This window comes from Protopterus annectens, chromosome 3.part1 (assembly GCF_019279795.1).
Source record: "Protopterus annectens isolate FY-2018-M chromosome 3.part1, PAN1.0, whole genome shotgun sequence".
In the NCBI taxonomy this organism is placed as follows: domain Eukaryota; kingdom Metazoa; phylum Chordata; order Ceratodontiformes; family Protopteridae; genus Protopterus; species Protopterus annectens.
The window spans coordinates 1,120,460,690-1,120,532,778 of record NC_056732.1 but is presented as its reverse complement, the minus strand read 5'-3'; positions in this window follow the sequence as shown (position 1 = coordinate 1,120,532,778).

Genomic DNA, 72,089 nt, shown 5'->3' with positions numbered 1-72,089 from the left:
TAAGAATTCTCTAAGCCTCTTTTTGGAGTCAGAGTAATCCTGGCTTTCCCAGTGGAAATGCTCCCAAAGAGTATGCAAAGTTTCACCAAAAGAGAAATCTTCTGTAGGGGAAGCAGAGGGAATAGAGTCCTCTGCATCAGAATCCTCATAGGTAGATAAGGGCAAATCCTGGTCATCAGAAGAAACAGAAATTTCAGAATCCTGATCAGAAGAATCAGAAGGAAAATCAGTTCTAGGTCTCTTAGAGGGAGAAGGCTGGCTTTCCCTGATTAAAGTAATAAGGTCTTCAGCCATTCTTATTGTGATGACCGTGCCCTGGCCCAGCAATCAAGGAGCCTCAATCCTCACCACTAAAACCAGGGAGGTAGTCTCCTAGAAGAGGAAAGGATAACAAATGCTCACAGTAAAGTACAATTTCCCTTAAGTGCACACAGAGATCACAGTCAGTCTGGGGCTGGTTGCTCCCTTGCTCTCCAGGTCCCCAATAAGACTCCCCACTGGCACAGCTATAGGGTCCAGCTCTCAGCCTAGCTGGCAAGCTAACCTCCAGTACCCTCTCTGTCCAACCAGTGCTTCGTGTCCCTGCCCAGGTATCTGACACACCACCCACACTTTGAGATAAGTATACAACTTCACAGACTCTCCTGGGAAAGGCTGACACAGATTCTCTAGCTGTGCCCCTTTACCCAGACTATACAGTAGTAATTTCTGCCACCACCAGCTAATATTATCAGCCACCCAAAGACCGTTGAAAAGGTGTCCAATTATTACTGTGCAATATTATTATCCAGTCGGTAATGTGACTATTCAATCTAAGGCTTGTTGGAGTAGCTTATTACAGTAACCTCTATAAATATGCAGTGTACTCTAGAACCTACTTCTCTACACAAACCAGTCACAGGTAAAGGTTTTTTAAATATTTAATAATAAATAATTAAAACACAAAACAATACTACTACACCACAGAGATATCTAAGAGTTCAGAGATCACACAGAAACTTAAAACAATGCAGTTGGACAGGTCTGATGTCAAAGAAAAACACTTAATCTAACTTTCTAATCTGTAGCTATTCTTAAGAGAAAACACAGTGATATAATCCTACTTACATACATACAGAGCATAATAAGCAGTGCTGGGGTGATGGTCCAAGACAAATGCTTTCAGTCTCTCACTGAACAACATTTTTTAAAACACAAACAAACAATTCTGCTAAGGCTCTCCCAAATTACATCATTTTGACACTTAGGTTTTCTCAGTATTCACATTACATCATCTTGACACTTAGTCTGGAGTTCACAGGCAAACAAACTGCATTATTTAGCAGGCTAACACCTTCTCAGGAAACTACAACAATAAAAGACATTTCAAAGGTATACTCTAACAATTATTCCTTAAGTTAGACAATAGACAGAATGTGTTCAGCCAGTCACTTCGGCAACATTTTGTTGATAACTGTAACTTCAAAGAACATTTGAAATGCTTGGTTTGGTTTTCCTTACAGCAGATGGTAATGTTGCAACAATCTTGAAGTTCACATTTTACAGTGTTTTCTTTCATTTAAAAACACAAGCCTGTATTTTACATTTACTTATACAAATGATAGAATTATGTATCAAATTCTATTTAACTAGGCTGGCAGTCTTTGCCCATCTTTCCCCAATCTTCACACTTATCATTGTTTTTTTAGGCATATGGGCCTGACTATGCAGTCTGGCCATTGACTTTCTAGGCATGGATCGAGTTTTTGGCCTTGAAAAAGAAGATGGAGTTGGTTTGATATGCAAGTCAGTAGTCCTGAATACACCCTCAGAAGCCGGTGCCTGCACAGCGGCTCCAGACCCATCCAAGGTAGAGACATCCGCAGGTTCCATAGTCGAAGAAACATCTTGCGGCATACCAGACACTGAATGGGTCTCAGCAGAGGCCTGTGACTCTGAAGTAGCGGGTATCAGGGGCTGCAAAAGCGCCTCACTGAATACCGGTGAACAGGCGACTAGCTTAACGGAAGCGCCGTCGGCAGCTTTGGACCTGTGCAGTCTGTCTCTGTCTTTATCTTTACATTTTTTCAGAATGTCGGTAGTCGGATGGCTTACAGAAGCAATTTCTGGATAATTGAACCAAGTACCAAAATAGTTTGATGCAAAAATGAACCGACGACGAATAGTTCGAGGATTGAATAAGGCACAAAACCGACAGCGAGGGACATCGTGGTCTGGGCCTAAGCAAGGAATGCAGTATGAATGAAAATCTTTATGAGGTATTTGCTTTCCACAAGTAATATAATTGTTAATTTTTACTGACATCAGTTTAGATCAAGAAAAAGGATCCCCGATGGGGTACTTAGCTTTTTTGAAGACTTTGGGTTCTGAAACTCGAAAATGAAAATTTCAGGAGTCGGCCTAGCGGCACTTGCGAGCTGCTTCTGCTTTGGGCACCGCACGGCAAGAAAGAATGTTGTAATAGTGTCAGCTGCATGCTTTATACCCCTAACTACCTGACGTCATGGAAGATGAGGCTACAACCGACGCAGGACCCAAGACTTTGATAATCAGGCCGACTGAGGGCTACCTGCAAGCAGATAACCCAAATGTAATGAATGCAACAGTGAAACACGAAGAACATCAGAGTGAGATGTATGTGCATAATAATAATGTGGAATCTGGTAATATGCGTGGCAACATTCAGGTAGTGTTAACAAACATTCCCCCCCCACAGGTCTGTCAGATATGAAAACTGTGCCTTGAAATAAAAGACTGAAATCCTGGACAGGTACTGTTTATTTTGGTATTGTATGACAGTGTTAGTGTTACAGTATCTCTAAATAATAAGGTATTACTCATCACTGTCATCCACACAGTGCTACATAATAAAACTGTCTAGGAAACCCTGTATGAGTATTGTAATTACAAGGTCAGATTGTAAAACCACGGGAGACTTATAGACAGAAATCAGAGAAAAAATACACAGCGATATCTATTTAGCACACTCAACTGTGATGTACACTGTTTTATTTTTAGCAGACACAGCCATGGTTCAAATCCTGGGAGTGGTAGTAAGCTGTATGCAGAATCATACTCCTCAACTGTACAGATCTGTCCAGAATGTCCAGATAATTGGCCCATATCTGCTGCCTGTTACCCTGTCCCCCTGGCATATCAGCGTGATGATCTCTGACATTTAGGCAGTATTTAATGTCATATAACTGACTGTCAGGCCTGTAAATATTTGGAAAATGTATATGAAAACAAACCTGTCATTGTAGCAACTCACCAAAGGTTTATGAGGGCAATAGTCAAAATATGCCCCAGTTTCATCTGCATGTTGTCAAGACATGAATGAAACACCAAATTGGGGTGCGTTCTAGACTAGCAGGTTACAGTTTCCAAGTGTGATAGCAAAATAATGAAGTAAGATGCCAAGAATATCAAAAGTTCCACTTTTTATTTTAAGCTCTAAAACTCAGGCTTTTCGTCAGCAACACGCCGACTTCTTCAGAAATAACGTAAAACAGTTTGAACTCAACCACATGATTTAAATACAGTCTTTGAAAGTCACCTGGTTCACCTCATTCACTCAAACCATTCAACTTATATTTGATCCCACATTCATAACTCTGATTTAAATGCTCATTTTTAAAAACCTTCATACACAATATCAAGAACGCTAGTTATATCGTAACCCATGTGTACTGATAATAACCAATGCAGATTGACAAAACAATTCTACACAGTGTCATATACCGCAAAAATAAAAACATGTTGGTTCACATGGGTTATGCGTTAAAAATACAGTTTGTAAGCCATCTAATAAAACTTGCCCTAGCCAGCAATTTGGTTTAAATCACAACTGGTGTATTCATAAATAACATATTGGTCTTGGCCGATGTAACATTTTGCTGCCATATTGAATATTCACAATTAGATAAATAAGTATAGAATGGTAAACAATCTGATAAAACTTTCCCTGATCAGCAATTCAATTTAATTCACAACTGACATATTAATGAATAAGCCATATAAATCTTGACCGATACTACGGCTACTGCCAAGAAAATATTAAATAACGGACTTTACCGGTGTGACACTTTGCTGTCTTGGAAACACTGTTAGGTAGAGATATTATCCCCTCCCCTTATTTAAAGACACAGTACCATGGCTAGAAAGTAAGTAAATAAATGACCATTTCAAAACTGTTAAATACTTCCTCAATAGTAGCAACTGTAAAAGTTTTCAAAAAGGTGAACACCCGTTAAACTGATTTTTAAAACTATCTAACCGTTACTAAATGGATTTTATTTGGTTTTATAAGTAGTTTAGCACGGGTAGGTTATTTTGATAATCATTAATTTGTTATTAGTTCCATAGTTTTTTCAGTTAAATTGTTCTTATGTGTATTTGTTTGATAAGCATTTTTTGTCAACATTACTAAATACTTTTTGGCTGTTACTGTGTGGGTAGATGATGGGTTTCTTCACCTAGATGGAATGGGCGGAATAAGTTTAACGGGTGTTCAGCCCTTTTGAAAATTTTGAATTAAATTGAATTGCTGATCAGGGTAAGTTGTATCAGATTGTTTACCATTCTATACTTATTTATCTAATTGTGAATATTTAATATGGCAGCAAAATGTTACATCAGCCAAGACCGATATGTTATTTATGAATACACCAGTTGTGATTTAAACCGAATTGCCGGCTAGGGCAAGTTTTATTAGATGGCTTACAAACTGTATTTTTAACGCATAACCCATGTGAACCAACATGTTTTTATTTTTACGATATATGACACCGTGTAGAATTGTTTTGTCAATCTGCATTGGTTATTATCAGTACACATGGGTTATGATATAACTAGCGTTCTTGATATTGTATATGAAGGTTTTTAAAAATGAGCATTTACATCAGATTTATGAATGTGGGATCAAATATAAGTTGAATCGTTTGAGTGAATGAGGTGAACCAGGTGACTTTCAAAGGCTGTATTTAAATCATGTGGTTGAGTTTAAACTGTTTTACGTTATTTCTGAAGAAGTCGGCGTGTTGCTGACGAAAAGCCTGAGTTTTAGAGCTTAAAATAAAATACTGGAACTTTTGATATTCTTGGCATCTTACTTCATTATTTTGCTATCACGCTTGGAAACTGTAACCTGCTAGTCTGGAACGCACCCAATTTGGTGTTTCATTTTTGTTTTTTCAGTTTACTTGGTTTGTGTTGTCAAGACATGCCCAGAGTGTGCGTAATAAGAGATGGAGAGGTATGTGCATAACATCAACCTGGAATCTGGGAATATGCATAGAAACAGTCAGGTAGTGTTAAAAAACAATGCCTCCACAGGTATACCAGGTAAGAGGTGTATACTGCAGGTAAAACACAGTTCATGCATATAATTGTCTACAACCATACCACTGTCCAAACTAAGGCCATAGGGTAGTGTAATAGGTTCATAGGTTAGTGCTAGGCTAACTGCCCTTGTGAGCTATTGTAAGCCTAGCCAATTATCCTTGGTGAGTCTCAAACCCTGCACCTTGTGTTTGTAAGGCAAACACCTTAACCATTAGGCCACCCTTTCAACCCTGTAAGGTACAGATCACAGCACTGACTAAGAAGGTAATGAGAACCACAGGGATATACAAGTTGTTAATTGAAATATTTCTCCCCCCTCCACCATATCTGCAACAATAAACTAAATACACAACACAATCAGTATGTGTACAACTAAATCTACTGTTGGAACATATGTCCTATTGTTTCATAAATATTGAAATTTGTTTCTATGCATGTGCCATGTTGAAATACTCCCACATTGGTGGCTTGCTGCCATCAATGTACCTGCATGCTGTTGTAATGGCCACTGTGGTTCCATATATGCATGCGTTTTGTTAGCTAAGCAACTGGTCCATATCTGGTGTTTTGGATTAATGGGAATATCTATGCATGCTGTTATACCTAATCCTGGAATGTGTTAACTATTACTAAACCAGATATGTTTTAAAAGTGAAACACCATAGCACGTTTGGGAAGAATGGTCCTAGTGGACCAACGTCTCCCACCTCATCTAGTCATGGCTCGGGGCACCAGCACATCTGTGGCCCACCCCAGGACCTCCTCGTCCGCTAGTCCTCCACCACCTTTGGGTGGAACTGCTTCTGGGTATGGGGCTCACCCCCCCCGGGAGCAGATGCGGACAGGATACCGTCACCCATTGTCAGGTCCGGGGTCTGATGCAAAGTGAGCTCCACATGGAGTTTGGAGATCTGCTATGCCAGCTAGAGGGCTGCGTGGTGCAACTAGAGGGTCAGCCTGCCCCTCCTACCCTACCCCAGCACAATCACCTTTGGAGTCGTGAAGCTGCAGTGGTGACTGCCCATGGGTGGGGACCTCAGTCCCACTGTTTCCACTAGGGGGGCTCATGGGCTTTCGACTTCCAAACTCTCCTTCTCATTCAAGGTGTTTACCCCCCACATGTGTCATATACCTCCCCTGTATACTGTCTTGTCTGTCTTGTTTGTTATCCTACCAAACCTACTCCCTAAATATACCTATATCCCTCCCCAACATCCCACTCTCACCTTAAAAAAATGGCAATCTGTTCCCAAAAAAAATCTCACCCCATACATATCTGTCCATTTCACACATGTCCACTGCACACATGTGATCTGGTCTAATTAGCTTCACAACATATTTTTGTTGTCCTCACCCCCCTCTCTCAGGGGTATGAGTGTCCAAATCTACCTCCAGGTCAGTGTATAAGCACAGCTGTTACTGTAGAAGAAATGAGCAGCTATGGACATTCCCTACACCAGTCCTGCACTTCCCTAGCTATTTTCCCTACTGTCTTTCCCTCTTTGTGCCACTTTTTCACCATTTTCCTATCAACCCTTTTTCTTTTAAAGAAATTAGCATGGGGGTAAGTGGGAGTAAGCACTTTTAAGCAGCAGTAAGTGGGTTTAATCCTGTTTGTGCGAGGGTAAGCAATGCGCACACAGGTTAATCAATTTTGAAGCTAACTCTCTGTAAGCATACTTAACCGGAAGTTAGCATTGCTTACCATCACGCAAACCTACTCAAACCTGCTTACAACTGCTTAAATGTGCCTTAATCAGTCTGTATCCAATGGCCCTTGTTCTGCCCAGCAACAAAACAATTAGCCTTTGCAAGTCTCGAACCCTGCACACCATAGCCCTAGTCATTTACCACTAAGCAATGTTAGACATACATAACTCTGATGTGTTCACAAACATATCATCCAGCACATCATTCAACAGTACAGGGAATGCATTTATACATGTAGATGTGTGTGTGTGTGTGTGTGTGTGTGTGTGTGTGTGTGTGTGTGTGTGTGTGTGTGTGTGTGTGTGTGTGTGTGTGTGTGTGTGTGTGTGTGTGTATATATATATATACACACACACACACACACACACACACACACACACACACACACACACACACATATATATATATATATATATATATATATACATAAGTACACATGTATAGGTATATAGTTCTACATATATATTTATATATATATATATATATATATATATATATATATATATATATATATATATATGTATATATATATATATATATATATATATATATATATATATATATATATATATATATATATATATATAAAAACATATATATATATATATATATATATATATATATATATGTATATACAGATATATATATCTATAGATATAAAAGAGAACACAAGAAATACATATATGACCAAAGGCAACGTTAATGGGGATGAGGGAGCCCAAGCTAAGTACCTCTTGTAATTACTCATATCATCCCCTCCCCCACAGCCAAACAGATCTGCCTTGTAACACAATACCAACACTTGCAAATCCCATACCCAGGACCCTACACAACACAGCCACAAGAAGTTAACAGTAATCCATCCCACCTTTATGATGTCAGGATGGTATCAATAACATATCATGCAGTACAGTCTGGCTACCATAGCGAATGTACAATGTGGAAGCAATAAACATTCCAATGATACATACATATATATATATATATATATATATATATATATATATATATATATATATATATAGTATATACACATGCACAGACATATACATATATTACTATGTATAGATATGTATAGGAAGATACATATTTAGAGGGTGCATGGCATATTGAACAGCCAGTATTCCTACAGTTGCCACTGTTTAAAATGGACAGTGTATGATTCACTCATACAAAAGACAATTATTGCATGAACTATATACCCACAGAGAAGTCAAAGGATATGACACCACACACAAGGTTTGCATACATAAGAAATGTTTATTTGTGTACTATTACAGTTGTATATGCCATGTCATATAGCTGTTAGGTGTTTGAAATACATACTAACTGAGTAATGCAACTTATTTTGTGACTGTAGTAGCCCTTATCATATAGGAGCCATGCTCAGGAAGTCTGGACAAACCCACAAAACTCCGGGACAAGTAAGTATTATGGTGGAATGCGTGTGTGTGTGTGTGTGTGTGTGTGTGTGTGTGTGTGTGTGTGTGTGTGTGTGTGTGTGTATCTGTGTACTGTTAAGCAATGATGTACAAGTCTTACAGTGCGTTTCTTGTTTTCCCCTCACAGGTGGCAAGGTGGGTCAGGGACCCTCCTGCAGGCAATCTGATGTTGGCGTCCATACAGACACTGAAAATGGTGATAGGTATGTTGAGGCACAGGCGGGGTTGTCAGAGGCTGAAACTGAGCCATCATTTGACATCCCTCTGTTATCCACCTCATTCCCACATCCACAGTCACAGTAAATATACATACCCCATCACCAGTGGCCATAGCAGAGGGACAGTTGGCAGTTGGTGGCAGTGCACAGGACAGTGTGGTATCTATGGCATATGTGTGTGGACACAGCAGCCATAGCCAGATGTCCGGTAGGGTACCACATAGGCAGATGTACAGGGGTGCTCATTGGAGGGCTGCTGGTCAACGTGCCCCTGGCAGAAGTGCCACATCTGGTACCACCAGACGCATGTTTCAGGCTGTCATGGAGGTGCAGGCACATGCAGAACGGTACACCAGACAGGCTCTGAGGCTGCAGAGGGCTACTCTTTCAGCTGTTACTGACAACATCCGTGATCTTGCAGGTGCCCTCCATTATTATGCAGAGGTCATGGATAGATGGTGGGATGAGATGGTGGGATTCCTCAACTGCGGATTGTCCGTGCTCGAGCATGTGTAGGAGTGGTATGACAGCCACATGGACATAGGCCAGCAACACCAACAGCTGGAGGTCGACGTGGATGTGCAAGAACACCAAGCTGCTACCGTAGTGGCAGTACCAGCCCCAGCACTTCAGGGGACACTGTCCACACCACATCACAGTAGGCCATGTGCACGTGGCCCTGGCCAGTCGCAGAAGGGACCTGATTCCAGCAGACATATGTTATCATCAGGGGGGGAGTACCATACTGTGGCTTGTACCTGGAAGTGCCTGTGGAACCCCTGGCAGGCACAGTTCTCATGTCCGTGGCCAGAAGCAGTGAATTGCACACCCTGCCAGGTATGGTCTGCAGCTGTCCAACAAACACCAATATAGGGCAGCCACATGGCAGAACTGTGTGCATGCATACTCAGACACAATACAAACACAGCTAGGGCAACCCCATACCGACACACACCACATCACCACGGCCATATCAATAATTAAAACCCCTCACTCACACACATGGTGTCAAATGTATGGCTCATCCTAGGTCTCTGGCAAACCAACAACACACCCTGTGCATATAATGATACCTGTGCCACATCCCTGTCATCCATAACATCAATGCATGGACAGGCTAATATTGTTCTGATGCACACAGTGACTGTACTACATTGTACCAATGTACTGCTGTGTAACATGTTGTCAGAAGTAAAGTTTAATGCTTACATGTCTGGAAGTGTAGCTGTCCAGCCATGATGCATTATAGCTATTATTAACACTGAGTGATTGTGGTCTCCATAATGTTATCCATTTGTGTTGTAGGTGTCAATGTGTTAGCAGGAGGATGGTCTGCTGCCATATCCTACAAGGGGTATGGCACTGTGGTGACACCTTGGCTGTGTCATATCACAGGTACAGGTGAACACATGTCACAGGTCTGTATAACAATTACTGCCTGTGCCACATGGCTGAGAGGTCTGGGGGTGGTCTATACAGGTGAGTGCATGGTGGCTGCTGTTAGCAGCCCTTCTACAGTGGACAATAGTAAGTGTACTGGGTGGTACACACCACTTGTTTGTGTATAACACACACAGACGCTTTGGTGTTGATGTACTACACAGAAAATACTGTACACATGGATGTATGTACCTATGCAAAGAACCCATTGTAACCTATGTAATTCCACCAAGCCAGAATAGGCACAATGACACATTGAGGAGTAAGCAGTCTGCTAGTTTAATATAATTGACGATGGTACTGTCAGGGTATATGTCCCCTTTCCCAATGTAGTGTAATCCTCAACTCAGTAAACATATGTGTGCTGGTATGGGTGGCACACCCCTACGCTTTGGAGGGTGAGAGGTGCTGTAGAACCACAGATAGTGTGATAGACAACTACCTAACCTGTTAACATGAACCGTACAGTATTATGGCCAGCTAAGTGGGGGGATACACTCAACAGTAACTGCATTGATACCAGCAGTGTCCACAAAAGCCACACATGGCTATATATACCAACCCCAGTATTGCTGCACACCTACACAGTGGGGAAGAGGGCATTTATACATCTAACACTAGTTGTGATGGAATGTATGTCCACAGGATGATACCTGTGAAATGTTAGCATATGCCAGGCAGTTCTTGGATATATGACCTCCTGGGACATGTATATTCTGCAAACTGAAGTAGATTCCTCCACATACATGCACACTTTTACTTGGCAACACTGGGACTAGATCCCTACCTAGGTATGTAGTGCTACTGATGTGTGGGGCTTTAATTGCACACACCATGCAGCTTTTAGGATGAGGTGTGTTCCAGGTTACATGTTACATGAAGAACATCTCCAGGCATGCACAGTATGGTAATGGGGGATGTACTGGTTGTTTATGGACAATACATAGTGTGACATACCGTCATATACACATTGACAAACACATAACAGTCAGACACACATCTGAGAGACCTGGGCCTATCAGTGCTAACTACCTTGTCAGTGTGTCCATTGTGTTCCAGGTAGGATGCACACAGCACATACATAACTGGGCTGGATAGTGTTATCAGTTACCTGTATGGTTGATGGTGGCAGTGGTCCCCATACAGTGGAACATGGGACATGTACTGGGGGTACCATGGTGTAATGACAGTATATCCAGCACCCACACTCCACTGTGGATATTGTATACACTGAAACCCATGATAACACTCTGACATACCCACCATCACACATTGACCAGGACTGCAATACAACCCCCTGTCCAGCCCAAGAGTGCTACTACAGGGATAGGCATCTAATGCACATGCCACAGGCATAGTAGGGTGATGCATTGTCATGCCTCTCCTACAGTCTACAACATCACTATCCCTAATACTGTGTGGCAATGCATATTCTAATACGAGAATGTGGCCTCAGAATGCTGTACCCTACATATATACACACATGCACACATACACACACTTGCCAGAACTCAGTGGGTATCCCATGCCTATCAACCCATTTGTATACAGTATTGTTCTGGTGCTGCAAGGCCCAGGTAGCCCTTAGGGAGTAGAGCATAACAAGGTACATGTAATGTCAAGTACAGCAGCCACATCTAACTATGGCAATGGGGGGGTGTGGTGGGCATGAAGGGCCTCAGGGTATTCCCAACTACAGGTCTGCAAACACACAGATACTGATATTCTCAGTAATGCACACATACACATTTGTCAGTAGTGGGGTGCATCGGTGCAGGTATTCATAGGTGTGTACCAGGCTATTGTCCATGGAGAGATGGGAAGTAGGAGATGAGTGTACAGTGGTATCATGCTACCTGCCATGTCCCAGCAGGCCATCTATCAACAGATACCACTGGGGTGATCCTCAGGGTGAGAGTGACATGCATCAGCCAATCATCTGGGTTCCTCTTTCAGAGGGTCATTGAGGTGCTCCAGTTGACATATATGCAACATGTATTACATAACATGGTCAGTGTCTGTCTTGGGGACCTGTATCCAAGCATGTTCTTTTGACTGTGGTAGTGTAGTTGAGGTATCCATGGCACGTGGTGCATACAGGGTGTAGATTCCTATCTGTGGCATTAATAACACAGCTCGGCAGAAATGTCAGTGTCAGTCAAGCATAGATTGCCTGTACATATCCAAGATAGATACCTGACATCAGCACATCTGTACAGGGGACAGACAATCATCAGCTAGCCAACTAGCTATGCATTAGGATGAATGTGTTGACAGATAGCTGTCTGACACCGATAGGTATGCCATTACTACATGACAGCAGCCCTCACTGATATGTGTTATACACACAGTAGTCTACAGTTATTTTCCACATATCAGATCATTATCCAGTAGAAAATATTTAATGAGACACAGCTCACACACCAGGAACATGACAGTGAGGACTCAGAGTCCATCTTTGCATGCATGGGTGTTTGTTTCCAGTATAGAATTTGCAATCTTCTCTTACTTGGGAAAGCACTGTCAACAGTAGTAATGTAATGATACACTGCGTTCCAGTGTGACTGCATATAACCTGGGATACTACCCATGTATGTAACAAGTTCAAATGGATAAGAGTTTTGTACAAGGCATATATACTCAAGTGTCCCAGACAGTAGACTCACAACCCTTGCTACTGTAATGACAGCACATAGATGCATGTTATGTACATTGTATTACATACACGCATTAAAGATGTCATTACCCTGCTATGTTATCAGACTGGAATGTCAGCACTGGTTACCAAGGCTGAGACATACTTAGCAGGTGTCAGCACTGCTACAACATTACAACTAAGCACATTTGCTCACTGGTACGCAAAGCCTACACGGTGTAAGGTAAGCGCCCATACATTTAACCATACGTTAGCACTGCTTAGCTTCACGCAAACCCATGCAAACGAGCTTAAAGCTGCCCAAAACTGCCTTAATCACTCTGTATCCAACAGCCCTTGTTCTTCCTAGCAACAAAATAAACAGCCCTTGCAGGTCTTTAACCCAGGACCCCATACACTATAGTCACAGTAATTAACCACTAAGCCATGACAGCTGAGAAGACAGTTGTTGTTTTTTCAATATATCTGTCAGTACACATACTGAATAGTATTGAACAATTGCTGTGACTTTTACAATTGTGTAGTACTTCTTAGAGATATTACTGTTGCATCATATATGTTGTTATATCTAAATATACACATCAGATAAATACGGTGTGTTACATCTGAGAAGCTATACACAACAGTAATGTTTACACATAAGGATATGACTATATATATATATATATATATATATATATATATATATATATACATATATATATATATATATATATATATATATATATATATAAAACATATGTAGATGTATGTGTACATTTACATACATATATATATTCATATATATGTATCTATATATATCTGAATATTGCATTACATATATGGCCATATATATAGATCTGTGTGTGTGTGTGTGTGTGTGTGTGTGTGTGTGTGTGTGTGTGTGTGTGTGTGTGTGTGTGTGTGTGTGTGTCTGTTATTCTAAAAGTGTATTAGTTCTGGTTTAAGCACTTGGGCTTCAGGTCAGTTATTTTACATTAAGAAGGTTCGTGGTCTGCACTCTTGTGGGAGGAGAGGCTGGACTCTGCCCTTCTGAGCTGGGAATTTCTGGTTAAAGGCTTATAGTGCCTGCATATTTGAACTGTTTCTTACTGAAATTGGTACACCTTGTCTGCTGTAACATAGACTAGATCCAGGCCTGCTGAATCTAGCTTTGTTTGTATGCTTGTTGTTTGTTTGCTTGTTATTTCCCTGAAACGCTAATTCCACCTAAAATGCGGCTTTTCAGCGCTTCTGTGGATCCCTAGTGATATCTGCATTGCTTACTGTACACTTCAATTCACTACTGTACAATTCACTAAAGCAATTATATAAGTCAGCACTAAAAAATTAAAAGAACTACACCCTCACAAACTCCCCTTGAGTACCTTGGTCCCCATTGGCCCTTTTTTACAATTATAAAGGAATTCCCAATACTATTTTAGCATGTCCAAAGGTCAGTTGTCAATCTCCTCTCCAGTCCAGCTGGTGAATTTGGGAATCTTGAGGCAATGTTACAACTGCCTCATGTACACAGACAACCCTCTCCTCCTCCCAACAAATTCCAACACATGTGAGAGATGCAACCATATAGCCAAACTGGAGGCTAAGCTCTCTCAACTCAGTACTGGTGTAACCAGTCAGGAGGAGAAGGAAACCACACTCACTACAATTCCAGTCTCACATAGACCTACCACGACAGCAAACCAAACACATAAACACACAGAAACATACTCGGAGGTCTAAATAAAAATCTGCCTAAGCAGCAGAGACCTCCAAAGCAGACACCCAAGCAACCGCTACCCCAAAACAAAACACGTGCAACACATAGCTCACAAAGCCAGTGTGCAGAACAGTCACAGCCCTTAAGGCTAAACAACACACCTGATACACTTGTAATAGGTGACTCAATCATCAGGCACACTGACGTCCTGCTCACCAGGCTGAACAAGGAGAAGGTCACGGTGAGCTGCCTGTCGGCACTAGGATCCGCCACATAACACAAGCACTCAGGTCATTCCAAGGCAAGTACAAATATGACTCAGTCATTGTCCATGCCGGTGTGAATGACCTGAGACGTACCTCCCTGGACTACATGAAAAGAGACATAGAGGAGCTCTCTGAGCATGTAGCCCAGGCCAGTATGACCCTGACCTTGAGTAATATCTTACCCTCACCAAGAATGATGCCACAATATGAAGATAAGATGATCAATTTCAACAACTGGCTTAAGTATTGGTGTCATTCAAAGGGGATCCAATGCCTGTCAGCCTGGGATGGCATGCTCGACAAGCCACGATGCTTCGCTAGGGACGGCTTGCACCTGTCACCCCTGGGCTTTCAGATATTGGCAAAGGCTCTTGCTACGTCAGCAGAACAAGCAGCAAAAAATCCAATGTTAAGTGTTTTATTAACATCCACTTTTCATTCAAACAAAACTGAACTTCTTCAGGCAAACATCAAAAGGTAGCAAATGTAAAAAAACTCCTTAAATACACAATTAACAATGCATGATACATTTGAATGGACCAACCAAATGGTTAAAACTCACTGACATCAATGTGTGGGAAAAAGCTGATCTCAAAACTTCTTAAAGTGCTACTGCATACAAAAGTCGAATCTATGAAAAATGTGTTTTAAAAACAAAACAAAATGGAAATATATATAAACATAAAATGTTTAAAATGTTTGAAACCAAAAAACATATATAAAACCTTTTTGATGACAAAAGGTAAAAAGTAAAAAATAATAAATGAAAAGTAGTAATAATAAAATTACCTCTGCATACTTCTAAGTTTCAAAATGCAAGCTAAACTTACTCTGTCATTGAGACCTGGAAGTCTATATGAAAAGAGTTTCAACTGCCAAATCACTTCTAGGCGCTCTAATAATAGTTGGAAAGGACCCCCCCTGTTGTCAAAGGAAACCTGTCCTAACACCCTAAAAGTAAAACTGTGCTGAGGGTGGTCATTAACATGTTTCGCCAAAGCATTTTCACACTTGTTTTTCCTAATACAGTATAAATGCTCGTAGATTCTTTCATTAAAACCTCTGTTAGTCTTGCCCACATAAAACACTGGGCAAGATTGGCAGCAAGCCAAATAAACAACTGATCGAGATTTACAGTTGAAACTACCAACAGTGGAGAAAGAAGACCCAGCAATTTTAAACCTCGAACCAGTGGCAATATGCCTACACATGTTACAACTCTCACATTTGAAAGTGCCCTCTACACTAACACGAGTGTCCTTTTTTGTTTCTAATATCCATTTGAGGTTGTCACCCCTCCTATATATAAACCTAGGCAAAGTACCAAACCTGGCTTGTAAGGCATCATCACACAAGAAAATACTCCAGTTATTGACAACCACCTCCTTAATTAGGTGACTCTCAGCACTGTAATTGGTGAAGAAAGAGATATTTCTTGCTGTCTAAAAAGACTTCAGGCATAACTGGAGATAGATGTTCTAGTGAACAACTTGTGAATGAACTGCTTTGTAAAATAGGTTTATAAACACCCCCATACCTTTTAGTCTGGACCTCAGTAACCAAGTCATGAATAAACTTGTCTGGGTAACCTCTGTGTAGAAACAATCCCTTAATAAACTCACATTCTTCTAAAAAGGATTCATCGTCAGTTACCATTCGAGCAGCACGCACAAGTTGCCCCTTAACTACCCCTCTTTTCTGGTGCCCAGGATGGGCACTAGTAAAGTGTAACATGGTGTGAGAGTAGGAACTTTTCCAAAATATTTTAGCCTTAAAGCTACCACCAGAAATGTCTTTATATAAGTCTACATCCAGATAAGAAATTCTAGAATCAGACTCTACAAATGTGAAGTTCAAAAAAGACGTGCTGGAGTTGAAATAGTCCATGAAGGTTCTCACATCATTAATTGAACCTTCCGTCATTATAAAGATGTCATCCAAAAATCTAGTGCAAAAATCGATTTTGAACTGACCGTTGTAATTGCCAAGCACATATCTGTGTTCCCATTCAGCCATAACAATGTTGGCAAAATTGGCCCCTACTGGTGAGCCCATGGCTACACCAGTCTTCTGTAAATATATCTCTCCCCCAAATGTTACAAAGTTGTACCTCAAAATGACATCTAACAGTTCCTGCACCAATCTAATTTCTACACTGCTAGCATTGTGATGCAATAAACGGTCAGTGACCCAGTCTATCCCTGTGGCATGAGGAATAGACGTATAGAGGTCTTCTACGTCTATTGTCAAAAATCTATGACCTCTCTTGAATTCTAAAGCACCTATGGCTTTCAAAAAAGCCCAAGAATCTCTACAAATGTGTGTTTCCTTTTCAACATATTTTTTCAATATGTTGTCCACATACTTGGCTATTGGGTAAGTGATTGAACCCCTAGCGTTAACAAATAGCCTCATGGGGGGTTTGTACACATCTTTATGGATCTTGGGCAATCCGAAAACTGTTGAAATCTTAGGAAACGAAACAGTCAAATATTTCAACACATCTTGTTCTATAACATTTTCTAAAAACAAATCATTCAAGAAAACATGGATGTACCTATACGCTGCATTCAATTCATTAAGGCTAGATAATGTATAAGCATCCTGCAATATCATGTGGATGAGGCAGTTTTCATAATGATAAGTGTCCATTAGTACTAAACCACCCCCCTTGTCCAGTTTGAGGATCCTGACAGGTAAACTTTTTAAAGTGTCCAACAAGTCTACTTCGTCATCAGTCAAGTTTTTGTTCGAAAGTGTCCTAGAACAGTTAACCAATTTCTAATTTCAATTTCACACAAATGTTCAAATAAAAAAGTAAAGGGTGGATAGGGGGGTTGAATGTACTTGGGACTCTCAAAGTTTTTTTGTCTAAAGCAGTGTTACCAAAAATTAACAATAAATTCAACCTACATATAAACAACTTCAAATCAAGTAATGTGTATGCCAGTTTAAAATGTCTCCATGGAACAAAAGTAAGACCTTTTGAAAATAAATCAGACATCTCCATAGTGATTGTGAAACTCGAATAGTTATAAACAAAAAAGTCTCCAAAACTGTTACTGATAATGTCAGGATTTGTCCTTCTTGTTACTTCAGAAATGGCTTCTTGCTGTTGTTCCTGTAATGACTGGACCTGATCATCACCAACATGGGGACTCTATGCTCCAGACCAGAAGTGTATCCCTCACTGGTAAGATCAGACCATAAACTAATCTCACTGGATATTCACATCCCGACCCCACCCCCTGCCCAGAAAACCACAGTGAAAAACTTCTCTAAAGAAAATTTCACACTCCTCAAAACCGAGGTGGAATCCTTCAAAGCCCCCGGGCCTGTGGAAAATACAGCCCAGACCGCAAAATCCTTTATAAACGCATTCTATGAACACCTTCAGGAATGCATAGATCATGCAATCCCAAATAAAACCAAGACCCAATCCTCCAAAGGCAGACATCCTGTCTGGTGGACCCCAGCCATAAAAAAACTATACAATAGAAGGAGGAAGCTACTACGATAGTGCAAAATCCCAAAAGGGAAGGCATCTCTGATCAGTATTAGCAAAAAACTACGGGCACTCATAAAATCGTCTAAGGCCAGCTTCGAGAGAAAAAGTGCACAGGACACTAAGGATAATCACAAGGCTTTCTTTAGTTATGTTAGGAACCTGGGTGGGAATTCCCAGATATGCTCAGAATTAGTCCAAAATGACAAAAAAATACACCGAACCCACAGACATTGCCAACATCCTAGCTGACAGGTTCAGCAAACTCCCCATCAAAAGGGCAAATATCTATCCCAGCAGAGTGCTGCCCCCCTGACATCTCAGATTCTCAGGTAAGAGCCGCCCTCTCCAAAGCAAAAAACAAAGCATCAATGGGACCAGATGGTGTCCTGGGCTCCATCCTACATGAACTCCAAGAAGAGCTAAACCCAAACCTAAAACTACTGTTCAATCTCAGCCTTACTACAGGATATGTACCCAAAGAGTGGCGTACAGCAACAGTGGTCCCTCTCCACAAAGGTGGTGCCTCAACAGATCCTGGAAACTATCGCCCCATAAGCCTGACTAGCTTGGTCTGCAAAGCTATGGAAAGGATCATCATGGACCTCATAAATAAAGATATTGGGGACCTACAGACACTGGATCCTACCCAGTTCGGCTTTGCTAAGGGCAGATCCTGCCTCTTAAACCTGGCCAATTTCTTTGAAACAGTCACCAAGGCCATTGACGAGGGGAAGGTGGTCCACACAGCCTACCTGGACCTCGCAAAAGCCTTCGATACAATACCCCACTTGGGCATTATAGATAAGCTCACCAGCTTAAATATAAACCCCTATGTCACTAGATGGGTTGCAAACTGTCTCAAGGACAGAACCTACATGGTTAGAATTGCTGAAGTCATGTCAGACTCCAAACCAGTTACAAGTGGCATCCCACAAGGCTCAGTCCTGGGACCTCTCTTGTTCGGTATATATTTCTCGGAGGTACAGGCCAACACGGAAGGACTGTGGCTGACCAAGTTCGCAGATGACTGCAAACTGGGCGCCATAATAGACTCTCCAGCCAACACAAGCATCCTCCAAAAGGGCCTCATAGAAACAGACAACTGGTGCCAGAGCCATGGCCTCAAGCTAAACGCCAGAAAGTGTATAGTCATCCCCTTTGGCAAAAACAAAGTGCCCACAAATTACCACATAGGTGGTAATCCATTAAGTACAGAAGAAGTAATTAGGGACCTGGGGACCCAAGTTGATAGCAATCTCTCATTTGACAACCATATAGCCAAAGTGGTTAGAAAAACATTTTATATAGCCCACCTAATCATGAAGGGATTCACATCTCAATCAGGGGAGGTCATCGTGCCTCTTTACTCATCCCTCATCAGGCCCATAATTGATTACAATGCCCCTTTTGGGATGTACCTTACCAGACACCTGCAGCAACTGGAAAGACCCCAAAAGCACCTCACCAAGAGGATCAAAGGGCTCAAACAGATGCCATATGCTGCCCGGTTAAAGAAACTCCAGCTCTACTCAGTGGCATACCGTCTGCTCAGAGGCGATCTGTGCCTGATGTATAAAGCCATGTCCAACCCAGAATTAATGGACATGCTGCACCTCAGAAAATCCAAATCCCATCGAGCTATGTGCTCGAGAGACTTGAACCTCAGCAGTGAAATAAATAGGACATGCTGGAGGGACAGATTCATAACCCAGAGGTTCCCTTCACTCTGGAATAAAATCCCAGTCCAGGTTAGGCAGAGTCCCTCATTGACTCTCTTCAAGAGGAATCTTGATGAGTGGATGGGAGATCGTAGGTTTACCCCAGGTATCACTTCTGTGTCACTGTTAGAGAGAGGCACAGTATACTAACCTTGAAATAGGGCATAGCAAAATTAATTTAAAATGGGTGGCGAAAGTCAAACACACTCTGGCTAGGCTTATAAATGCCCTAGTGCATATAGCCTAGTATGAACCTATAAATATATATATATATATATATATATGTATATATATATATATATATATATATATATATATATATATATATATCATATATGTATATGTATATATATATATATATATATATATATATATTGTCTATATATGTAGATATATATATGTGTGTGTGTGTGTACATATATATATATATATATATATATATCTATATATATCTATATATATATATATATATATATATATGTATATCTGTATATGTGTGTGTATATATATATATGTATATATAGATATATTTGCGTATATATATATATATATATATATATATATATATATATATATATGTATATCCATATATGTATGTAGATATGTATATGTGCATATATCTATATAGATTATATGTGTGTATATATATCAGTCTCAACCTCTTAGTGCAAGCAAGGGTATGTCATGTAAGTATTGCAGGTATAAATGTAGACTGTTGCTACTGTAAAAAGGGGTTGTCTTAACAGACTTGTGTGTGGGAGGTCACATCTGCTTTTGACATGTACGCCATCAGTTACTGACAGACATCCTAAGGTCATCATAGTACAGTACCACAGCTATCACAGTAATGGTCCTGTGGAATACAGTAGAGATATGACCAATAAATATGGATAGTCTGACACACTCTGGTCAGTCCAAAGGTATACACAGAATCCCTTAGTGCAAGACATGTGGGCCTGATAATGTGGATGTTAACAGCCATGTAAATGGGTATATCACATAAATACTGGAATACATATGCCCACAGAGTTTATGCATTCACACACTCCTGTCTGTCCTGAAACATAATAACTGGTGGTGCAGAGGTCACATGCCTGCATACTAACCACTAGTTAGTGACATACATCTGTACAGCATCTCACTGCATTGTCAGAAATACATGACAGTTATGGTGGGCCGGCAGCAGTATATCTGACAAATATCTGGACATAACATCACACTGGGTAAGTACACTGAGCTGCTAGCCATGTCACAAAGCACTGTGCAAACTACAGGCAGACTGCCACAACACTGGCCTACATTTCCTATGTGGGAATACACATGTACCTGCAAATATAGCAGGGTCTACAGGCATGTCACAGCACAGAGTAACAGACACCTGTGTGAAAGTGCATACCCACAACCAATGTGAACACAGCCACAGCCACATATGGTACGTGTGCTTAATATTACAGTATATGGACTGTCTAATCAACACCATCCTCATATGTGCCACTCATACACTAACCCTACATATACTGGGCCACTACACAGCATAGTCCAATGCCTGACTGTGGTATGGGACATGTGTGTGTTTGGCCCCACAAACATGTAAGCTGATTGAGTATCATACACTGGAGCAGATGGTAACATCAGATAGAACAGTACCAAGAACAATGACATTTACCACAGTCTGTACACAGGCCAAGGTTCATATTTGCAATACACACACTGTTGACAATCACCATAAGTACACAGACCTCACTACTGTACACACTATGACAGAATGCCCAGGCTTTGTCCTCAAACATAAGCCCTACTATACATAAAATGTCTAGCAGTCTGATATCTCACTGGCTTGTTATCAGGTATGATGCCAATAAATAATGGTGCACTGAACATATGCGCCCCTTACTGCATGACATATGTACAAAGGTTTATGGAGTTGCGGCTGGAGGCACAAACACAAGGCCAGTATTGACATGTTGCTGTGATAACCTCATACATTTACTAGTGTAACAGGATTTGTTGTGACATATGTCCTATGAGGGATATGAAGTCAGTAACTCTCATGGCTGTCACCATGTACTGACTGCAATCTTCAGACTATGCTTCTGCAGTTCTAAGACAGGTAATCTGTGAGTAACACAAGACACATAAGACTCCAAACACTGGCCAGTCTGCAGATAACCCTATAGGTGGGTGTTTCTTCAACCACATAACACTGTCATGACAGGTATTAAATTATGTAGGCCAGCTATATCCACACAAACCCTGTTAAACCAACATTACTTCAAATGCAAAACTTACATTCTGCAGTCATGTCTGGAACATCCTCCTCCTGTTTGTTGGCCTGTCTCCACAGTGTATGTTGTTAGAGGCATATCCCACTACCATCTGTGATGCTATTTTCCAAACACCGACATGAACTCCTGCTCACAGTGAATGAAAGGGCCAACATCCACATGATGTTCCTAGTTAAAGGAGTGTGTTTCCATGCAATTGGCTATGGGAATTTTACCACAGCTGTCCCACATGCAATCGGCTAGTGGGGGACTGCAATTTGTGCAAAGGCAATCAGCTGACCATGAGCATCACTTACAAAACACAAGCTGCTGCCTAAGCAAAGCAGGTGTACTTATCCACATCCACCAGAGAGAAAGTGAGAGAGACAGACAGAGACAAAGTAAGAAAGGAAGGGGGTAGGAGAGTAAAAGCTAAGCATGTTTGTGTCACACACTTACCACTATGGGGTTTCAAACAGAGCTTACATGTTGGGGAGCTGTCCAAAGATATATTTGATGGTGAGTGACATCAGCAACAGTGATAAAAGAGGGATAAGGTAGGTGTAGTACATGTGCCTGTCCACAAGAACAGTTGTCAAGGACGACACAGCCACACTCTCTCAGGGACTCACACACATTACCACAGTTGGCAGGATCAGGATTAAAAGTCCTAACCAACTAGTTTGCCACACTACAGTAATACACAGGTATCACATGCACCACAGAGGTTATCAGGCTGATATATGGGCAAAGGGTATGTCAAGGTGTCTGATATCAGAAGGCATGCTTCAGTAGGCCAGTGGGAGGTGTAGTGAGTGTGAATGACATCCAAATCATTATACTTCACACACACACACACACACACACACACACACACACACACACACACACACACACACACACACACACATGGGTTTGCCAGTACTGACATGCATGGCTTTATTGCTTCACAGGTGTGTAGTAGTTGACTGTGCCATGAGGCTGTATAAGGCAAGGTAAAGGGTATACCTTGGCATCAGGCCACATGACAATGGTCTGCAGTGTGGTTCAGGGGTGTAGTCTCAGGATTGGCCCACACAGGTGGGTATTGTATTCATCATCCACTCATCTGGGTTACTATTGTGGGTGGCCAGTGTTGTGCAATGCTTGCCATGTATGTGTTCTATATTCCATAACAAGAATGGTGTCTGGGATGTGCAAACATCCCACATGCATGTTCTGTGACATGTGGAAGTATACCTGGGGTGTCTGGGGCATGTTGTGTAGACAGATTGTTATCATCTGATGTGCCATTCCTGACCTCATGTGGTGAGAACTGACAATGGAAATCAGGATGACCCTGCACATACATTGACAGCATGATACAGGTATTCACTGGTGTCAGTGGCATCTGTCCATTCAGGGCATGTGTATAAGCCATGGTATTTCCTTTGTGGGTTACATTTGCTGACTCTACAGTTGTTGCAGGCATCCCATGGGGAACATAGCAAAGGACCACTGTATGTAATGATTTGCCTACTGTAGGGATGGGACAGGGTGCCATGTCCTCTGTAGATCACTGCAATTACACCATGGTTACTATCTGTGGGCAATATGCAGGGAACTACCAACATAGTGGTTGTTGCCTAGCCAAGTGTGTTTGTGTATGAGACATGGATGGAGAGTGTTCTCTGGGTAATACAAGGGTTTGCTATATTGTTCCCCAATCCATGATGTCATATGAAGGGCTATGGATTGTCTGCACCAGCCTCTCTGCTGTGTGACATCTGTTGCCCTTGTAAGGTGGACATTGTGACATATAATAGGCCCATCATATAAGAAATTTGCAAAACCCACTCCACAATGAGTCCTGTTACTACACACTGACAGCTACCTCCACACAGGATACTAATGACAAACACACAGACAGAGTCTCACAGTAGCCATGTCTGGGATTAGAACTCCTGCCTAACTAGTGCATCACACTATAACATTAACCAGTTATAGTGCACGTCACAGAACTTACTGGGCTACTCTTTCCCCAAAAGTGTATTTCAAGGTGAATGACATCAGCAGGCTTGCCAAAGTAGGGCAATGAAAGTTGTAGTGACTGTGAATGGCCTCAAAAGCATTGATCCCTACACAGACAAACAAACACACACACAAAGTTTACAGTTGCCATGTCTGGGATTAGAACTCCTACCTAAGTAGTACATCACACTACAGCATTACACAGTTATAGAATGCACCACAGAGATTACTGGGATATTTCTTCCCCAAGGTGCATTTCAAAGTGAATGACATCAGCAGGCTTGCCAAGGTAGGGCAATGGAAAGTGTAGTCCATAGGTTCATAGGTTGGTGCTAGGCTATCGGCCCTAGGGTCTATAACTGTCTAGCTATGACAATTCCCTGGCTATGTCTTCCCACATTATTAACTTCCCTGGATCCCTGTCTAGCAGGGTGACTAACGTGATCCACGTGGTGAATTTCCTGTCTCCCATCCAATTGTCAAGGTTCCTTTTGAAGAGGGCCAAAGAGGCACTCTGCTTGACAAGTATGGGCAGTCTATTCCAGAGTCTGGGAGTCTCTGGGTCAGGAACCTATCCCTCCAGCATGTTTTGTTCATTGTGATGACAAGGATTGGATCCCTGGAGCATGTGGCTCTGAGGGATTGGGATTTCTTTAAGTGTAGCATGTCCAACAGCTCTGGGTTTGACATGGCATTGTATGTTAAGCAGAGATCACCTCTGAGTAGAAGATATGTGACGGAGTATAGCTGGATGATTTTCAGATGGTCAGCATAGGGCATGTGGTTTAGGCCTGTGATTCTTTTAATGAGGTATTTCTGCAGCCTTTCTAGTTGTTGCAGATGTCTTATGAGGTACATACCAAATGGGGCATTGTATTCTATACTGAGTCTACTGAGAGATGACTACAGTGGGACAATGGCCTCCTTTTTTTTGGATGAAAAGTCCTCAGTGATGAGGTGTGCCACATAAGTGGATTTCCAGACTATTGTGGTGATGTGATTATCAAAGGTGAGATCACTGTCCACCTGTGTCCCTAAGTCTCTTATCACACTTTCGGTGTTTAGTGTACTGCCACCTATGTGGCACTTCACGGGTACATGTCCCTTCCCAAATGGGAAAACTATACATTTCTTGGCATTGAGCTTGAGGCCATGGCACCAAGCATCACTTTCTGTAAGGTCCTTTTTACACATAATTTGGGGATTCAATATTGACTCCCAGTTTGCAGTCATCTGCGACCTTTGTTAGCCAGAGTCCTTTAGTGTTGGCCTGTACTTCAGAGTAGTAGATGCCAAACAAGAGCAGTCCCAGGACTGAACCCTGAGGTACTCCAAATGTCACTTGTCTGTGGCTGGATTTGGAGTCACCTACTTTTACAGTGTGGGTTCTGTCAGTACAGCAGTTGGCAGCCCTTCGGGTAACGTAGGGATTAATGGCCAGCTTAGTATGTTTATCTATGATTCCAGACTGGGGATGGTATTGAAGGCCTTGACAAGGTCCAGATAGGCTGTGTGAACCACCTTACCCTCATCCACAGCTCTGGACACTGATTTGAAGATGTCAGTAAGGTTCAGGAGACATGATCGGCCCTTCACAAACCCGACTTGGGTGGGGTCCAGTGTTTACAGGATGCCACTGTCTTTGTTTATAAGTTCCATGATAAAGCATTCCATGGCCTTGCAGATCAGGCCATCATACTGTTGGGGCAGTAGTTCCTAGAATCCAAGGTGGATCCCCCTTGTGGACTGGGATAAATGTAGCTGTGCGCTACACAATGGACATGAAGCCTGAGGTGTGGCTATGATTAGACATGATATGCAGGTGAGGTGCCAGTTCATTTTGTAGTTCATATAGTACACAACCTGGGATGTTGTCTGGTCCCATGGATGCTGCTTTCTTAGCTCTGGAGAGTGTGTTTTACCTGTGTGGCCATTATTACTGGAATTTGGCAATCTTTCGGTATTGAGATGGGCCCTTTAGGGGGTGGGTGCAGTTGGCACTGAATCGATCTGCCAGGATATTGGCAATATCCTTGGGATTAGTATATTTAGTACCATCCTGTTGTAGCTCAGAGCAGATCTGAGCATTGCCATTTAAAGTCCTGACATAGCTATGGTACTGCTTGCAGTTGCCTTTGGAATCTTTGGCTATATTATGTTTGTAACTAACTTTGGAAGATTTTATGAGGGATCTCAGCTTCTTACTGAGGCTGGTAAGGGAGTATTTTGGGGTCCTGGGAATTTCCTCTTTTCTGCAACACTTTCTTCCTTTTGTTGTAAAGTTTGTTTATAGCAGGAGCCACATTCTTTGATTTCCTGTCCTTGCATATTTAAACTGGTGCATGTGAAATAATTCCTGCTTTAAAACTTCAGCTTGGCCAGCTAAGAACTTGGTTATATTCAACTGGACGTATAAGAGAATTTAAGTACCTTTATCTACACTTTTTTAAAAGAAAATACAGTATTATACAGTATTTAATTTGATTTAAACTGTGTATGAAGGAGTGTTGAAGGAATTTTTAACTGAAGTTATTCTGCTCTTCAGTAACTTGAACTGAAGCTAGTGTTGGCTGAATTTTGTTATTTGCTAGTAATTACAGGTGTGGGGGTAGCCACATTCTTTGATTTCCTGTCCTTGCATATTTAAACTGGTGCATGTGAAATAATTCCTGCTTTAAAACTTCAGCTTGGCCAGCTAAGAACTTGGTTATATTCAACTGGACGTATAAGAGAATTTAAGTACCTTTATCTACACTTTTTTTTAAAAAAAATACAGTATTATACAGTATTTAATTTGATTTAAACTGTGTATGAAGGAGTGTTGAAGGAATTTTTAACTGAAGTTATTCTGCTCTTCAGTAACTTGAACTGAAGCTAGTGTTGGCTGAATTTTGTTATTTGCTAGTAATTACAGGTGTGGGGGTAGCCACATTCTTTGATTTCCTGTCCTTGCATATTTAAACTGGTGCATGTGAAATAATTCCTGCTTTAAAACTTCAGCTTGGCCAGCTAAGAACTTGGTTATATTCAACTGGACGTATAAGAGAATTTAAGTACCTTTATCTACACTTTTTAAAAAAAAAATACAGTATTATACAGTATTTAATTTGATTTAAACTGTGTATGAAGGAGTGTTGAAGGAATTTTTAACTGAAGTTATTCTGCTCTTCAGTAACTTGAACTGAAGCTAGTGTTGGCTGAATTTTGTTATTTGCTAGTAATTACAGGTGTGGGGGTAGCCACATTCTTTGATTTCCTGTCCTTGCATATTTAAACTGGTGCATGTGAAATAATTCCTGCTTTAAAACTTCAGCTTGGCCAGCTAAGAACTTGGTTATATTCAACTGGACGTATAAGAGAATTTAAGTACCTTTATCTACACTTTTTAAAAAAAATACAGTATTATACAGTATTTAATTTGATTTAAACTGTGTATGAAGGAGTGTTGAAGGAATTTTTAACTGAAGTTATTCTGCTCTTCAGTAACTTGAACTGAAGCTAGTGTTGGCTGAATTTTGTTATTTGCTAGTAATTACAGGTGTGGGGGTAGCCACATTCTTTGATTTCCTGTCCTTGCATATTTAAACTGGTGCATGTGAAATAATTCCTGCTTTAAAACTTCAGCTTGGCCAGCTAAGAACTTGGTTATATTCAACTGGACGTATAAGAGAATTTAAGTACCTTTATCTACACTTTTTTTAAAAAAATACAGTATTATACAGTATTTAATTTGATTTAAACTGTGTATGAAGGAGTGTTGAAGGAATTTTTAACTGAAGTTATTCTGCTCTTCAGTAACTTGAACTGAAGCTAGTGTTGGCTGAATTTTGTTATTTGCTAGTAATTACAGGTGTGGGGGTAGCCACATTCTTTGATTTCCTGTCCTTGCATATTTAAACTGGTGCATGTGAAATAATTCCTGCTTTAAAACTTCAGCTTGGCCAGCTAAGAACTTGGTTATATTCAACTGGACGTATAAGAGAATTTAAGTACCTTTATCTACACTTTTTAAAAAAAAAAAATACAGTATTATACAGTATTTAATTTGATTTAAACTGTGTATGAAGGAGTGTTGAAGGAATTTTTAACTGAAGTTATTCTGCTCTTCAGTAACTTGAACTGAAGCTAGTGTTGGCTGAATTTTGTTATTTGCTAGTAATTACAGGTGTGGGGGTAGCCACATTCTTTGATTTCCTGTCCTTGCATATTTAAACTGGTGCATGTGAAATAATTCCTGCTTTAAAACTTCAGCTTGGCCAGCTAAGAACTTGGTTATATTCAACTGGACGTATAAGAGAATTTAAGTACCTTTATCTACACTTTTTTAAAAAATACAGTATTATACAGTATTTAATTTGATTTAAACTGTGTATGAAGGAGTGTTGAAGGAATTTTTAACTGAAGTTATTCTGCTCTTCAGTAACTTGAACTGAAGCTAGTGTTGGCTGAATTTTGTTATTTGCTAGTAATTACAGGTGTGGGGGTAGCCACATTCTTTGATTTCCTGTCCTTGCATATTTAAACTGGTGCATGTGAAATAATTCCTGCTTTAAAACTTCAGCTTGGCCAGCTAAGAACTTGGTTATATTCAACTGGACGTATAAGAGAATTTAAGTACCTTTATCTACACTTTTTAAAAAAAATACAGTATTATACAGTATTTAATTTGATTTAAACTGTGTATGAAGGAGTGTTGAAGGAATTTTTAACTGAAGTTATTCTGCTCTTCAGTAACTTGAACTGAAGCTAGTGTTGGCTGAATTTTGTTATTTGCTAGTAATTACAGGTGTGGGGTAGCCACATTCTTTGATTTCCTGTCCTTGCATATTTAAACTGGTGCATGTGAAATAATTCCTGCTTTAAAACTTCAGCTTGGCCAGCTAAGAACTTGGTTATATTCAACTGGACGTATAAGAGAATTTAAGTACCTTTATCTACACTTTTTTTTAAAAAAAATACAGTATTATACAGTATTTAATTTGATTTAAACTGTGTATGAAGGAGTGTTGAAGGAATTTTAACTGAAGTTATTCTGCTCTTCAGTTATTCCCACCCACCCGCCCTGATTTTGTTTTGGTGTTAATCTTAGTGGCATTGAAACTGCCCGCCCCTCAGCCTGCGTCTGGGCCCATCTCATTTGCTCACTCAACTGAGTGCAGTGAGATCATATTCTGATTTCAGGCACTCCTACTGTGCACAAAGAGAGCATCTGGTAAATAGAAAAAAAAAAAAAAATTAAGCTTATTTCCTGCCTTTCTTGTTAAGTGGTACAGACTATTTGTAGGCTTCTGAGCCCCCAAGCCCTTCTGTGTTTGAGGGAAGCCTTCTAGCTTGTTTTTTTTTTTCTTATAACTAGCCAGTTTTCTAGTTTCAGCACTCAAATCTGTTTCTTTGATCTCAGCACTTGTTAAGAAAAAAAAATTCATCTGCTTTTACTGTACTTGTGTTTTTACCTACTTTTTTTTACTTTTGCATCACCTTAAAATACTCAATTGTATTTATTACTGCTTGGTGTAACTCATTCTAAGCCTTTTGGTTTAAACACTTGGGCTTCGGACCAGTTAGTTGTTTTGCACTGAGAGGGTTTGTGGTCTGCACTGTTGTGGCAGAACAGGTAGCTTACATCCTTCTAGGTTGAGAACTGCTGATTGAGGGCTCAGTGTCTGTTATTCTAAAAGTGTATTAATTCTGGTTTAAGCACTTGGGCTTTCAAGCCAGTTATTTTACATTAAGAGGGTTCATGGTCTGCACTCTTGTGGGAGGAGAGGCTGGACTCTGCCCTTCTGAGCTGGGAATTTCTGGTTAAAGGCTTATAGTGCATGCATATCTGAACTGTTTCTTACTGAAGTTGGTGCGCCTTGTTTGCTGTGGCATAGACTGGATTCAGGCCTGCTGGATCTAGCTTTGTTTGTGTAACTTGAGCACTAATCCAGACATTCTCTAAAGTATTCAATGGTATTTATTACTGCTTGGTTGTAACTTGATTAAAGTGTAGCTATCATTCAAGTCTTTTGGATTAAGCACTTGGGCTTCAGACCAGTTGTTTTACATTAGGAAGGTTTGTGGCAAGCACTGTGGTGGCAGGACAGGTAGCTTTCATCCTTCTAAGTTGGGAACTGCTGATTGAGAGCCCAGTGTCCAAGTGTATTAGTTCTGGTTTAGGCACTTGGGCTTCAGGCCAGTTATTTTACATTAAGAAGGTTCGTGGTCTGCACTCTTGTGGGAGAAGAGGCTGGACTCTGCCCTTCTGAGCTGGGAATTTCTGGTTAAAGGTTTATAGTGCCTGAATATTTGAACTGTATCTTACTGAAATTGGTTCACCTTGTTTGCTCTAGCATAGACTAGATCCAGGCCTGCTGAATCTAGCTTTGTTTATATGCTTGTTGTTTGTTTGCTTGTTATTTCCCTGGAAGCTAATTCCACCTAATACGCAACTTCTCAGTGCTTCTGTGGATCACTAGTGATATCTGCATTGCTTACTGTACTTATTTCCTTGTTTCACTTGAAAGAAAGTTACTGTTTGTCGTTTTGCATTTAGTTACTTGTAACACATTGCACTCAAATTACCTGGCACTTGCTCACTAAAGCAATTATATAAGTCAGCACTAAAATTAAAAGCACTACACCCTCACTCCCCACTGGCCCTTGTTTTCAATTAAGGATTTCCCAATATTATTCTAGCATGTCCAAAGGTCAGTTGTCAATCTCCTCTCCGGTCCAGCTGGTGAATCTGGGAATCTTGAGGCAATGTTATAACTGCCTCATGTACACAGACAACCCTCTCCTCCTCCCACATAACACAAATACTTGCGAGAGATGCAGCTATTTAGCCAAACTGGAGGCTGAGCTCTCTCAACTCAGGACTGGCAAGACCAGACAGGAGGAGAAGGCAACTACACACACCACAAAACCAGTCTCACATAATGCTACCACTCCACTGAATCAAACACATAAACACACAAAGACATACTCGGAGGCTCTGAGTAAAATTTACCTAAACAGCAGAGGCCTCCAAAGCAGACACCCAAACAACTGCTACCTCAAGACACCCCACAAGCAACACATAAACCACAAAAGCAGTGTGCAAAGCAGTCACAGCCCTTAAGGCCAAATACAACACCAAACATACTTGTCATAGGTGACTCCATAGTCAGACACACTGACGTCCCACTCACCAGGCTGAACAAGGAGAGGGTCACAGTAAGCTGCCTATCGGGCTAGAATCCGCCACATAACACAAGCACTCGGGTCACTCCACGGCAAGTACAAATATGACACAGTCATTGTCCATGCTGGTGTGAGCGACCTGAGACGTACCTCCCTGGACTACATGAAAAGAGACATAGAGGAGCTCTCTGATTATGTAGCCCAGGCAGGTATGACCCTAACCCTGAGCAGTATCCTTCCTTCACCAAGAATGATGCCACAATATAGAGACAAGATGATCAGCTTTAACAATTGGCTTAATGTCTGGTGTCATTCAAAGGGGATCCAGTGTCTGTCTGCCTGGGATGACATGCTTGACAAGCCACGCTGCTTCACAAGGGACGGCTTGCACCTGTCACCCTGGGATTCCGGATATTGGCTAAGGCTCTTGCCACCCCCATAGTGCCTTTTTTAGGCAAGGCTCAAATTCTAAACCTACCACCCTAGAAAACAAAGTGGGAAGAAACTGAGGGTAATGCTGCTCAATGCCAGAAGTCTAAATCTCAAAATGCATGCACTCGAGGCCCTTCTCAGTATGGAGAACATCGATGTCTGTGCTGTAACTGAAACCTGGTTCAAGGCTCCTGAGAGCACCCGGCACTATTAGGTTTTACCTCATATCATGCGTTCCGCCCCAAAACCCGGACCACACCACAAAAGGAGGGTGTATCCATATTCATAAAGGATACCCACACCTCCAGGTTGGTGGCAACGCACTAAGCTTGAAACCATCCAGGTGCAACTAACCATAGGCAAAACTGCTCTACAAATTGTAGCATGCTACAGGCCACCCTCTCAAACTCAGGAACCCCACACAGCCTTCCTGAAGACACTGGAGGGTATAAATGTATCTCCAAACACCATCATATTGGGTGACTTCAACTACCCGAATATAGACTGGGAACATTACTCAAGCCCTAACTTTCTAGCCCAACGGTTCCTGGAGTTCATAAATTCAAATGCCATGGAACAGCTAGTCACTGTTCCCATGAGAGGAGAAAATATACTAGATCTCATTGTCACAAACATGGGGACAAAATGCTCCACACCGGAAGTATATCCCTCATTGGTGAGATCTGATCATAAACTAATCTCACTGGAAATCCACATCCTGCCCCACCCCAAACAAAAAAGACCATAGTGAAGAACTTCTCTAAAGCAAACTTCACACTACTCAAGACTGGTGTGGTATCCTTCAAGGCCCCTGAGCCAGAGGAAACCACAATACAAGCTCTGGAAGCCCTTACAAATGCCTTCTATGAACACCTCCAGGACTGCATGGATCAGGCAATCCCAAATAAAACCAAGACTCTTTCCACAAAGGGCAAACGTCCAGTCTGGTGGACCCCAGCCATTAACAAACTTTACAATAAGAGGAGAAAGCTATTACATGATAGAACAAAATCCATAAAAGGGAAGTCACCCTGATCATTATTAGTAAAAAATACGAGCACTCATAAAATCAACTAAGGCCAATTTTGAGAGAAAAATTGCCATGGATTCAAAGGACAATCATAAGGCCTTTTTCAGCTATGTTAGGAACCTGGGTGGAAACTCCCAGATAAGCTCAGAATTAGTCCAGAATGATACAAAAATCACTGAACCCACAGACATTGCCAACATACTGGCAGACAGGTTCAGTGCAAACTTCACCCCCCTCCCCTAAAGGAGAGATAACTATCCCAGCCGAGTGTAGCCTCCCGGACATCTCAAATGCGCAGGTGAAAGCTGCTCTCTCTAAAGCTAAAAACACGGCATCAATGGGACCGGATGGTGTCCCCGGCTTTGTGCTACACGAGCTAAATGAGGAATTAAACCCGCACATAAGGCAGCTGTTTAATCTCAGCCTTACCACAGGATACGTGCCCAAGGAGTGGCGTACGGCAACTGTGGTCCCACTCCACAAAGGCGCCTCTATGGACCCTGGTAATTACCCCATAAGCTTAACAAGTCTGGTCTGCAAAGCTATGGAGAGGATCATAATGGAGCTCATAAACAAAGATATAGGGGACTTGCAGACATTGGACCCGACCCAGTTTGGCTTTGTCAAGGGAAGATCATGCCTTTTGAACTTGGTCGACTTCTTGAAACAGTCACCAAGGCCATTGATGAGGAAAGGCAGTCCATACAGCCTACCTTGACCTTGCAAAGGCTTCGACACAATACCCCACTCGGGTATTGTAGAAAAACTTACCAGCTTAAATGTAAACCCATATGTCACAAGATGGGTTGCAAACTGGCTTAAGGACAGAACCCACAGGGTTAGAGTTGCTGGTGCTGTGTCAGACTCCAAGCCGGTCACAAGTGGTGTCCCACAGGGCTCGATCCTTGGCCCCCTATTGTTTGGCATCTACTTCTCAGAAGTACAGGCCAACATGGGAGGACTTTGGCTGACAAAGTTTGCAGACGACTGCAAACTGGGCACCATAGTGGAAAGTGCATCGGACACGGATATCCTTCAGAAGGGACTCACGGAAACAGATAGCTGGTGCCAGAGCCATGGCCTGAAGTTAAACGCCAAAAATGTATAGTCATACCCTTCGGGAAAAACAAGGTAACCCCAAGCTACCATATAGGTGGCAATCCACTAAGCACAGAAGAGGTTATCAGGGACCTGGGGACCCAGGTTGACAGTGGCCTTTCTTTTGACACTCACATTGCTAAAGTGGTTAGAAAGACCTTCTACATTGCCCACCTGATCATGAAGGATTCACATCCAGATCTAGTGAGGTCATTGTTCCCTGTACTCTTCACTTATCAGACCAATGATCGAGTACAATGCCCCATTCAGGATGTATTTCACCCGACATCTGCAGCAATTGGAGAGACCCCAAAAGTTCCTCACCAAAAGGATAAAGGGACTCCAAAATCTGTCATATGCTGCCAGATTGAAGAAACTCCAGCTCTATTCAGTCGCATACCGTCTGCTCAGAGGTGACATGTGCCTGACATACAAGGCCATGTCCAACCCGGAATTAATGGACATGCTCCACCTCAAAAAATCCAAATCCACCAAAACCACTAGAGCAAGTGACTTAAACCTTAGCACGGATATTAATAGGACGTGCTGGAGGGATAGATTTATCACTCAGAGACTCCCTATGCTGTGGAATAAAATCCCGGTCCATGTGAGGCAGAGCACCTCGCTGACTCTGTTCAAGAGAAATCTTGACCTGTGGATGGGAGATCGTAGGTTTACCCCGGGAATCATATCTGTGTCACTGCTGGACAGAGGCACAACAAACTAATGGGCACAGTATTTTTTCATATAAGAGGTGGCGTAAGCCACAAAAATTTGGGCTAGGCTTATAAATGCCTTAGGGCAGATAGCCTAGTATAAACCTATGAACCTATGAACCTATGGTAGGGAGCATCTTGGTTCTATTTGGGATGGCACTATTCATGCATGAGTGGATGTGCTCATAGAGTGCCTTAGTGTAGGATTCATCAGTCGACCTTTCTGTTCCTGTCTGCATGGATGCCATGTGTAGCATGAAGGTGGCTTTGGAGATGTGTTTTACAGGGGGTTTCCTTAATGGGGTGTGGGGGAGGGATGTGGATGTTAAGAGTGATTAGCTTATGGGCAGACCTGAGCAATGATGGGGTGACCATAGGTGTGGAGCATTGATTATCCATGTTGGTAATGACCGGTTCTAGGATATTGGAGTCCCTGGTGGGTCTATGGGTTACTTGATCCAGGGCATTGGGAATTATGACTTCCAAGAACCATTGAGCACATGTGTTGGTACACAAGTAGTTCTCCCAGTTAATGGCAGGGTAGTTGAAGTCACCCAGTATTAGGGTGTTTGGTAGTATCATAATATTTTCCAGTATGTTTAGAAAGGTGTAGTGGGAATCTTGGGGCATGGTGGGGGTTCTGTAGCAAGCTATACAGTTTGGATTGCAGTCTTACCTAGTGTTAGTTGCACCAGGAGAATTTCAGATGCATTATGTTGGGCAAGTAGCCTGGTGGTGTGAATATCCTTGGTGAATATGGACACTCCTCCAGCTTTAGTGTTTTGGTCCTGGTTTTGTGACCAATAGGTGTGGTAAGAGCTGTACCTGGTATTGCAGCAGTGCTCTCTGGAGCCTTGTATCAGGTCTCTGTTACTGCACATATATTGATATTCTCCAATTTTATGAGTGCCTAGTGACTGTGAATGGCCACAAAAGCATTGACCCCTACACACACACACACAACCAAACATACACAGAGTTTCACAGTTGCCATGTCTGTGATTAGAACTCCTACCTAACTAGTACATCACACTACAGCATTATACAGTTATAGCATGCACCATGGAGCTTACTGGGCTATGCCTTTCCCAAAGGTGTATTTAAAAGTGAATGACATCAGCAGTCCTGCCAAAGTACGGCAATGGAAATTGTAGTGACTGTGAATAGCCTCAAAAGCATTGATACCTACAGAGGCACACACACAAAGTTTTACAGTTGCCATGTCTGGGATTAGAACTCCTACCTAACTAGTGCATCACACTACAGCATTATGCAGTTATAGTACATGCCATGGAGCTTACAGGGCTAGTTTTTCACCAAAGGTGTATTTCAAAGTGAATGACATCAGCAGCCCTGCCAAAGTAGGGCAATGGAAATTGTAGTGACTGTGAATGGCCTCAAAAGTATTGATCCCTACACAAACAAGCACACACACAAAGTTTTACAGTTGCCATGTCTGGGATTATAAATCCTATCTAACTACTACATCACACTACATCATTACACAGTTATAGGACGTGTCATGGAGCTTACTGGGGTACTCTTTCCCCAAATGTGTATTTCAAGGTGAATGACATCAGCAGGCTTGCCAAAGTAGGACAATGGGGAGTGTAGTGACTGTGAATCGCCACAAAAGCATTTATCCCTACACACACACACACACACACACACACACACACACACACACACACACACACACACACACACTCTCTCTCTCACAGTTGCCATGTCTGGGATTAGAACTTTGACCTAACTAGTACACCACACTATAGCATTATGCAGTTACAGCACACACCACTGAGCTTACAGGGCTACTCCTTCATCAAAGGTGTATTTCAAGGTGAATGACATCAGCAGGCTTGCCAAAGTAGGGCAATGAGGAGTGCACTGGGTGTGCATGAGCCATAATCCATTCATCTGGAAACAGACACACAACACTCAGGCACACACAGGTTTAAATTTAACAGGTACGTGTATACAACTGCTAGATGAATAATGACTTGTACAGTCACATTACACAGCTATCACAAGCACCACAGACACTATAGTGCTGAGGGATACCAGAGGCAAATGTCTACAGTGACTGACTTTGCACATCATGTGGTTTTAGTCAATTGGATGTGTGCTGGGTGGGACAGGCCTCATGGTAGGAGACTCTTTGTCACTGTCTGTCACTCCCTTCCACACATCAATGTATGTGTAAGTTTGGCTTATTATAGTGTGTTGCCTTGGATAAATGTGTGTATTCCTATCCAATGTGTGTGCAAAGCATGACTGGTGTGCAATGTGGAGTGTGTGCACAAACATTTGTGACTGTCAGATATGTATATTCCACTGTTGTTGCCAGACATGGGTTTTATTTCTCTAAGTGTGGGAGCATGCCCAGTATGAACTTTCATTTTGTTGTCAGACATGGGCTTCATTTCTCTAAGTGTGGGAGCATGCCCAGTATGACCTTCTGTATTGAATGTGTGAATCCATTCCAGGTAGGTTGTACTCCAGTGCATGCTTTTGTGTTCTATACCTACAGCTAGCAACCTGTTTCTGTGGGATATCTGTAGATCGGGTGACAATATGGGATCAAAATAGGAAAAGGATAGAGGGTTGCTGTAGGTAATTGTGTCTGTGCTGCTTCTGCTACATGGTTTTGGTGTTAGCAGAGATATTCAGACATGTGTACTGTTTTACACTGTGATGTTTTATGTCATCAACTACTGTCAGTTATACATATTTGCTTGCAGTAATTTCCTGGGGAACACAGGGTGAGTGAAGCTGCATCCAGTATTGTGGTCTGCAGCCTATATATTCTTGCACAATCATGCCATTCTGGAGGGAAAGCTGCAGACACTTGCTGATGGGTCTGTGTAAATGGTTCAGCATCTTTGTACAGTGGTGGCTGAGGATCTCAAGCTTGTACATCCGTCGACATGAGAGTATGGCCATATCCTGCTGTGGCCATACCTCACAGCTGTACAGATTCACACAGGTTACCCAGAGGCAGGGGTCATATTTCTGGTCATTACCCCTTCACATTGTAGTTTACAGGGAGGTTTGTAGCCACCCATTCCTGTGTTTTCAGGCAGGGATAGTATGTGCACATGGCTGAGTTTCAGACTTCACACACTCCATGGCGTCCATGCTCTTACCCCCCCCCCGTTACTCTATCCTCTTCCAAACATTATGCAAACATTATCTGATAAGTTCCCTATAGTTATCACTTCATCCCAGCAGTATTTTGGGGTTGGTCCACAGTTCATGCAGTAGGACATGGTGGACATGTTACTGAGATTTGTTGACATGGTCTTGCATTTGGGTTCTGTGGACTGTGTTATGTTGTTATTTGGGAGTCTATGACATAACACACAGTGGCAGTACGGGTGAGACACAGGCCTTTGACAGAGGACTGTAGGGCATTTGGTAGTACTGCAGGCCATCTGTAGCAGGCCGTTGCATTGTGTCACTCCTACAGTCCCAGGCTGTATGCCACTATATTCCCCTGGGGTGAAAAGCTAGGTGTGCAAGGTGTTAATGTCAATAGTTTCTGCCATTACTGATCCAGTGGTGTGGATGCTGGTAGGGTGCTGCTTACAGCTCGGGACACACCTGCATGGGACACCTCTTCAGCATGCTGCATTCTGTGGCTATTTTCATACAGAGGTGGGGGTCATTTTGTACTCATTCTCAACAGCAAGGATAAGACCTGTGAGGTACCTGTGGGTGATGGTGGGGTGAGGTGGGTGAATGTGTGCTATGGAAGCTACTTGTAGCTGACTCACAGATATGTGTGGGGTATTCCACTTATGCTAGCTTGTGCAGGAGCATCAGCAGTTTCTCATCACTTCATACCTGTGACCTTAGTTGTCTGCCAGTGCTTAGCCAGATGACATTGGTATTCCATACTACAAACCCAACTAAGGTGCTGCTAACCTGTATGTATAATTTCAAGGGTGTGTCCATTTGACAGTAACATTTTATACATGGTCTGTCTGGGGTACTTCCACCTGTGTACTGTCTGTATGTCTGGGCCCACATTCATGCCATGCACATCTTTCAGATGGTGACAGATATTACATCCAAACAATTATTATGGCTTACTGCTGGAATGTGTCTTGCCAGGATGCATTGTGTTTGGCACTGCAGTTGTGAGAACTTGCCCCTGTCATCGGCAGTACTGGCCAATGGCTACCAGGAAAAAACCCTCCATGCCTACATGCTGACCACTCTCACACAATATACAACACACACCAACCTAACACACACAGCCCTGCATATTATACACGTGCTACAATCTATCCTGCTACTTTGGCCAGCTCAGGTAATCTGTGCTCCACTGTTATTATACCTACACATACATGTTACTACATTTCTACATAGGATTGTAGGGGGGGACACACACCTGACAACTGTACACATTTGCTATGTCTGTACTGGTATTTCAGGTACTCCATTTCATTGTGTGTTCTGATCTATCATGCAGACTAGAGGCATATCAGTGTACTACAGTTTTTAGGTTTTATTGACCTACATTTCAGTTTCAGACATCTTACCCTTCAGAACTAACATCCCACTGCTTGAACTGTTGTAGTCTGTCTGCGTAGGTCTGGAAGGGGGCTGTTCTCCATAGTCATCAATCAGAGGCCTTATCACAGACTATTTTTGTGTTTGTCTATGCCTGTCCTGCTGGCTGAGACTGTTGTTGGGTATGTGAGCCTCACTGACTGGCATGTATGTGTCCTATGGACACACATTTGGCCCACCAGATTTCCTGCAGTGGGTTTTGTCACCTTGTCTAGTACTGGCTACTATGGTGACACCAGTATTTGTTACAGATTTCATGCTGCCAATATAGGTGTCTACTATCTGCTGGCATCCCATTCAGCCACCTGATTCCCTTGCATGCTCACATCCATACCATAGATACAAGTAGCAGAACATACTACTCCATTCAGCAATTGATAGGGAGAGTCACTTACCTTGTGGCTGTGCCAGTACTGAGGATGGTGCTGGAGGGCTGACTACATCAAATGCACATAGTACACTCCCTATACATGGTTAAGTACAGGTAGTGTCATGTTTGGCATCCCTTTTACTGTATGTGCCAGTCAGGGAGAGGTGTCTTTCCTGGGTTCCTATCATGTCAGTGTATGTGCTATGCGTTGCTTCTTTGCCAAGGCCTGGGCTTACTGGGCACGCCTCCTTCTGCCTACTGGAACGGGCGCAGGTTGTTCCTCCTCCGAGTCACTCTGTCCCTGTGCAGGCCTTGGCAATACTGGGGGACTGTGTCGCCCTGCCCCGTGCTGTTCCTGTTGCAGCTGTTTCCGCAGGATCATATTTGTGTAGCATGGCACATACAATGACAATTTGAGTACATGTAGATGGTGAGTACTACAATGCTCCACCGGATATGTCCATGCACCAGAACCGTGACTTCAGAATTCCAAACACATGCTTTATTATGATTCTGGTCTGTGCATGTGCCTCATTATGGAGTTCTTGTTTGGGTGTGTGTGCATTTCTGATGGGTGTCATCAGCCATGGCTCCAGTGCGTGACCAGCATCCCCCACTAGGTGGCCATAAGGGATACCCCCACTGGCAAATCTCTGGTACAGCTGTGTCATATGCCAGATGTGGGAGTTGCGATAGATTCCAGGGCAACCAGCACACACATTCATTATAATGCCCTGGGCATCGCACACGACCTGGCAGTTGATGGAAGGGAAGCCCTTGCGGTTGATGTCGATCTTACCCCACTCACCAGGTGGTGCTTTGATGTATATGTGCATGCAGTCTATATCACCTACTACCTCAGGGTATTCTGCTATTTGATGGAAGAGATGCATATTGCTGGTCAACGCCTCACGGGTGTTGTGGAAATATATGTGCTCACTGGCATGTGCTGACATGGCATCCAGAAACTGATGGAGTACACTGGATGCTGATGCCTGTGAGATCCCCATGATATCCCCAGTTGGCCTTTGGAAGGTACCTGTGGCTATTATTCTTAGGCCTACACATATCTTGGTATCCACTAGAATGGGTTCCCCTATGCTGGTTCTGTGTGTGAGGCGTGGCCGGCAAAGCTCAACAATTTGCTGTAGGAGGTCCCTGTCTACTATCTCCAGCTTGTGTAGCCCCTGGTAGGTCACTCTTCTCCTTCTCCTCACTGTGAGTTGGTCACCAGCATTCTCATCCTCACCACCCTCAGCCTCTTCCACATGTTGATTTTTGAGAGCAAATGCAGCCGCTATCATTTTGTTGCTTTTGTTAGGTAAAATTTCCCTGTTTGTGTACACCAGTAGTGTAGAGTTTGTGGGGAAAAACCAGAGGGAAAGGTGTTTGCATAGTTTATAGTAGTGTGCTGGGTAATAGGCTGATTCTGATACATTTCACCTGCCTGCTGTGCTAGTTCTCCTTGAATATCTTCCTACTGCTGTTTTCCCTTCCCACTGCCTTCCTTTTTAAGCCCTGAGGCACGTCATGCAAACACAGTGCTCAGATGTGCATGGAGCTGCTATTTCCTGGCTTACTTTTTATTTTTCGTTTAAAACATGGTGTGCGGTGCGCACACCCATTTAAGCACTGTAAAGAGTGCTTGGCAGCTTCAAACACACCCCCTTGCTTAGCTCTGCTAAGCTAAGGGAAACCGAAGCCACAGGGCTCCAATAAGCTTACAGTATGCCTGACACACCCCGGTATGATGTCAGCTAGCTCTTAGGCTTGCAGCATGGTCTTTCTGCACCTACACGGTTGGGTGCAGGCTAGCTATGAGGGGAAATCTGAGATTCAATATCATTCCCTTCATTTGCATAGGATTGCCTGCTAATGCCTAGCTACAAGTCTCACACTGAGCCTTCCCCCTTAGAAACCACTATTCACTGGCCTTGTTGTCTTCTGCCTGCCATTGACTTTAATGGGAAAATTGTGATTTTGCAAGGAAAGCTTTTTTCAGGGTTTTTCTGTTATTTTCTGGCCGATTCCGTTTGCGTGCCACTGCCCTATGCTTAAACATAACTTTGAAATCTGCCAAAATAAAATAAAAATATTTTTTTTTTGCAACTGTTTTCCATGCCAATGGCCATATAGTTGGCCATTGGCATGCTTTACACGTTATATACATCCTTTATTCGGAGCTGTCATGGCTCCATTTTGTAGTTTGCAGAAATGTACTCAGTTACTAACTGAGTACATTTCTGCAGATTACACTAGTCCTGCACGGACAGCTGCTAGCTTCCTGGATCGCAAATTCACCTCATTTGCATGTTTTTCACCTGCAAATGGGGTAATTTGCATACAGGAGCTGTGTCTGTGCAGGAATAGTGCAGGAGCACTTGTGCATGTCCCGGGAGCTTGTTCCTGGATCTCTTGGTGGCCATATTGCCTCCAACAGCTCCTGCACTATTCCTGCACACCGTGCAGTGCTTGCTGAGTCCTGAGGCAAGTCTTAACATCATGACCTAGTTAAAAATTATTTGTAGTCATTTTTCATTTGAGTAGATATTTTAAGTCCACATTCAGATTTTTGTACTTCCTAATGGTACCCTTAAGATTTCTGTTAGTTTGCTTAACTGTCTTCATACAATGGGCAGAATGAGACCTCTTATAAGCAATAAGTGATTCTGATATAGTTTACTTATATGAGTATTCCACTGTCAGAAGGGGGTTGTTTTTTTAATGTCTAACTATATTTGGTGTGGATAGGGACTGTATTAAAAATGCAACTAGTTAAGCAGGTATAGAAGTCATAGACAGTAGCTTTTGCAATGGTGTCAGTCAGAGGAGAACTTTAAATCTGATAGTCTTATCCAGATTGTTTCAGGAGCATTAACTGAGAGCAGGAGCTTCTGTTTCTGTAAAAGTGGAAGAATCAGTACAATCAGCAATGATCAAAAGTGAAAAGAAAATGTGATCAGTAGCTAAAACAGCAATTTAATTTTACATCTCTGTAAGTAATGGCATCAGTGAGAAACAGATTTTCTAACCCAATTGCTTCAGATACAATAAGTGTGGTGAATAGTTTTAAGTGCAGTAACTTTGAAGGAAATAGTTATAATGCTTTAAGAGTAAAGTAATCCTTAAGAGCAGTAAAGATGTATTAGGCAGTATAATTCAATACTCCATAATGCAGAACTCAAGGAGTAACTTTAAATATTGTAACAAAACAACAATTAATAGTAAGCAACAATACAGCACTACCAGTGATCAAAAGTAAGATAATAAGTGAATCTGATTTCTCTATATCTAGTATCAGTACCTGGCAACAGTATAAAATTACCTGAAACAGTATAAACAGCCTAGTATTCTTTAGATATTGCCTGTAATGCACAACAATCCAACATCAACAGGCCTCAACAATGCAATATTGTTTAAAGTTAATAAAACTAGTCAGAAAAACGGCAGTACTAATACTCATGATGCAACCAAACGAAGTGCAGGCAGTAATTTAATAAATTAACAAGCAGACAATAAATGTAGTATTTTTCTGAATTATTTTAATTAAATCTCTGGTGCCATTTTTCTGGATACAGTGGGTTTCCTTTACATGGTTTTTTTTTGGTTGCTTATCAATGTGTAGTTGTCATTTCTCTTGTTTTTTCATTATTGACTGAAAGGTATTTCTACAAGCTATGTTGGAGGAATTGCTACTCTGCATGAAGACAGTGAAATGGCTATGTGATTGCAATTATGCTTTTTGTCTGTAAAGTACTGAACTGTTTGTAAAAATAATACTAAAGTGTGTCACAAAGTAGTAACCTCAGCTAATGAAAGTGTCTTTACTAAATACTTCAGATATAAGTTTTTAAAAACTGGGTGCTCTCATTTGTAGTATTCCCCAAGCTGAGGAAAGCATATCTTTTTGCTGTCCGTGTATAGTTCTGAGTTTTGAAACCTACAGGACTGGCCTTTGAAGTGAGTTTCTACCACATGCTGAAAAAGGTTACTGTAACAATCTTCAAGCTGCAGAAATTGTGTCTCACATAACACCTAGACCCATGGCTGCCTGAACTCTACCTATGTAATTTCCCAAGTTGAGAATGCAATGCTGTGTCATTTGGGGGGGGGGAGTGCTGCTGTGTATTAAGACAGAAATTTCTGGGCTAAAACTTGCATGTGGGAAGTGCTTATCGATACAGTTGGAGTACTCTTTTGGGAAGTGCTTGTGCACTAGAGGAGAATAAAATGAGTAGTGCCTCATTTGGCAAGCACTTGTGACTACTTGAAAGGGAGTGTGTATCTCTGCAGTTATGCACATACGATGCATTCAATACAGTACTAAAAATCCTTTTGTAATTGTTAAAAGTAATCAGTTAAAAACAGAGTAATGCCTTTTATATTCACATATCTGTACCATTACCTTGAACTATGATGGTTTCAGTTGCATTTCTTGATCTGCAAAGTTATAAAAATATTTTCCTTATGACTAGGAAAGAAAATAGTTATAAAAAGTGTACAGCAGTTATACACGGACATATTTCTCTTTTTTAAAGGAATGTAAGGATTTCAGATTTGTTTATACTTATTATACATGCTACCAAAAATTAAGACAGAATTCTCTTGTACTTCAGTTATAGTTACTATTCAGCCAACCTTTCTAATCTCCTTTGTTGTTGCTGGTGGTTGTAGTCAATTTCTTCCTCAGTTGTAATTAGAAGAGAGAAGGCAATTCTTGTTTACCTACATTTGCAGTTGTCATATATCCCTGTCAAATCAATAGCTCATTGTTGCTTTATTTTTTATTTTTCTCTTACATATCACACCTGTATAATATCGTGCCAATATCCCCTGTCATGTAAGTGAAAACTAAATGTAAGAAGCATGTGTAGAATGTTGTTTTCAAAATATTATGCTGAGCGCTGACACTGTTTTCAGGTATAAATTATTCACAAACACAGATTTGATGAATATGCTGCACCTCAAAAAATCTAGATCCGTCAGAGCCACAAGGGAGGGAGACTTAAACCTCGACACGGCTATTAATAGGACGTGCTGGAGGGATAGATTCATCACCCAAAGACTCCCTATGCTGTGGAATAAAATCCCGGTATATGTGAGGCAGAGCACCTCGCTGGCCTTGTTCAAGAGAAATCTTGACCAATGGATGGGAGATCGCAGATATACCCCAGGGATTACCTCAGTGTCACTGCTCGACAGAGGCACAGCAAAATAATGGGTATAGTTCCCCATACTAAAGGGGTGGCGTAAGCCACAAAACTATGGGCTAGGCTTGTAAATGCCCTCGGGCAGATAGCCTAGTATAAACCTATGAACCTATGAACCTATGAACAAACACAGTGATGTAGCAATTCATGGAAGTTTGCATTTCCTTTTGTTGTATAAATGTATCTGATTTGATAGGTAATTTGGAAGCAAAACAACATTTCTCAGTACAGTTTGTGCCAGTCATTCACTTGGCACAACAACCCCAACTCCCTTCCCCAAACCTCCATTGTAACTAGGGTGTGGTATCTGAGACTTCAGCCATTATGTACGTGCAGGTAGAAATACTTTGAACTACCAAGTGTTTTATAGGTTCATAGGTTCATAGGTTCATACTAGGCTATCTGCCCTAGGGCATTTATAAGCCTAGCCAGAGTGTGTTTGGCTTTTGCCACCCATTTTAAATTAATTTTGCTATGCGTTTTTTGAGGTTAGTATACTGTGCCTCTGTCTAACAGTGACACAGAAGTGATAGCCGGGGTAAACCTACGATCTCCCATCCACTCATCAAGATTCCTCTTGAAGAGAGTCAATGTGGGACTCTGCCTAACCTGGACTGGGATTTTATTCCAGAGTGAAGGGAGCCTCTGGGTTATGAATCTGTCCCTCCAGCATGTCCTATTTATTTCAGTGCTGAGGTTCAAGTCTCGGTAGCGTAGCTTGATGGAATTTGGATTTTCTGAGGTGCAGCATGTCCATTAATTCTGGGTTGGACATGGCTTTATACGTCAGGCACAGATCACCTCTGAGCAGGTGGTATGCCACTGAGTAGACCTAGAGTTTCTTTAACCGGGCAGCATATGGCATCTGTTTGAGCCCTTTGATCCTCTTGGTGAGGTACTTTTGGGGTCTTTCCAGTTGCTGCAGGTGTCTGGTAAGGTACATTCAAAGGGCATTGTACTCAATTATGGGCCTGATGAGGGATGAGTAAAGAGATGCGATGACCTCCCTGATCTAGATGTGAATCCCTTCATGATTAGGTGGGCTATATAAAATGTTTTTCTAACCACTTTGGCCACGTGGTTGTCAAATGAGAGATTGCTATCAACTTGGGTCCCCAGGTCCCTAATGACTTCTTCTGTACTTAATGGATTACCACCTATGTGGCAATTTGTGGGCACTTTGTTTTTGCCAAAGGGGATGACTATACACTTTTTGGCATTTAGCTTGAGGCCATGGCTCTGGCACCAGTTGTCTGTTTCTATGAGGCCCTTTTGGAGGATGCTTGTGTCGGCTGGAGAGTTGACTGCTTTAGTTATATTTCTACGGCATACACAAAACCGGGTTCATATTATGCAAATATTAAGCCATTTTATTCAGTAGTAATACATTTTAATGTGTAATTGTAATTTTATTTTCATTACTTATAAATCCATTAACAATACTTCTTCTTGTAGCCCAGTAAATGATTTACAGGGCTACACAAACAGATTTTTATTGTAATAAACATATGTCACGTGTATAAATTATTAAAATCTGTTAACACATTACTCACATCCATTTTTTAAAAAGATGCATGTATGACTACAAACATGTTCATGATTTCCATGATTTACTCTGCATTTCATAACAGCATTGCAAGTAATATTTTTCAGGTACACATATCTTTCTCAGAAAATACCTCTAGTTATGTGAACTTTTTATCTTTAATATGACCCAATGAAATTATGAAACAATTTTTTTTTTTTACTTACTATAGAACTCTAGCCTTCTCGACACTACCTGGTCAACCCACTCAGCTAGCTGGTCAGCCCTACACTTCTACAGCTCATCAAAACAGTGACAGCACAACCTGCCGTAACAGGTTATATCTGTCAGAGTTGACAGGTGGTCACCCAGCTCCTGCCAAATATCAATTTTTTCCATGTGGTATGAAGTGTGCATGCCTCAATCTTTTCCTGATAAAGATCATTGAGAGGGTACAGCATTATAAGAGCCTCCTTGTCGGACCAGCTAGGACCGTGGTCTCATGCATTCACAAGTGATGCCATTATTCAAAGTACTAGAACAGCAATGAAATAGATATGGTCAAGGATGTATTAATTAGGGATAGAACCACTCCCTGTGGGGTGTGACATCACCCTGACCATACTCTGTTTACTAGTAGGTTCAACCAAAACTGCTTTGTCACATAATTTCTTTTTTCCACAGGTAACCAGTTACCTTTCCCTTCTATGCTTGATTAAATGAAAATTTAAAATTAATAATTGCTATTGATAATGCTCATTGGTTAAGGTTATTTTTTAGTATCATAACACCAATATGTCTCATGTAGTACAGCAGAATTTTTCTTTTACATTTTCCATTTGGGGGGGGGTTAATGTAACTTTGTGTGTTATTTTAAGTGTTAGGAACTTATTATTCATTTGAGGTGCTGGAATGTGATACATAACATTGGATGGGCAGGGATTACACTGCAGATTGCTGCAAACCTGACATTCAGATGATTCCATTTTGTTTTTTTTTGTTTAGCAACATTCTGTTAGGGCCATTCACACATTCCTGGCATGCGTGGGATAGCTGCATAATGCTGTGGAATGTGGAGCTGTCCGCAGTACATACATGTCAATCTAATTTGTGTTCATGTTACTTTGGCTACAGGTTCACAGTCAGCAAAGAAATGAAATTCGTCAATACATCTCAGGCCATGTTTGCATGCTACTATGATTCCTAGAAATTATAAATTGCCCTGAGTTTACAACAAAAAGTTGAGCAGCGCCATGTTATTTCACCAATAGCTGAGATAGGTGGCACATGCATTAGGATACCACTGACCTATTAAAGTAAGGAAATACTTTAAAAATATTATAATTTAATAAGAATCACTTCAAGAAATTCATTAATGAGTTAAGTGTCATATTGAATGAATTTACATGTATGATGTACCTGTTCTGACCATAATGACTGATTGCTGGATTTGTGACATTTGGAAGTTGGATTTCATAACAGCAGTACTAGAAATGATTACTAATGACAGGACATGAGCACTAGATTGGCATAATTTACTGACTGCACATACATGGGCATACATTCAGTAATTTACTACTGAAGTTGTGCAGTACTAAGGATATCAACAGGCATGTGTGATGAATTGGAGATTTTTAGAGTGACAGTGAGGAATAAAAAATGGCAGTATTATGAGTACATGACAATGGGAGAGAGTAGGGCAAGGACACATTTTGTGACAAAAGTGATTGCATTTATGACCTGAATGAACTGTAAGTGATATATTGCAACTTTATGTCATTATATTGAGATTACTGTATGAATTATATGGTTTGTGTTAAGTAACATTATTATTTAATGTGGGTGGCAGACAGACTTGGCCAGTAGGTTGTGTGGGCACAGCTGCATACTGCCAGTGTCTGCAGCTGCAGCAACACTCGTCTACTCATAAAGGTTGGTTTAAAATCAGTAAAATATTTTTATATAGAAAATCAGTAAAACGTATTTATATACAGATAAATGAATGCTAACAAGGAATGATCTAATTAAGCACTTCACAATTAATTATTAATAGGTGAATCTCATACATCAGCGAAGGCAGTGTGCATGGTAAATTAAATGTCCCACTCACCCCTTATAAACATGCATTATTGTCTGTTATTCCATTATTATTAACATTTTCAAATACTTTTTTTACAGGGTCAGCATTAGAAACAAGCAGTTCAGCTATACCAATTAATTTGGATGTGTCAGCAGCAAAAATGGGTGTTGGTGCTACTGCTGCTGCTGATGATGATGATGATAATATAGTTATACTTAAGAAGCACTCTGAGGGAAGTGGCAGGGATTCCCCAACTTTAAGGACAAGATTTTAAACCCTGCAACATGTTAGTAACGACACAGAAGGTATCAATGCATCACAAACTCAATTACAAGCTGACATGCCATTCACACTTGTACAGGAGGAACACCCCTGCACCTCTACACCAGTATCTCCAAACCCAGAGGAACACTTTGAGGGTAATAGCGGATATTTAGAGGTACAGTATCCACAGCGACATCTTTACAAAAGACAGCCAGGTACAGGAATTTCTTACAGCTATCCCAGGAAACATGTAAAGCATTGGCTGCCCAACAGGAAATGTGCCATGACATTGTTAGGGCTCAGAGCACTGCCACAGAGAGTCAACTGGAAATGGTCAGAGTCCTCCAGGGTATGAATAATGATTTCCAGCACTACTTGGAAATGACACAGAGCAGGGATAATGCCATGATCACACTGATGTGTAGATAGGTGGCACACCAAGCATCAGTGGCCGCCTCCATTTGTACACTAGTTAGTACATACCAGAGTCAATTTGGTCTCAGTCTTGCAAGAGGCAGAGGGTGGGGTACTATCCAGACATGTGGGGGTAGTACTACACCAAAAATTTCAGAAGAACTATATAATAAATGAATGACTGAATAAAATTAGTATCCTTCCATGTAAACTTATACTGCTACCACTTCACCCACCCCAGTGAACAAATGATGATAGTTATTTTATGTTTCTGATGTCAAAGATTATTGTGTACAACACCATGCAACTAATCAATTGGGCAGTTCCACAAAATAATCTAAGAATATATGACATAATGTGGAAAAAGGAGCATAATACATATTCATTAAATTTGCAATGCATTAACTCAAGAAGTATTTCACTAATGGCAATATTTCATTACCTTGGTATACTTTTTATTTATTTTTTATTTATGTGTATCCCATACGTTATTTATGTATATTTGTTTACGGGGGTAGTGCACTGATTTTCATGGACTATTTTCAGGCACAGCCCGGTGAATAGGATCACATAAGAAATGAACAAACCATATTTACAGATACAGTAATATGCTTAAAAACAAATATATATACGTATTTACAGATAATTAAGTAAGCAATGCAGCAAAACTTATTCAGCAAATCAGACAAAATTGTATTTATTTTTTTTATATGATGCCTTGTGACATCACTGAATAGGAGTCAGTGATCACTCAGACATGACTTTAGGTAACAATAATATGAGTAACTTTTCTAAAAGATAATAAAAAAAGTATTTTAAGATGAAAGAGAATGTCAGATGAACGGTGGCAGTAGATCATGCACCTCACAACATAGCCCACAGATATCACTGCATGCATCAATTATACTTTATGTGTTTTTTACAGTAAAGGAAACACTAACCTAAATGTGGACCAGATGCTGCATCCTTACCTGCACAGCCACATGCTGTGCACAACCCTGCCATATGTGGTCCCTTATTACTCCTGCCAGCTGGTCATCATTAGTAGTAGTAGTAGTAGTAGTGGGACTGGAAATGGGAGCTGCAGTGACAACATGGGTCACTTCACCACCAGACCGGTACATGATCCTGTTATGCAGAATGCAACATGCAGTAAACATCCATCACCTATACACAGTAGTTGGGTCGTACTGAAGGGCACCACAGCCTCACCCAGGCACCTGAAAGAGGTCTTCAGGAGGCCAAAGACCCTCTTGATGACAATACAGGTCTGGAACAGGTATGTGTTATATGTCTCCTCTCCATTTCCACTTGGATTTCTCACTGGTATCATGAACCATAGCTCCAGTGGTCATCCAGCATTCCCTGGAAAAGAGAGAGAAAAGGAGGAATACACAACAAAATAAAAAGTTTAGTATTCAGCTTTACATTTTAACATGAAGAACTACTTAAATACAATATACAAAAACATGCATTTTTCCATTTACCACTGGGCATACTACCATGCAGGAAGAGGTGGTAGTATGTCAGATATGAGAATCATGTGCGCTGCCAGGATGCTGGGCAGAGATGTTAGTGATGCACCTGCACGCATCACACACTACCTGGCAGTTCATGGAATGGTAGCCCTTCCTATTGTGGTACCTATTCCTCTGTGAACCAGAAGGGGTCCTAATTGCAGCATGGGTGCAATGTATTGCACTTAGTACATCAAGGAAATTTTTCAGCCCATAAAAGTCACCCATAGTCCTGGCTTGGTCATAGGATAACACCGGGAAATAGATATAATGATCCACATGTGCCAAGAGAACATCCAGGAACTGCTGCAGTATCCTTGAGGTAGAACCCTGTGGGATGCCCAACGTGTTTCTGGTCTGCCTTTGGAAGGTTCCCATAGCAAGTATAGTGAGGGCTATACATACCTTGATTGTCCACAGGATTAGGAAGTCCACACATTCCTCCAGTGCCCCTATGGGGTCAAATATACCCACTAAGACCCTTATAATGCCCCTGTCCACTCTGAGCCTATTAAGGATTTTGTGATTGTCAAAGTTATAATGAGTTATCCTTTGCTAATATTTCACCTTCTTGGCTAGCAACTGCCACTGGGCAAAAGCAGTTTTGGCCCAGCCAACACAAGCAACTCATACTTGGAAATATCAAAGCTAGCAGCAAGTAGCAGTATTTTCACTGATTGCAACTCTAATATAATTGGCAATGCTTCTTTTTATATACAGTGCATTTGCAACCAGCATGGAAAAGTGGGAACATCTGATTGTGAATCGCAAATAGTGTATGTGATGATGTGAGGTCATGCCAGCTGTGCCAGGGAGAGTAGAGCAGTGCATGTGAAATATATGGCAACATAACTAGATGGAGTTTTGTAAAGAATTATATATCATTTGAATATCAAACTGATTTGTACAGATGCTTGGGTTAAAAATGTATTTGTAAAGTTGCTTGTGTTAAAAATGTATCAACAGTGAGTTCTGCTGGACAGAATAGAAATATATATGTATGTCAAACTGTATTGTTGTAACTGATGAAGTGTATATATTTTAACAGAGGATACTGGAAGAGAAGGGGTTAAGCTCAGCCCAGCTAACCTTCTGAAAAATGAAACAACTTGGTTTAGGCCATAAAGATTTTATCTCACACATCTGAATGCAGCCAGAGATGCAATTTCTGTGAAAAGTTTGGGCTGGGATCCTGCTTTATTGTCCTTAGTGGTGAACTAATTGCTACCCTGGGCTGCCACAGAATGGCTTGTTAGTTTCTGCAGGAAGGACTGAAGTGTTGGAATTGTTCTACAGTTTCCAGATGCTGTAATAAACCTTAGCTAAAGTTCTATGTGTATAGTGTGACATAGTGTCAGATCCTGGCTCAGTTTCTAGTGAGAGGGTAGTGGGGGAACCACAGAGTCAAGTGACCACATGTGATGTCATTCTGTAGCCAGCACTGCAATTGTATTTGAGTACTAGTCAGAGATGTGATGAGAGCACTCTGTTTTTGGACTTGACAAGACACTTATCCACATTCATCTTGCCTTGCTTTAGTAAGTAACTAGGGAACAGTAATTCTTCACTCAGAAAAATATAGTGAGATTAGCTAAATGTTATTTTTTTCTGAATCTGTCTCCATTGGTGTTGTTTTTTATTTTTCTTGTGATTGAAACTCTGGTGTTCATTGTAAGTCAATATTCAGTATTTTCATTTTTTTATTATTATTCATTATTGAATATATCTAAACCTTTCATTATGGCTGATCATGTGTGCGTGTATGTGTGTGTGTGTGTGTGTGTGTGTGTGTGTGTGTGTGTGTGTGTGTGTGTGTGTGTGCTTGTGTGGAAATCAAATCTCAAAGAAGAGTGTGTGTGACAGCTACTTTGATCAGGGGCATTGGGATCACTGATTTCATGGACAGGGTGGTGGAGGACATGACTTGGAACATGCAGCTAAGGACTCAGCTCTATAGTGGTAGTGGAGTCTTATTTGGAGCCTGGAGAGAAAGCTCAGTACCAGGATTGAAGTGTGCATTCCCTGTGTGTTCTTAAGGGAAATTGTACTTGGTACAGAGAGCTGCAACTGGAAATACTGTGTGTGGCTATTTTTCTCACATTGAACATTCCCTACTAGTGTTAGTGGTGAGGATTGAGGCTCATTGATCACTGGCCCAGAGGAGGGAAATCACAGTGTAAAACATACTTCATTAGCATATGAAGATTTACATCATTCCTCATTTCCATCTCATTATTTGCATATTTACATAAGCAAATTAGAGCAAGTGACAAGTGGAGTACCTCAGGGTTCAGTCCTGGACCTCTCTTGTTTGTCATCTACTTCTTTGAAGTACAGGCCAACACTAAGTGTCTCTGGCTAACAAAGTTCACAGATAACTGCAAACTGGGTGTCATTATTGAATCCCCATATGATGTGGATACTCTACAAAAGGGCCTTACAGAAACAGATGCTTGGTGCCAGAGCCATGGGCTCAAGCTCAATGCCAAGAAATGTATAGTTGTCCCCTTTGGGAAAAAACATGTACCCATGAATTACCACATAGGTGGCAGTACACTAAACACCGAAAGTGTGATAAGAGACTTAGGGACACAGGTGGACAGTGGTCTCACCTTAAAATAACCACATCACCACAACAGTCAGGAAATGCTTCTATGTGGCACACCTCATCACTAAGGGCTTTTCATCCAGAAAAAAGGAGGTCACTGTCCCCAATGTACTCATCCCTCATTAGACCCATTATAAAATACAATGCCCCATTTGGTATGTACCTCTCAAGACATCTGAAACAACTGGAAAGGCTGCAAAAATACCTCACTAAAAGAATCACAGGCCTAAAGCAGATGCCCTATGCTGACTGCCTTAAAAAACTCCAGCTATAGTCTGTCACATATCATCTACTCCGAGGCAATCTCTGCTTAACATACAAGGCCATGTCAAACCCAGAGCTGTTGGACATGCTATTCTTAAGGAAATCCCAATCCCTCAGAGCCACACACTCCAGCGATCTAAACCTTGTCATCATAATAAACAAAACATGCTGAAGGGATAGGTTCCTGACCCAGAGACTCCCCAGACTCTGGAATAGACTTCTCATACATGTCAAGCAGAGTACCTCTTTGGCCCTCTTCAAAAGGAACCTTGATGATTGGCTGGGAGAAAGGAAATTCACCCTGGGGATCATGTCAGTCACCCTGCTAGACAGGGGTCCAGGGAGGTAAATAGTGTGGGAAGAAATAGCCAGGGAATTGTTATGGCTAGGCTTGTATAGGCCCTAGGGCTGATAGCCTAGTACCAACCTATGAACCTATGAACCTATAAATGTAATCTGAGTGAACAGGTATCAGAAGCATAAGTAAAAAAGCAAGTCTTTCTATGTGTTTAATTTTTAAAACTAAGGAACTCTCATGCGTACAAAAGAAAGGTAAGTATTGTATGTCATATGGGGATTTGTTCTAGCAATAAAAAGTAGGTCATTGTGACAGTGGAATGGGTTACTCTGTGTTAAGAATTATACTAGAGCCTTGCAACAGAAACAGTTGTTTATAAAGAAGTTGATTTGCTATTACTCTGGGGACATTTTGTGAAACTAAAGTTTGTGTGGGTCACAAGAGCTGACAGAAGTATGTTGTTAGCACAAGCACGAGCAAATGGGGCAGCTGTTAGGTAATGATGAAGAATGTGGTTTGTTTCAATCACTAGATAATGTTATCAAGAAACAAGAACCTGTAGAAAAAAGTTAAGGATGTCATTTCAGGAAGTCTGGCAGCACAATAAAGTACCAACTAGCAACAAGAGAAGGCAAATCAAACACTCTCCTAGGATTTTACAAGTTTGCACAAAAAGGTCAGGCTTTGACTAAGACTGTGAACTACAAAAAAAAACATGATGTTTCTATTCAGGGAGAGTTAATAAAACAGGAACTGATGGCTCTGAAAATGAAATTAAAAGGACAGAAGGTTTTAAGAAGTTGCTGACCCACACTAGTAAAAAGAGATGTCACAATAAAATTGAAAAAGAAATTGCTGATTTGTCCAAAATACCCCAAACTTCTGTAACAAGTTGAAGTAGTGCAAAAGTCACAGTAAACATAGTAACCACTGACTTTGTAATATTTCCTAAACAATTCACAATATCTCATCAACCAATCAAGTTAGACACATACTGTTAGCAGCACTTTGTTCATCCAGCTGAGAGCTTTTGTATGAGGCTAAGCAGTTCTGTATGTGGTACTTAGTTGCTGAGATATTTAGAAAAAATGTGAAATTTGTGACAATATAAATAAAATATCATATGGGATACAATTAATTTTTCTTTAGCAGCACTCTAGGGAGGTCAATGTCAATACAGTTATGTTTGCCATTTTGTAAACTTTAAGATGAAATCTTGTAATGCTTTGTAGTTAACATGGTTTTGGAATTATTAATGCAAATATGGACAAGCAATATTTGATGTATAGAGGAGTCAGTAGGATGTAACTGCAGCAACACCTGGAGACATTACTTGGCTGTAATAAGTTTAAAAGAGCATAAAACTGTGGGCAGTAATCATATTCTGGGGCTTCACATTTTCATAGCAGTGCTCTGTGAAGAGAAGTGCTACATGGATATACAAATCCCAGACTTTCAGCATGAATGCCTACATGCAAAGAAGTTCTTGTAAACACACACCCCCATTGCAAAAGGGGAAACATGCCTAACACATAAGGTACTACACTGTTAGGGGGCTTTACACATATATGTGTATGAGTATGATTCATAGACATGAATCTATAATGAGCTCATCTGCATACTAAGCATGTAAATAGCCCTGAACTTACACAAGTAAGCAGTAGTTTTCCAAGAGAATATGGAGATACGAGGGAAGACTGATTGGTGCTAGTGCATGCCTTGGTATTTTACTGAAGAGGTCACTTGGGTAAATATTTCATTTTGCTGCTTGTGTATACCTGGACATATTACTGAAGGGATCACTTAGGGAAATGTTTCATTTTGGTGCTTGTATATGCTAGGACATATTACTGAAGAGATCACTTAGGGAAATGTTTGATTTTGGTGCTTGTGTATGTTAGGACATATTACTGAAGGGATCACTTAGGGAAATGTTTGATTTTGGTGCTTGCGCATACTTGGACATGTTACTGAAGGAGCTGTTTAGGTGAATGTTTAATTTTTGTTCTTGTGCATACTAGAACATGTCGCTAAAGGGGTCGCTTGGGGAAATGTTTCATCTTGGTGCTTGTGCATACCTGGACATCTTACTGAAGGGGTCATTTGGTAGAATGTTTCATTATGGTCTTTGTGCATACTAGAACATGTTACTGAAGGGGTAGCTTGGGTAAATATTTAATTTTGGTACTTGTGCATACCTGGACATACTCCAGGAGGGTTGTTTGGGGAAATAATTCATCTGTGTGTCAGGGAAGTGTTTGTGCATGCATGGTCAGACTGCTGAAGCGATCACTGTTCAAAATAATTTATTGTGTCATTTTAGTGCTTGTGCAAACAAGACAAACTAATGAAGGGATTGCTGGGGTAAATAATTAATTTGCATGTTTGGGAAGTGCTTGTGCATATTTGGACAAACTACTGAAAGGATGGCTGGAGGCAAGTTCACAGATTACAACTCCAATATCAAAGGTGAAGCATCACTTTTAGCAATGGAAGTGCATACCACAGAGATGTTAGACCATTAATTGCAAAACCACTTCATTAGCATAATATGCTTTACAACATTGCTCATTTGCATCTCATTATTTTTAAGGCCCTTCACATTACTGTAAATGGCTTCTATGTATCTTGCCTTTGCTATGCTCATTCATAATCATCAGGAATACCTCTATCACATCTGCACAAGCACTTATGAATACTGGTCAGTATCTATGCCACTGGGTTAGACCTGCTAAAGTAAAGTAATTATCTAAAGTTGAAAGGGAGTATTCAGACAGAACAGTACAGATATTCTTAATCTGAATGCCATAATGACAGCCAAACATACCTCTCAACCTCTTAGTGCAAGAAATCTGGACAAACCCTTAAATAATGGTGGGACAAAGGCCCAAAAAATAGGGACAGATTTTAAATATTGTTTCTATTAACTTAGTAAGTTACTAGAATAACAGAGTTTGTGTTAACATACCCAAAGGAAATGGAGTCTGAAACTCAAATGTATGTAATTCTTTAGTGACTTCAATCCTTAGTGATTTGCAGAAAATCACAAATTTTATGGGGAACAGCCCAAAAATATGAGGTAAAAATCTGGACAGTTGAGAAGCATGTAGCCAAATAAAACTGTTCTATAATACAACAGGCTTGTAAGTCTTGTGTGTACATGGAACAAACAGGTGCAGAACCTGAAACTGCCTAATCAATCCTTAAGCAAAACTAAGAGTGTGCAGAGTGCCTCAGATATACTTATTGATGAATATATTCCAGTCATGGAGTCCACACTCACCACCTGTATCTGATGTAAGTGCTTCTCTGGAATGCCTACATGTTCCAAAGTATAGAGGACAGAGGTTCTGACTTGTTAATCTACTGCTTCTTGTGCCCAGGGTTCCGGGTTCAAATCATTCCACCATTATTGTCTGCTGTGTAACCTTGACCTAGTCACTTAACAAGACTGCTTTGGGGCAATTGAAAATTTGAGCTAGGCTCCTTAATGGTCTCATAGACTACATCCCTACCAAGAACCTTTGTACCTATGAACCCATGAACATAAAACGGGTAAAAAGAACCAAAATAACTATGGTTGCCTTGTCCTTCTACAATAAATAGATAGATAGATAGATAGATAGATAGATAGATAGATAGATAGATAGATAGATAGATAGATAGATAGATAGATAGATAGATAGATAGATAGATAGATAGATAAAGTCTTTCTATAAAAGAAAACTCAGTAAGTAAATCAGTGATTGAGATTCATCTTGCAAAACAAAATAATAATACGCCAGCCTGACACTGAGAAATTTCCCTTCTGGATAAGGAAGAGAAAAACATACTGCAGCTGTAAAAGCTTTATGTTGTAGTCAAAGTGTTCAAAGCTGGAGAAGAAAGAACCAGAAGGCAGAAACACTGACCTGAATTATTCTCAGCAGTTGCAAATAACTCCTGAGATCTACAGACAGATATGATAATGAAAACATGTTAAAGGGGGCATGTGATGATGGAACTCAGATCCAAGATGAACCCACTATGCAGTTTCCAAACTTCATGAAATGAATAAACAAGAGACAGTGCAAACACAGCAGCCCAATAATCTTGAATTCACTATGAGCAACTTAGAGAAATGAATGAAAGACATGTAGCTGCAAATGAAAGAAATGCAACAACAAAATCAAAAGCTGGAAACCAAGGTTAAAATATATGAATAGAAATTGGTTTATTATACTCGGGAAAAGAAGGAACTAGTCTGGTGTACCAGAAAGAAATTGCACAGAACGAACAAGGTGCTAGCGGAAAGTCCTTTGAGGGAGTCCAAGTGGGAAAAGTAAAATGAGTTACAAGCACCCCGAAAAACAAACCAACACTAAGGAAGGAGAACAGGATACTAAAAGTGTTTTCTCCACCCTCATGCACAAGAAAATCCATTTTGCTCATCAACAAAATCTTTCACACTGATGTCAAAAGAAATTTCTACTCATAGGCACATGACAGACTTAGCACAATACAATTCACAATGTCCCTAAATACTCCCACCCTGGTAAAAGGACATGTGCTAGAAGCCAAGCCACCATCTGACATGCCAAAAAAGGATAATCAGGTGATCATACTACACAGAACTGGTAAGTCCACTTTTTGGGGTAATAATGGAAAACAGTTGCTCACAGGGAGTACAGATGTGTCCATGCAAAATGTGAAGGTCTATAAACTGCATTGAGCAAAATTATGGCACAAAACTATATGACTCTTCTCAAGTAAAACACTTCAACAACAAATGTTCCAAGGTAAATTGTATATAGTAGGAAAATAAAGTTCAACAAGTGTTACAGTCTGTACATACCTTGCTTAATATTCTTAATATTGCTACTAATTCTAAGTGTTTGCACCAGAAAGCTGATACAGAAAAAAAGTATTTTGTTCAGCATAAAGATACCTCATCTAGTCTGTTGTGATGCACCCACAGATATAAGCATTACACTAGAGGAAGTCTGGGAACAAAATTTTTGTCAGTCAACAGGACATTTAGTTGACCCAGCCCCATGGTGCAGAGGGATAAAGCCCTAACTGCATCCCAGACAGCCTGTGCTCAACTAGTGTCATGAGTGCTAGACAGAGGAGGAAGATGTGAATGAGTGGGCAACATCAGTTCCCCCATCCTTGATACAGGAAACAGCCTTGGCTTACTACAATACCAGCATTAATAGCCAAGTGAGCTCAGTGATGCAAACAGTGTACTGCTTGGTTGGGAGATTACTTTTGCCTGGAAGCATGCATGCACCTCGCAAAAGCAGCCATTGCAGAACTTATAAGGCTGTCATAGGGTGGTGGATTTACAGCATACTCTCAAGCAACAGTATGATGTTGTATCGCCTCACCTGCCCTGGACATGCATTGCATAGAGCCCTGAAGATGCTAAAAAAGGTTTGTTAGACCCTGCGTATGAGCAGAGGAGCTGGTGGTAGCTGATGGTCGGCTACAGGCTACTAAAAAAAGGTCCATTACTTGGGGATCAGCTGGCCTTTTAAGGGTGGTCCTGGCTGAAAGAGTAGTTTTATCCCAATGGCTGAGCTAAGAAAGCAATCTAACATCATCCATTAAGAAGGACTAAGTAAGAAGGTTTTATCCAGTTATGATGGGTTTAATCTTCCAACCCTGCTTAGAGTGATGGTGAATCCCTGCCCATAAACAAGATAAAAGAAGGGAAGGCACTACCAAGACTGCAATGAAGCCTGGCACCTAAAACATAAAGATTACAGAGGCAGACAGTTGGAAAGAGGCTACTGTGATGGCCTCTCTACCCAGGCCAGTAATTAAGGAGCCTCAATCCTCACCAATGACACCAGTGAGATGGTCACTAAAAACAGGAATGAATTTACACAGTATTTTCAGATGCAGCTGCCTGCATCAAGCACAATTTCTCCCAAAAGCACACAGGGAACATACTCCAGACCTGGGACTGGACTCTCTGTCTCTCTAGATCCCAAACAAGACTCACTTTGGAGCACTGTGCCCCAGTTCAAAGTAGCTGACACACCAACACCTGGCTATTGGATTTTCACACACACACACACACACACACACACACACACACACACACACACACACACACACACACACACACAAACACACTCATGCACACTCCTGGGAAAGGCTGGTACAGATTTATTAGCTGTACCCCTTCTGTCCCGACTATAAGGTAACCATAGTGCCATCGGTAAGCCACTCTCAGGCTCTTACAAGGGTATCCAATTATATTGAGTAAAATCAAAACTTTTATAAATGCTAGGGTGTAACCAAAGCAGCAAGGCTTTTCGGACTGGCCATGGCATCATTAGAATAAGCACAAGTACTCACAAAATGTTAAAAGATTCTCTACAAGACCAGCCACAATGAAAAATATAAAATGTTTAATAATAAATAATAAATAGAAAACATGAGAATCTTAAATATCTATGTACAACAAACACAATAGTTGTAATCATAGTAGAACAGAAATAACACAGTTGGACAGATTCAAACAGATTCAGTAAAACAATACTTAGCTAATCTCACTATATTTCCTGACTGTCTAAAGAATACATTTTCCCTAGCTAACTTAATTAATTCAGCAGGGCAAGATTATATGCTGAGATGCCACAAAGCAAGGTGATGAGCTTCTAACAGTCTGAACTGAACTCAACTGACATAGAGCTTTTATATCTGGTTCCAAAGAAAACAAAACAAAACAAACTGCTGTAAGAGTTCCATCCTCTCATTGCTGGTTATAGAATGACATCACATTTGATAACCTGACTCTGATACAATACACACTCAGAGCTTTGCTAAGAACTGTTGCAGTACCTGAACACTATAGAACAGTTTCAGAAACCATTACTCTTCCCTTCCAGAATTCTTTCTTTAAACATAAACATTTACTCAGTTATAATAAAACTGTTGATACATTTTTTTTAATACAAACATCTATATAAATCAGTGTGACACTGAAATGACACAGATTTCCTACAAAACTCCAGCTAACTATCCTGGCATATGTTATGCATGCACTGTCCTATTCTCCCTGGCATAGGTAGCAATGTCTCACATCGTCACATCTCTCCCCCCTTTGAAGCCTCAAGTTAGTTTTTCAAATGACCCTGGAAAAATGTTGCTTGAGAGAAATGAGCCTGTCTAGGAACACATTAACCTATACCCTGTCTTGAGAGTCCCACTGCATTGGCTTTGCTAACCCCAGTACAGTGCTATACTGTCATGTTATATGCCAGCAGTCCTAGGCTCCACCTTAATAACTTGGCATAGGTTCATAGGTTCATAGATTGGTACTAGACTATCGGCCCTAGGGCCTATACAAGCCTAGCCATAACAATTCCCTGGCTATTTCTTCCCACACTATTTACTTCCCTGGACCCCTATCTAGCAGGTCAACTGACGTGATCCCTGGGGTGAATTTCCTTTCTCCCATCCTATCATCAAGGTTCCTTTTGAAAAGGGCCAAAGAGGCACTCTGCTTTTTGTTGGCTTACTCAATGTAGCCATGTTAAGGGATTGTGGTCTCTAACCACAGTGAATTTCCTTCCATACAGATAAGGCTAATATTTCTGCAGTTCCCATACTATGGAAATACATTCTTTTTCTACAGCTGCATAACATTCCTCCCTGAGTTGGAGTCTACAGCTAAGATATACAACTGGGTGCTCTTCTCCCTCTGTGGAAACTTGGCTGAGTACAGCCCCTCCCCATGGTTTGAAGCATCCACTTGCACAACAAATTCTTTGCTGCAATCTAGACTGGCTAACACAGGGGGTCATTCCAAAGACCCTTTAAGTTTTTGGAATGCCTGCTCTCAGGCTAGGGTCCACACTACCTTATCTGGTCTGTGTTTCCTTGTCAGGTCTGTGAGAGGGGTGCTATTGTACTATAATTGGGAACAAACTTTCTCTAGTACCCCGCTGTCCCCAAGAATGCCCTCACCTGCTTTTTGGTAACAGGGGCAGGTCAAGCCTGAATAGTTTCCACTTTGGCAGGTTCTGGCTTAATCTTACCACTCCCCATTCTATGTCCCATGAATAGACCTCTGCAATACCCACCTGACACTTACCTGGCTAAATGGTAAAACTTGCCCTTTTCAGTCTACCCAGGACCCCCTCCCCCACCGACATGCTGAAGGTGCTCTTGCCATGAAAGGCTGTAGATGGCAATATCATGCAGGTAAGCAAAGGTATAATCATCTGCTCCTGCTAGGATATGATCTACCAGCCTCTGGAAGTTGTTGTGGCATTTTTCATCCAAAAGGGAATCTTCATGAACTTGTATAATCTGAAAGCAGTCACAAAAGCTGGCCTTTCTTAGTGATGAGAGTCAAGGGCACTTGTCAGTAGCCTTTGGTCAGATCAATAGTGATCAGATACTTAGCCCCACAGAGCTGCTGTAAGGCTTCATCTGTCCTAGGCATGGGATAAGTATCTGACTGTCTGTAACTGTTTAGTTTTCTGTAGTCCACACACAATCTGATGCTACCATCTTTCTTTGGTACCAGTACCACTGGGGAGGCCGAGGGACTGTTGAACTCCTGGATTACCCCAAGTTCCAACATTTCCTGTATCTCCTCCCTCAGAGTCCATCTAACTTGCTCAGGCACCCTATAAAGGACTTGCTTGATAGGCCTTTGGGGTCCTTTATCCACATGGTGCTGCACTCAGGTTTCCCAGTGAACATGCCCTCAAACTCCTTTAACACTGCTCAGATTTCTTGAAGCTGGGTAGGAAATAACCACTGGGATATTGCTACCTCTTCCACAGATGTGTCAGTCTGAGCCTCACTGAGGAGATTAGTCAGCAGATCCTCCTTAGACTCCTCCTGCCATCCACTGCAAATACTTAGCACCAGGTCCTCTCTATCAAGGTAAGGTTTCATCATGTTAGCATGGTACAATTTGTGCCACTGCCTCCTGCCCATCAGGTTTACCATATAATTAATGGCACTGACCCGCCTTACCACTATGAAAAGTCCCTCCCATACAGCCTGTAGCTTATTGTGTCTGAAAGGAATAAGCACCATAACCTGCTGTACCACAGCATAATCTCGAGCTCAAGCATTCCTGTCATACCAGACATTTTTCTGCTGTTGGGCTCCTGCCAGGTTCTCCTGGGTCAAGCCCATGAGCTCCGTAAAACTTGTCCTGAGGTTAAGGACATATGCCACAATAGACTCCTGGTGGGAATTACACTCTACCTCCCACTCATCATGAATCAAATCTAAAGGCCCCCTCACCCTATACCCATACAGCAATTCAAAGGGTGAAAAAGCTTTGGATTCCTGGGGTATCTCTCTGCATGCAAACTATAGGTTAGGCAAATATTTGTGCCACTCTCTCTTAAACTGGTCTGCAAATGTCTGTAGCATGGTCTTTAGTGGAGAGTTTAACCCCTCCACAAGACCATTAGTCTGAGGGTGGTAAGGGGTGGGTATTTAGGTGCTTCACCCCACAACGCTTCCACTAACAAGCCAGAAGGTCTGACATGAAAATGGCACCTCTGACAGTATTTCTCTCAGGAAACCTACCCTGCTGAATATCTCTAAGAAAGCATGTGCCACCTTCTCTGCCTCAATGGAGGACACAGCCACCGCCTCAGGGTATCTAGTAGCATAATCTACTACCACCAGGATATACATCTACCCTGTGGAACTTGGGGTACTCAGAGGCCCCATAATATCCAGAGCTACCCTCTAGAAATGCTGCTCAATCACAGGCAAAGGCATCAACGGAGTTTTGACCTTGTCCCCTGCCTTGCTTACCTTTTGGCACTGCTCACAGGTCTTGCAGTACCCTATTGCATCTCTTGCAATCCCAGGCCAAAAGAACCTCTGCATAATATGTCTTTTGGCATGCTTTATGTCCATATGACCTGCAAAAGGAATGTCATGGGCTATGGATAGAAGTGCCAGATGGCAAACTCTGGGCATTACAAACCCTCTAGCCCTCTCTCAGGGTCCACTCTCTATATAGTATGCCTTTGTTCCAGTATACAAACTTCTGTTTTCCTTGACCATCAGATGTCTCCTTAGCTACCTCCCTCAAGCTTCATAAGGTAGGGTCCAATAGCTGAGCCTGTCTAAACCCTACCTTTGTGACCTCTCCCAGCTTCCCTACCACAGGAAGTCTAGTATCTTTTGACAGTGGTCCCTCACTGTTAGTCTGAGTACCACCACTCACCTCTGTCCTTGTAGTCATCCTGTCCATGGGAACATCAATACCTACTAGCAGCTGTGGCTCACTTTCAGGCTTACTGCTACAGGGCAACTTCTTCCTGAAACAGCCACATCACTAGCTTCAGCTTCGTGTGTACTGTCTGTCTGGGTCTCCCCCAGGCTACCAGAATTACATGTCTGTCTCCAAGCCCAAGTGCTTGTAACTGCATGCACACAAGGTACTGCATTATCAAAAAAATTCCCTATCATGACATCTGCAGGAATACCTTCAAACACAGCTACCTGCCTGCTTCCTTTTCCACAATTCCAGTCAAGGTAAACCCTGGCCAAAGGTATTTGGAATGGGATCCCTCCTAAAGATCTGATTAGAGTGGACTGCCCAAACAAGTACTGCTCTTCTTTAATCACTGCAGGCTTCAGTTATTATTATTATTATTTCAGAGGCTGTGTTTCTCTTAACAGTGGCCATCCATTAAGATAGGATACAAACTCCAGTGATAGGCTGGTACCCCCTGTTGTCTTCAGACAACTTACTACTGGCACACTGTGATTCCCACTTGCTGGCGCCCTCACCTTTTGTTCCCCACCTTGCTTCAGTGGACATTTGTATGCTACATGACCCCTCTGGTTAAATTTAAAACATCTAACCTGGCCATGTTCCTGAGCTAGTGGTTTCCCCTATTACTGGTAGACTCCATTGGGTGATTTAGACTGTGCACCATGGGTTCCCTTATATCTATGTGCAGTACTGGGTATCCCCTTCTTGTGCAGTGATGCCCTGCTTGCTAAGTCAGATCCCCTTTTCTCCCCAGCTCATCTGCAGAGTTACACTCCCAGTCTGCCTACCAGATTCTCATGTCCTTAGGCAAAGTACTAAGGGCTTGTTCCCTTACCAAAAGGTCTGCCGGTATTTCAAAAGTGGTGACCTGATACTAACTCACCCACCTATGAAAATAAGTGCTTAACTCAGCAATATAATCACATACACTTTCATCTGCCTTCCATCTATGCTCACAATTTTTTTTTCTATAAGCTCCAGGGTTAACGTATAACAGTTCAATAAACATTGTTTCACTCTATCATAGTTTAAGCAATCAGTATCCAAACAATTTAGAAACAGCATTTACAGCTTTACCATGGAGTAAGGGGGTCAGGGACCATACCCAGAGCTCTTGGTTAACATTGTACTGTTTACATACTCTTTCAGATATATGAATAAAACAATCAAAGTCATCCCCCTCTGCAAATTATGGAAGAAACGTACTGACCTTTGTCACTTCTGGAGTCCAGTTTTCCCTTCCTCATTACCTCCAGGACCATGACAAAGGGTCAGCATTTCTCTCTCATGTTGTCACTGCTTCTCTTTTTCTTCAGCCTCCAGTCACTGCAGTCTCTCATTTTCTTCAATCTCCAAATGCTGCAATATCTCTGTTTCTTCAATCTCCACATGCCATAGTCTCTCTTCAGTCTCCAAATGTTGCAGATAGTACTGACTCTGCTTCTCCTTTTCTTCAGCCTCTAAATGTCTCAGTCTCTCGTTGGTCTTCAGTTCATGTCTCCTTAACTCCAGACAGATTGTTTAGTCCTCTGAGGAAATGGTGAACTATCCTGTTTCTGAAGGCTGCACATCTCCATCACCAGACTGGCTGTCCTGCTGGCCACTGGTCTACACTGCAGCTGCAATTAAACCTGAAATCATTTCCTCTTTAGTCCAGTTAGCATGCACCAGTAATTTGGCTTCACACACCTTGACCAAATGGTGCTTTGTCAGCTTAATATAATCATCTGCTGACATCTCTGCCTACTTTCTCTGACTAAACTAAACTAACAAAAAAAAATAAAACTGTTGTAAAAATGAAACTCTGCATGTTTACCTTGTGGCTGTTGAAAGTACATACACCATCAGTGACAACTGCCCATGGACTACTGAAGTTCAGTTAATATCCCACTGCTCTGACACCAATATGTGATGGCCTCTCTACCCCAGGCCATTAATCAAGTAGCCTCAAGCCTCACCACTGACACTGGTGAGAGATGATCACTAAGAACAGGTATGAATTTACACAGTATTTTCAGATGTATTTCTCTGCATCAAGCACACTTTCCTCCAACAGCACACTGGGACCGTACTCCAGACCTGAGACTGGACCCTCTATCTCTCCAGATCCCAAACAAGGCTCACTTTGGAGCACTGTGTCCCAATTCCAAGTAGCTGATACACCCACACCTCACACTCCTGAGAAAGGCTGGTACAGATTTATTAGCTGTACCCCTTCTGCCCAGACTATAAGGTAACCACCTTGTCACCAGTCAACAACTCTCAGGCTCTTACAAGGGCATCTAATTATACTGAGTAAATCAATAATAATATAAATGGCAGAGTGTAATCAAAGCAGCAAGGCTTTTCAGAGTGGCCGTGGCATCACTAGAATAAACACAAGTACCGTCAAGATGATAAAACTATTCTATAAAAGACCAGCCACAATGAAAGGTATAAAGTACTTAATAATAAATAATAAAACAGAAAAAATGAGAATACTACTTATCTAAGTACAATAAACACCACAGTTTCAATCACAGCAGAAATAAGAATAGCACAGTTAGACATATTCAAACAAATGCAGAAAAACAATACTTAACTAATTTCATGGTATTTCCTGACTGTCTAAAGAATAACTGCTCCCTAGCTAACTTAATTAATACAGCAAGGCAAGATTAGGTGCTGAGATGCTTACTTCCACAAAGCAAGGTGATGAGCTTCTAACAGTCTGAACTGAACTCAACTGACATAGATATTTATATCAGGTTCCAAAGAAAACAAAACAAACTGCTGTGAGAGTTCCATCCTCTCAGTGCTAGTTATATAAATACATCACATTTGATCACCTAACTCTGGTACAATACACATTCAGAGCTTTACTAGGAACTGTTGCTGTATCTGAATGCTATAGAACAATTTGAAAAAAAACTGTACTCTTCCCTTCCAGAATTCTTTGTTTATACATAAACACTTAATCAGTTATAATCACACTGGTGCTACATTTTTAACACAAGCATCTGTACAAATTAGTGTGATAGTCAAATGACACAAAACACTGGTTAATTATGCTGGCATATATTACACATGCACTGCACTATTCTCCCTGGAATAGATGGCAATAACTCACATTGTCACAACTGTACAAGCTGGAAATTAACTCTTAACTGGAAATCATTTCTACCAGTTATAATAGAGGAATTGCTATCTTGCTTGAAGAAAGAGAATTGGCTCTGTGAAATTTCTACCGAGAGCAAGAGACCTGAGTAAACTGTTTTCTGTATGTAAGCTGTTTGGAAAATAGTACAAAATGTGTCAGAAATCAGTAACCCGCCAGCTCCATTGGCACTGAGGAATATATCCAGGGCTATGACATAGGTGAACTGAGGTCAAGCAGCAGCCCCATGTGCTTGTTAGAGTTAGGCACAGTTGGAGAGGAGTGATGTGGAATAGACAGCTCATTTCTCCTCAGGGAGAGGATGCAGAAGCACGTCTCTGGTGCACTCCATCATGGATCAATTTCCAGTGAAGAACAAAGACCCATAGGAATGCTGATTGCAAATGGTGCAAAATTGTGCTGGGGGCTACATCACTTGTGGAAGAGGGTGACACAACTTTTCTGATGTCCCTTACACTCTGATCCTTGGGTATGATACCAGAGATGGACAGTGCAATGGAGATAATGTACAAAAAAAAAAATAATTCACCACTGATAGCTGCAACTGTGTTGGCTTCACTCAGCTGGCTCTTGCCCACTCATGGATAATTAATTGGCCAGTAAATTAATAGGGGCTTTGATAGCTGTCAGACAGCTGGGGTAAAACCAGCAAGAAAAAGAAAGCAGTAACCTGAACTAATAAAGGGGTCTCCACTCAGTGCTTAGGCTGTTTCCTTCCTAGAAGAATTGTTTATAAGAACTGTGTAGTCTGATTTATTTTCTTCCACAAGCTATAAAAAAGCAACTTTTTATATTATCCCTGTAAATAAACCTGAGTTTTGAAATCTCTCTAACATAACATAATGTCGATGTTAAAACTTCAAAACACGGAGCATTGACACATACTGGTTTCTCTTGTTTTTTGGTTTTGTTTCAAAGTTTAGAAGTTCAATATTTTCCATTTCAGACATGAAAAACCTGAATGTTTTGAATGTATTCTCTCTCTCTCTCTCTCTCTATATATATATATATATATATATATATATATATATATGCCGAGTTACCAGCCCTGACGCACAACCTTAAACGAAGGTACGCCCATTCACGCATGTCCCCACGCAGAAGACGCTCTAGCTGAGAATCGAACCGGACAGCGTCTTACTGTAGGGTGATGAGATATAGTAGTCTAAATTCCCAGAGGTCTTGAGCCAGTCACTGATTAACCCACTTACCAGGCCAAGATCTCATTTCTGGGCTGATTGTTTTTTGGCACCACTTCTATGATTCTGGTTCAGCCCTGCTCCATTCACACTCGCTGAGCTCGGTCTTGTTCTACTCCCCTACCCTGCCCCCATTCCCCACATGCTCCCCACTACTTCTACATTTATTCCCACTCAACATCAGCTGACACCACTCACCACTCCCACTCTCCAGTCCAATCACAAACATAACATAACCCCACCCACACATCTCTACAGCCCCAACTCATTCATTCTAAATTATTCCATTCCACTACTAAATATTTTTCTCCCACTCTGCTATTTTCCTAGTCCTCTAATTGGTTCATCATTAGGTATTCATCCCTCCCCACTAACCACTCTATACTTACCACTTCCTGCAGGTCCTCCAACATACTCCACCACCACATTCTGCTCAATCACTCATTCCTCTAGAATACAAATCTCCTTTCCTTGTATTGCAAACCACTGCCATTGTCCTACACCACCCACTTCCACCATCTCAATATCCCCTTATTACTAGCATCACTAATCCTATGTCTCACCACAGCCTTTATCTGTACCTCCTATCACTGTACACTAAACCAGTACGATAACCTGAAATCCCCGACCCTAACTCCTTACACTCCTTACCCCTCCAGCTATATAGACATATCCCCAGCCATCTAAAACCAATCTTTCCTTCCACCCTCCACACCTACCTACTATGTCACACAAACCAAAAAAAAAAAAACCCAGCCTCAGGTTCAACTCCCTAGTTATGTTATACCTTAAAACTATTACCAATGTAGCAGCACAGTTACTATTAGGAGGCGATATTCACCTCAACCCCGGTCCAACATCAGCCACAAATAACACATATGATCCCAACCCACCATTTAAACACAAACCCACAGGCTTACTAATAGTAAACTGGAACATTTGCAGCATTATGAATAAAATAGAACTGCATGCCACCATTTCTCTGTATAACTTTGACATAATGTTCATTACAGAGATTTGACTCGAGCCACACATTAATGATAACTCCATAACCCCCCAGTTATAACATTCATAGGGTTGAGAGAACTCACAAACGAGGTGGTGGCATCACCCTGCTTTAGAAAACTAACTTAAACATCCAGCTCCTACAAAAAGAAACCCCAAATTTCACAAATGCAGAAACTATATTTGTGAAACTTCTCTTAAACAAACACAAACATCTAACCATACTTGGGATTTACATAGCCCCAGGCAACAACCTAACCACCCTAGAGTCCATACTCCACTGGGCTTCCCACTCCCTTCCCAAGAAACTATCTTGCTAGGCGATGTCAACATCGACTGGAACTCTATCCACTTTCTAACACCTGCTAACCATCTTAATCTAAATAACTTCACCCAACTCATACAAACTCCCACCAGTACTGATAAATCCACAAAAAGGGAATTCATATTAGACTGAATCCTCACAAACCACCCCAATACAGCCCATCAGTGTGGTACACTGTCTAACTCTGTAAGTGACCACAACCCCACCTTTATCTAGACACAAATGTAAAGCTAATAACTCTCCCTCCCTACTACAGATTTGTTCCCACAAAAACTTCCCCACTGATCACTTCTTGGATACCTTAAAATCATGTAATTGGTCTCCCATCAAAACCCTTCCACTAGACAAGGCAGTTGAATACTTTAACTCCACATTTCTAAACATCCTCAACCAGCTAGCCCCACTTAGAACAATCAGGATCCATATTAAACCGCCCCCCTGGCTACAAAATACTACTAGGGCCTTACTGAAAGACAGGGATAAAGCCTGGAAAACCTGGCACCAAAATAAAACACCCACACCTAGGCAAGCCTTCCTTGAACTCCGCAATACAGCAAAAAAGCAAATTAAGATTGATAAACAAAATCATTATATCTCCCTTCAAAGGAAGCATAGCACCAACCCACAAAAATTCTGGGCAGCAGTGAATAATATTCTACAACCCAGAAAAAACACAACTCTCCCACCCAATATAGATGGATCAAACTCGGACATAGCCTCCAGTTTCAATAACTACTTTACCTCCTCTATAGTCATACAAGTCCCACAAACCTCCCACAATTTCCTAAGGTCCCAAACAACAGTACCCCCATCTCCCTCAAGCCAGTACCAGTATCAACCATCCAAAAACTCTTATGTAAACTCAAACCCATCACCCTTGTTGCCAACAATCTCCCCGCTGAGTAACTTCACCTAGCATCCAAAGCCATAGCCTACCCCATTTCATTACTAATAAATAGGACCATCACTGAACACGCTATTCCATCCTTATGAAAAACCTCATTTATCATCCTCCTCCACAAGGGTGGACCCTCTACTGACCTCTCAAACTACCAATCCATTGCAATCCTGTCACCCCTATCAAAGATTCTAGAGTGATGCATCCATCACCAACTCCTCACCCACCTTCTCTCTAATAATTTACTATCCAAAACCCAACATGGTTTTTGCCCATCCCATAGCACCACCGCTGCTCTAATTGACTTCACCAATACCATAAACACACACCGGAACCAAGGCAAACTAGTTTCTGTTATCTTTTTAGACCTATCCAAAGCATTCAATACAGTTTCCCACAGCAAACTGTTATCCTGCCTCTCCAAGCTTAACATGGACAATCCCACCCTCCTCTGGTTCAAAAGTTACCTTGACAGCTGCATGCAATCTGTCAAATGGCTAAACTCCCTATCCTCCCCACTCCCAGTCACACTAGGCATACCTCAGGGTTCGATTCTTGGCCTCCTACTTTTTAATATTTTTACAAATCTACTTCACTTAGCCACCACAAAAGCTGAAATAGTGCAAAACACTGATGACACAACCATAATCTGCTCTGCATCCAATATCCAGCTTCTACAACAAATGGTTCAGGATTCCTTCACAGAGACAGAAAAATGGTTAAATAACACAATTGATTCTAAACCTCCCCCAAAAAACAACTCATGCTGTTCCACCCAACTAAGACTAACAACCCCACCACCTTCTCTATATTCTCAACCAACAAGACCCTCATTACCCCAGTCCCAAAGGCCAAATTACTAGGACTTACAATTGACCAACAACTAAGATACAACAAACATATCTCCAAAGTACACAAAGAACTAGGGACCCTATATCGCTACAAAACATACCTGACCTCTGAGTCTAGAACAGCTGTAAGCAGAATCCATCTCCTATCAACATTACTCTACGCTTCCCCAGTACTAACAAACCTAAATAAATCTGACCTTAACAGACTTTCCATCCGTTACAACAAAATCACCAGATTTTCCACCAATGCCAAATCACGTTCTACCACTGCCAATCCTTACATGCATTACACTGGCTCTAATTTGCAAACTTACTACGATATCACCAACTCAACTTAGCACACCAAATACTATACTATCCAGAGAAAATCCCTGCCATGTCTGGCCTTCTTAATTTCTATAATGCAAAAAGACAATTACATTCCAGCAACAAGGCCCTGATCAAAAATATTCCATGCAAAAACAGCTCTGGGGAGTCTCTCTTCCCTCACGAAGTTGCTAAAACCTGGAATACCCTTCCCCTTGACATCAGATTACAAAACTGCACTT